The sequence below is a fragment of the Leptonychotes weddellii genome, chromosome 2, assembly GCF_054177405.1.
Source record: "Leptonychotes weddellii isolate Sample4059 chromosome 2, ASM5417740v2, whole genome shotgun sequence".
In the NCBI taxonomy this organism is placed as follows: Eukaryota; Metazoa; Chordata; class Mammalia; order Carnivora; family Phocidae; genus Leptonychotes; species Leptonychotes weddellii.
Window position 1 is genome coordinate 162,060,209 of NC_138370.1, and position 72,089 is coordinate 162,132,297.

Consider the following 72,089-nt stretch of genomic DNA (forward strand, 5'->3'; position numbering starts at 1 on the left):
TTCTTTGGGAGAAGAAAAAAACATTTCCACCATATTCCCTCACATCACAAATATATCTAAATCTTAGTCTATAGTTCCATGATTGCTGAGCAAAAATGAGGTCCATGAGTTACAAGGAGATACCCTGAAATTAAAAACAAACAAATATGGTCACTATTCTTTGAGTAAAGTAGAAAAAAATGTTGAAGTATTTTTTTAATGTAATAGCACAGGAAGATACTAGGAACTGTAATCTTATGGCCTCACCATTCAAGTGTCCATTCTGAAGTATCTTATTTATGCAGGTTCTCACTGCCTTATATAAAAATAGTATATAGCATGTCTGGTTGCTGGAGCCCCTAGGAACCATTGTGTGATTCCTGATATGCACACTTTAATTCATCCAATACACAGGTATAAAATAGAAGATCAAGAAGTACCTCAACCAGACATTTCAGATGTCAAGAGCTTAACTACCCTTACAGCAACTTCGCAGAGCTTGACAATGTAAGTTGTTCCCTGTTTGGTTTGATTTTTCACTGCCAAGGGAAACAAGGGTTTGGAGTACTTAAAGTGGCTCTGTACTATCAGATCAACACAGCTTATATGTCCCAAGGCTGACGCCGCCTCCCTTTCTTTCTCCTTCTGTGTATGTGTGTGTTGGGAAGTGGAGTGCGGGGGGTCTCTCTCTTTTCCTTAAGAAGTCTGCCCAGGCACTGCTACTGAGTGGTTTCTTTGTAGACTAGACACTGGGAAAAACTAAAGCAGGCAATAGACAGAGCGACACAGAACAACAGAAAGACACACAATAGCAGCTACCTTCCTGAAAGGGAGTCATTGTGCCACACAATGGTCTGAGCATTTCAATGCACAGGGCGGAATAGAGTGCACCAACCCTTCCTTCACTCACATCCTGAGATGTAAAAAGGCTTGTCCTAGTTTCAGTCATGTTCTTTTATTCTTCCCCTCAAAGGGGGTTAAATGAAACAAAAAGCTCAGTCTATACAACCGCTGCTCCCTGAGCAAGCTGTTGAGGAAGTGGCATTTCCATCCTTATTTGTCCCATGCTCTGAGTGTTTCTGAGTCGGAGTGAGCATTCCTCTTGGTGAGACAAACTCTCATGGATGACAGGATCATTTTCTCCAAGTTCCCAGCTGTTCTCATAAAGTCCAGATGAATGCCAAATAGCACACTGGCCAATACTGATGGAACACCAATATAGCAGAAGCCAAGGGTTACCGAAGGGATAAAAAGAACTTCTCCTTGTAGAAACTGATAACATCACTTTTCCGTATTTGCTCCCTTTCTCTTGATTATCTGATAAGCCAGACACAATATTCTGGGAGGCAACCTTATGGTAGAATAGACATTTTAAAGCCCTGTGAACTAGAAAAATGTTCTTAACCTTTCTGAATTTCAATCTCTTAACATGTGATCAAAATAATAAAATCTAATTCACAAGGGGGTGGTGGGTAGGTGTGAAGTCTAAATCAGAAGAAATATTAAACTATTTTTTCCTTCATTAATTTGGTGAATAAATATTTTAAGTGTTTGCTATGTTCCAATACTATAGAGGCATAGGTCTATTAAGATGAAAACCTCAAAGATCTTATGGTCTAAAATTCAAAAGATTCTAGAATTCAGGTTTTCTGTGAACTTGGTTTGAAGTTATAATCATACCCTTATTTTCACTTACCTGTAACTAAAATTTAGCATTTTTATTTATTTTTATTTTTATTTTTTTAAATATTGTGTTTATTTATTTGAGAGACAGAGGGCACAAGCAGCAAGAAGAGGGATAGGGAGAAGCAGATGCCCAGCTGAGCGGGGAGCCCGACTCAGGGCTCGATCCCAGGACCCTGAGACCATGACTGAGCTGAAGGCAGATGCTTAACTGACTGAGCCACCCAGGCACCCCAAAATTTAGCGTTTTTAAAAATTATGAATGTATACAACACACCACATTAATACTTTGTCACAAGTGGAAACTATAGATATCATATTAGAGTGGTGAAAGATATCCTGAAATACTGTTTTTGCTCACCGCTACATCTAAATTACAATGGTTGGTGGGCTTGCTGCTTGACTTTTTTAGCTGATACCTTAATAAATAAACATATTTATATGTAATATTATATTACATTTTAATATTTTGGTAACTGGTCATTATAATTTGTTTTCTTTGTAGTCATATGTATTTTGTTTCATGTGTTTAAAAACATGGAGGCGCCTGGCTGGCTTGGTAGGTAGAGCAGGTGATTCTTGATCTTGGGGTTATGAGTTGGAGCCCCATGTTTGGTGTAGAGATTATTTAAAAAAAAAATAACATGATTCAGAGAATGGATGCATGGTATGACAGGGTTCAGAATTCTGCCTATAAAAGAGGTGATATTTAAGTAAGTCAACAATTCTAATACAATATAATTAATGTTATTGCAACAGTACAGTTAATATGGTAGGGCTATTGTGGAATCCCAATCTGGATCAGTGTGTGTGTGTGTGTGTGTGTGTGTGTGTGTACAGAGGGGGTGTTGGGGACAGCAAGCTGTGGGAGGTTAGTCCTGGAGGATTTCAAAGGTAAATAATGCTTTAGCTAAGCCTTGAAGAGGAGATGAAAATTAGCCAGCCCAAAAATAGGAGGCCAGGTGAGGGGGAAGACATGAGAGAGGAGAGATGGACATGGAGCAGCATGGAGCAGCAGGGAAGTGTGGGAAGACTGGTGTACCTGGGAATCTGTATGGCCAGAGCCCCAGTGTCCATGGAGAGCATGGGACATAAGGTCAGGGAGGTCAGCAAGGGCCAGTGAAGGAATCTGAGCCATTATACCAGATGTGGTGTGGAGCCATGCAAGTATTTTTAGCTTCTGCTATCATCAGATATATGTTTTAGAAAGATCGCTCTGGCTGCATTATGGACAATGGAGTATTATGGTGATGCCATTGTAGGGGCGATGGGAGTTGGTCAGGGGAGATCCCCAAGAGCAGTTATGAGTCTGTGGCAACAATCCAGGCAAGCAATGGTGAGGGCCTGAGCCATGGCCGTGGCAAAGTGTGAAATCACTTTGTAAAGTGTAAAAGGCCACTGTGGAGTTGACAGAAGGAAGGAGGGAAAGAAAGAAGGAAGGAAAGAAGGTAGAAGAGTGGGAGGGAGGAAAAGAAAGGAGGGGAGCAGAAGGAAGATGGTAAGGGAAAGAAGGAGACATAGAGGAATCATAGTCTTCAGCTAAGCAGACATTTGAAGTCAAAGTGTTTCATTAAATGACAATCACAACTGTTAACCTTCCCCGGAGGTGTGATAGGATGACCAGTGCACCAGGTCCCAGGCAATCAGCCAGATGGCCTCTGATTGGTTCTACTGAAAAACTAATCAGAACCCTTCTTCAGTGGTTTCAACTGCTGCGCAAATAGCCACAGCCAAGGCGAGCTCAGTGAACAGAAGTTTTGCCAAGTCTGCATCCAAAAGGCAACAGGAAAGGTGGTACAATTTCCTTTTGGACAGGCAGTAGGAGCTAGGTTTGTTTACAAGAAGTTCCCAGAGACTGACACCACACACACCCACAGGCGCGCGCGCGCACACACACACACACACACACACTTCTGGAGTTTTGTATTTAAGCAACATAATATAGGCTGTGTTTTATATTAAATTCACTAAAGGAGAATTGCAGGAGCACATCTAAGGGTCTAATCTGACTCAGAAGTAGTAAATCAATACATACGCATTCTAACACACAAAAACATGGAAATGAGAAAAAAATTCTAAAAGCAATCATGCAAAGTAATATCTGAGGATGGCTTCACGAGAACCAAACTGTTATTACTGAGCTCAGTTATGTCAGTTTTCTTTAGTTTTTTTTCTTTCCCTTTATTTCTCCCTTTCTTTGATATTAATTATTGGTGTCAAGCAGGAATCACCTATTAGATACTCTTGAAGCTATTTTTAAGAGCTTTGCGCTTATTGAAACTTGTTCCTTTATGTGACCCTGTTCCAAACAAATGACATTTTGCTTTCATTTAGATGAATTCATAGATAACTGAATAATTGTCCAGAAGAGAGCAAGTCTGATTTTGGAAAACGCTCAAAGTCAAAGATGCTAAAAGGGAGTCCCCCTTCAAAAGCCATAGTAATGAAATGAATGAAGTTGTATGTAATTCCAGAAGAGGTCTTAATTTCAACAATTCTCCCCAGTACACTCCGAAGATTCTATTCAAAGTTCACAATTCAGCAAATCCAAATCCGCTTTTTAGGGCATTAGCTTTTGCATAGGAAAATGTGGGAGCTAGCCCATGCTAAATAAAGCAGGAAAAGCAAAGGAAACCTTAGTATGGAAATTAATGAAAGCAGTGACATCACAAAAGCATAAAACTACATTTAAAAAAAAAGATGTCAACACAGAGAGCTGTCTTCATATAAAACGTATACGAAGGGATCTATTTCCCTATTAAATAGATTAACATTTAAATCCATGCTTTAAACAATATTGATGGTACTTCTGAAGCTAAAGCATGCTGCATTCTTGTTCCCAAGATTTAGGCTACAAAAAAAAAAAAAAAAAATCTATGCAAACTCTATACATGAAACCCTTTCCATTTGAGGAACTGGGTTTGTTGAACATCTGCCAGCCCAACAGAACGAAAAGCTCTCATTTTACACAGTTTGTCTAGAGCCAGAAGCATTTCCAACACATTCCAAAAGCCACTAATGATACTTCACCCAGTGCAGCCTCCTGAAGCTTGGTACATAATTAATGAGGTAGTGGAAGTTCTCTAGAATTAGTTTTCATCTAAATAAAGGTGCCCGATGTTTATCTGTACCCTTTGTACTCATTGTTGCCTTGAATATACCGAGCTTCCTGTTGGTACAGGGAACTATCGATTTGCTGACTAATCTTTTTATCTGATCATTATAGATTGTAACTCTCAGTCTATAACCTTTACACACACCACTATTGTGGTTAAATAAAACACAATACAAAATAATTAACATGTTCCCATCTCGATATTTCTCTTCTAGGCAAGAGCAGAAGTAAGACTTTGATTTGACAACTGGACATTCGTGTTTTTAGAGAAAAGTATAAATAGAAGATGAATATACAATCTTTAGTTCCTTAATATAAATTACTCAGGAAGAAATAGTATGTAGCCTTGGGGAAATCAACAGCTTCTTCAATTGGATTGCTTCTGTCACTGTATGGACACAGTCTTGTTTGATGTCCTCCTACCATTTGTCTTGTATGGAGTCTTTTATCTAAATCCAAAGTAATGCAGTCATCAGGGCTGCAATTCAATAATGGCTCCACAGGAGCTGTCATCCACAGTTTGCTATTCATCTTGTAAAAGGCTTTGAGTTTTCAAAGTACCAACTAAGGTTGGCATTTCAATGCCGCGGACAGAGCACTTAAAGTTCTTTTGTGTTCACAAGAAAGGGAGTGAAATTGAGAATGGGGGGAGATTAAATGGCCAACCTGCTACTCTACCTGACTACCTAGGGGTAACCCCAAGCTACCCAAGGGAGCGAAGACATTAGGTGATCTGACCCCCTCTGTAATGGGACATTATGATGAATGGGGGACTCATCGAGTGGTGTTTGGTTCATACTGAGCTCCACTGCTATAATTAAGAGGCAACAAATTTATGGAAATTGACCAAAAAAGGGAAAGTCAAAAAAATATTTTAAAAAGAAATGAAAAGGAAGAGAATAATTCCTTGAAATATTTATAGAATCAAAACATTTTAGAATTAAGAACATCTTTAATGGCTTTAGAGATGGACAAACTAAACTGAAAATGTCGATTAATAGCCCCAAGTTCTCATGTGTGGCTGTTGTTCTGTGAACAGGTTGAACTGGGATTATCATCAGTGGAACTGATTGTTGAGCCCTTTGACTGGAAGTATGGATATTTCCATCTTCCATTCAGACTCAATTTCCAAATTCTTCCATGACCATGATGTGTCCATTAGAAATGGCTAGCCTAAGAAAGCATTGGGTAAAAATTTATGGAACCATGAAAGAATTAAACCAAATACAACTTCACAGACCCTTGACACTCGACTATTGGTTTGATGGCCCCTGAGTGTAGAGGTTGGAGACACTTATCAATACTGGAGTAACCCAAATCCTGCACTACTTCACTGTGATTCTGGCCCTCAGCTTGCAGTTCTGGAACGAGGAGGTGGGCTGAGAGGAGTTGTAACAATAAAAAGAGGTCAGAGTACTACTGGAGACCTAGAGCCTAAGTCTAGTTCTGTCACTGTGATCAACTGTGTGATCTTGGACAAGTCATTTGGTTTCCAAGCTTCAATTTCTACCTAAATAATGAGAGATTTATGGGGTGCCTGGGTAACTCAGTTAAGTGTCTGACTTCTGCTCAAGTCATAATCTCAGGGTCCTGGGACTGAGCCCCATGTGGGGCTTTGCACTCAGCAAAGACTCAGCAGGGAGTCTGCTTCTCCCTCTCATGCTCCCTCTGCCCCTGCCCCTACTCGTGCTCTTTCTCTCAAATAAATAAATAAAAAATCTTCAAATAAATGAATAAATAAATAATGAGAGATTTAGAATACAGGATTTCAAAGGTACTTTTCCTTCCCAAACACATTATGATCTAATGAACATAATAAGTGATGACTATATTTTCTACACAGGTCATAGGTCCATTCATTCATGCAACATCATGAACAATATCGACAACTACATCAACTACATATTGAATTCTTATTTGTCAGATTCTGTGTCAGTGCCTGGGAAGAGAATATGTTTTCTAGGCACCGCCCTCAGAATTTGCAGTCTAGTGCCAGAGACACATTTTATCTATCTGCTAATTTTATCTGTCATTATTTGTCAATAATGGACCAGTTGTAAATTTACAATTGTGATCAGTGCTAAAACTGTGAAAAATGCATCACGCTGTGAAATTGACTTGGCCAAAAAGGTCAAGGAAATCTTCCTTGAGGATGTAAAACTAAGCCAAGATCTGAAGCTGCTGTGGTGATCTTGTTTGTCATGATCAATCTAACCTCCATTCTGAAAAGAACCAAGAATTGTGGAAAGATTTTAAACAGGAGGTAGCATATACATCTGCATTTGCAGCAGATTTGAGAAAGACCATTCTGCTGAAAGAATAGAGAAAGAGTTGGAGAGCAAAACTAGAGGCAAAATTCATCTTCTTCATAAGAAAGACAAGTGGAATTAATTTTCAGCAGGAAAATTAGGAGTAACAACGGTGCTTGAATTTGCAATACCACGAATCAGGGCAGGCACACATCAAATCTACCTCCCAGGTAGATTTAAGAGCATTATTTTCCTGCAGTCTGTGACCATGTTACAGAGTTTTTTGTCAATTGGAAAATGTGAGTTTAAAGAGATACAAGTTGACTTTAAAGAAGAAAAATTTCTTCATCCTTCTGATGCATGATTTAATGATGGATGGGTTGCCATGAGAGCAGATATTAATATCTGTGGCGCTAATAAACAATTCTGATGAATTCCAAGGCTGAATCATTACTTTATGATGGTTGGACCAAAATGAGCATCCCATGAAATTTTGCCAGTCCTGCAGGATGGCTCCTAATCTGTGAAATGTTATTTTGTGAACATGCTTCTCAGAAAGGTCACAGGTGAATGGAAAATCCTGATTGATCATTTTAAAGCCTGTTCATGGTAACTGATATATTACTAAAAAGGGGGAATTTCCAAGCAGATTCAAAATATTTCTTCAGAGTAACCTATAGGTATCCTGTCATATTCATAGTTACAGCAGGGAAGATAACTTACTTTGGCTTGAAACCTCCTCTCCAATTTTATTACTCACAATTCTTCTCACCAATATATACATCTTTCCAAATTGGCTTTCTCAGTGTTCCAAAATAAGCTCCATGTGATTTCATCTTCACCCTTTACATCAACTCATGCCTGCATGCCTCCTCCCTCTCAAAAGCTATTCAATGCCTAGCACCCTTCAAGGTACTGTTCCAAATTTTCCTCCTCAAGGAAGATGTTCCACTGTCTCCTCAGTCTGTTGAAATCTCTCTTTCCTCTGTAGGTGTTATTAACTATGGTATCCTTGATCTTTATATCCTTATACTTAATTTTTTTAGCTTATATATAATATATAATATATGTAAAATATATAAATATGTTATACTATATAAAGTATTATATTATATATAATACTATATATCATAAATATTTTACATATATACATATATGTAAATACATATATCTACAAATAGAATGAGAGATCCTTTAAAGAACTGGGGCAGAGTCATTTACTTTTCATGTCCTCATCCTCACAGCACCTGAAGGAAAAAATCACCTGAGAGAATACATAATAAATATTTGCCAATTGATTAAAATAACACCTATTGAAGAATGCCTCAAATCCTTCAAAAAGATAAGATAAAACAACTCCAATATAAAGAGTCAAGTTATAATAATGATATTGCCAAGGAAACTGATTGATTTGCATTAATTTTTCTAAATCATGGCAGAATCTACTGGATGTTTCTAGTACAAGCATTTCTAAAATCAAGAATTAATATGGTGATCAGAAAAATAAAAACAAAGTAGGAATTATAAAACCTTGACCGAAAGTCTTTACTGCTACTCAGGGCATTCATTTAGTAAACACAGCTTTTGCTAAAATTAATGTTTTGGACCATTATTAGGGGACTTTATGCTATTAACTTGATATTAATAAAACTTAAGAGGCAGGCACTCAGCCTTGTGCAAACCCATCAAATTATAGGTTCCATGACTTCCCTTGAAAACTCCCAAGACAAAAAAGTATATGGAAGCTCAAATTCATTGAGGGTTTGCAAAATTACTGTGAGCTTAAAAAGAGCATGAAGAGTACATCAGTAGAGCTGTACGGGTCTTATCTTGGCTTATAGGACCAGGGACCATGATTTGATCCCTGCCTCCATTTCCAAACTCATCTTGCACCAGTCAACCTAGTTTCCAACTTCACTGGGATACTTTCTGGTCTCTAAGCATGCAGAACCCATTCACATCTTGGCTGTTCACTCTGCTTAGAAGTTCTTAGCATAAATGTTTGCATGGCTGACTCCTTATTATTCATAGTTTAAATGAAATGTCACCTTCTCAGACTGGCCTTGAAGTAAGATTCCATCCATCAAACTCACTCTCTGTCATCAAGATTTGTTTTCTTCATACTATAGTATATCATATATATGTGTGTGTGTGTATGATAGACACATGTCCATATTTGGTCCATTAGAATCACTCACACATTCTTTTCCCTGGGGTGTGAAGTCTTATCGCCTTCTGTAACATCTCTGCTTTGGTCCATTCACCAAGACAGCAGTGGTTAATCCATCTCAGATCTTCCAGATTTCTCAGATGAAAGTTAAATCATTAATTAAATCCTTTTCAAAATGTAAGAGTCTCACATTAGGCTCATAGTATTCCATTTAAGGTTCTTTCTCTTGACTTGAGGGGAATGGTGAAGTAATCCCACATCTCTCCCTGAGGGGTTGCATGGGGCTATAACACAACCCTTCCCAAAGTCATCTTGCTTCCATCTCCCTTATTCTCCTGAGCCTTCTGTACCTTTCAAGTGAGTGAAAGGTGAAGGAGTTTGCTAGTTGTTCCCTGAACACTACTGAAAGTTCTATTTGGTAGTCTGTCTCACATCTCACTTTATTACTTGATCTGGACCACTACAGATCTTAACCAAAACATCTGTTTTAGCAATTTAGCATCTTTAAAAATTCTTTTTAACTAATATATTTTCTTCCTCAGATAAATGCTATTTCCTCAGATCCCATTTTTATTTTGTATTTGGAAACTCCAAGCAACAGGAGAAAAGCTGGGGAAAAACCATGCAGTCCAGAAGAGGCATGGAAAAGGAAAGAAAGAAAAGACAGCTAACAACAACAACTATCCCTGAGCTTACCAGCTCTGCAGAAAATATATGACCACCATTAACTTAAGGGGAGAACATATGTGTCAACTCAGTGAATTAGGTCATCATTCCTCAAACATTTTAATCTCAGTACCGTTTTAAACTTTTAAAAATTAATGAGAATTCCAAAAACATTTTATGTGCATTATATCTATCAATATTTACTATACTAGAAATAAAAACAGAAACTTTTAAACGCTAGAATATATGTGTGCATTCCTTTAACCATCAAAGCAATGACATCATCGCATTTCATGTAGCTTCTAGAAAACTCTGCAACTGTTATGAGAAAATAAGAGAGAAAAAAGTAAACAATGTTACTATTATTATGAAAATAGTTTTGACTTCTTGTGCTCTCAAAAGGGTCAGAAATCCAAAGATGTCCCCAGACAATATTTTGAAAATTGCTAAACTAAGTGGCCAGTAACTAGTATTACTTTATTTTTTGAGGGTCCTTCAAAAATACAAACTTGAATTACAACTTTTCACAGGCAACTGCTTTATGAGCATAAACCTTTCCAAAAATTCTCAGCTCAGATAAAGAATCAGTCTAATAGGGGAAAAAAATAGCCTGTCTGGCTGTAAGTAATTTGATTTAACATATATCTAAATCCATTCATCTTTCTTATTATACTCAATTCATTAGCTAAATTTATCTGAGGAAAAATAATAAATATAATTTTGTTCAGTTATATTGGCATATAAACTATGCTTATTGATAGGTTACAATAACATAACACTAATTTATTTTTCTCTCTTTTGAGTAAGGTCTTCATACCTGCAACATAAAATAACTTTAAATCTAGACTCTCTCCAACAGCATTGGGAGATATCACCTCCCAAGATGATATCATAATAGCACTGTCTCAGTAACAGCACCAAGCTTGCAGGAGTTCTCATGAAGGAGAGTCTGGCCTACTTTATGAAACATCCCAGAGGACATACCAAGTATCAATATCTCTGACTCAGACAATTTATTAAGATACATTTTTTTTAATTATTCTTCAAAAATTATCACCTCCTTACTTTTTTAATAAGAATACCTTCCCCAAGGGAAGGATTTAACAAAAGTTCCCACAAGTCCAGGGTGGCAGAGATAACGGTTAAAACTGAGATTCAGTAGATCTCCCATGAGGTTACTTTGACAGGTTTGGGAAGAACTACTCAAGCCTGGTGCCCCGTGAAATTCCCAGGGCCTTCTGTTGTGTTTCGGAGAACCAAGTGTCAGCCAGAGCTGGAGCCCAGCCAGCAGGGGGAGACAGTGAGCTCCTCGCCCCCCATTGCCCAAGCAAAGGGAACGAAAGACAAAATTCACTAGCAGCAGGACCAACCCAGAAGCCACCAAGACCAAACTACCCTCCTTTTCTTCCAGGATGATTGGTAAATCCTGCTACGGAACTTAGGGAAAGAGAAGGAAAGGAGAATCCTGAATTAAAGACTTCATCTAAAATGGAAGCTCGCAGATTGACCATGAATTGACAAGTTTCAGCTTTCAGTCAACAGGAGAGATAGGGCCTTGAGAACTAAGTTTATTTCAGTTATAGAGAAATAAAAATGTCTTTGCACTTTGCATTTATAGGATATTGTGACAGTGAATTTTTATATTTGTTACACAAGAATATAAAATTCTGGCTCAGGACAGACCCACAGAGAGCAAAATACTATTTAATGGGAGCAGACTTGATTGGAAGGCAATCACATCTAAGTTTCATATTATTTTTGTATTTATATATTTTTTATTATCAGTCACTTCCTCCCCCACCCCTATCCCAAGGGTCAACCCTGTGAAAGCAGAAAGTTTTTACTTTCTTTTCTTTTTACCCTGTGCCCCAGCACTGGGGGGCTGTGGGGCTTGCTGAGGCTGCAAGCTATGGCCACAGGACCCCCGCCTCCAGGCTGCATTTTTAAGGGGTGGGGGAATGCATACCTGTCCTCCTGTGGGAGAGCTTTCTCATAGATCCATTTGGTGGAGTTGTTGTGCTCTTTAATATGCTAGTTGCTCTTTTAAACTGTGGGCTTTTTTTGTGCCCAAGGACAGAGGGATCTGTCCCTGACCCTCCCTACTATCCCCGCCACTGCCTTTCACAGCCTCCAGCAGAGCTCCCTTCCCTACCATGTCTTCTTCATGTCTTCATCTCTCCTGCTGTTCTCTTTAGTGTACTTTCTGTCTTTTGTCATGCAGAAGCTGTTCCCAGAGCCCTCATTTCTTCTTCAGGAGGAATTATTCTATAAATAGGTATAATTTGGTGTGTTCCCTGGAGGTGGTGAGTTCAGGGTCTTCCTATGACACCATCTTGGACAGGATCCTTCCTCTTTTTATTTTTTTTAATTGAATTGCAGGTTTCAGGTGTATGACATGGTGACTTGACAATTATATATATGACAACAATGTTCACCATAACAAATGTAGTCACCATCTGTCACCATACAAAGTTATTACAATATTATTTATGTTCCCTATGCTGTACTTTTCATCCCGGTGACTTATTTATTTTATAACTGGAAGTTTGTACCTCTTAATCTCCTTTACCTATTTTGTGCATCCCCCCACCCCTCTCCACTCTGACAACCACCACTTTGTTCTCTGTCTTTATGACTCTGTTTTTTCTTGTTTGTTCATTTGCTTTGCTTCTTAGATTCCACATATAAGTAATATCATATTGTATTTTTCTTTCTCTGTCTGACTTACTTCACTTAGCACAATACCCTCTAGCTCCATCCATGTTGTCACAAATGGCAAGATCTCATTCTTTTTTATGGCTGGATAATATTCCTTTGCATATATATACTGCAACTTTTTATCCATTCATCTATTGATGGACACTTAAGTTAAAGCAAAGAGTTTTGTCTGCTTTGTTTATCACAATATTCCAGTGCCTGGCACACATTAAAGATTCAAAAAATATTTGTTGATTGAATGAGTGAATGATTTGATGAATTAATTAATCAGAATCTCCTGGGAAGCTTTTTAAAGTATAATTATCTGCCCCCAGCCCCAGAGTATCGTTAGAGTGGGCCCTGAGTTGGTATTATTAATAAGCTCTCCAGATGATTATGATGCACTTTGAAGCTCAAGAATTGTGTGACAGTGCTGGTGGATAGGGTAAGCATAGAAAACCAGGTAAAGGGTATGGAATTTTATGGAAATATAGTTGGGAAAAGGGACTTAATGTGTATTTGGCACCAAATCTCTCGATAAAGTGACCCATAGCCTGTCTTTGTTTTAATTTCTATCTTAATGAATTATTTGTGATTTTTACATTTCCATAGATCCAAGAAAATAGGGCCTCAGGTGCCACAAATTTTAAAGGTGAATTTCTGCATCTTCACATTTTTTTTCATATTTCCAGTAGTTTTTTTTTTCTTTTCATCTTCTCTGGGATGTCATTATATCTTCACTTGGAGGCCTTATAGGGTTCAAATTAGCATGCCTTTCATACAATTTTTCATGCCCACCTGACCCCAAAATAATATTTTATAGAAAACCTAATATTTCATAGCAGTTATCACAATTTATAATTATATCTAGATTTGTGTTTATTATTTTTAAATTTTATTTTATTGTGAAAAGTACACTTAACATGAGATCTACCCTCTTAACAATTTTTAAGTGTACAGTATTGTTAAATGTACAAGAGTGTTAATTATACTACAATATTACACAGTAGATCACTAGAGTATCTTCATCTTGCCTGACTAAAACGTTATGGTCATTGATTAGTAACTAGCCATTTCTCCCTCCCCTTAGTCTCGGGAAAGCACTATTTCACTCTTTTAGTCTATGAATTTGATTATTTTAGATATCTCATGTAAGGGAAATCATGGAGTATCTGTCTTCCTATGACTTATTTTGAACCTGTCTTCAGGTTCATCCATGTTGTTACATATTGCAGAATTTCTTCTTTTTTAAAGCTGAAAAGTATATTCCAATGTATGTAATTATCACATTTTCTTTATCCATTTACCTATTGGTGGACATTTAGGTTATTTCCACATCTTGGCTATTGTAAATAGTATTGTACTGAACAAAGAAGTGCAATACCTTTTCAAGACCCTGATTTCAATTACTATCTTTAATTGTTTGAGGAACCTCCATAATGCTTCCTATAGCAGCTGCACCATTTTGCATTCCCATCAAAAGTGTGCAGGTGTTCCAATTTCTCCACATCCATGCCAACAGTTGTTGGCTTTTTGATCAGTGTTTGTTATTTATGTCTGTTTTCTACACAAGAAGGTAAGCTTTATGAGCAGCACTCATTAACAGCTGTGTTTCCATTAACCTGGAACTGTGTCTGGTATGTAACTGACTCTGAACAATATGTGATGAATGACTACACAGGGGAAGGAGTAAGTGGAGATGGATCCTGAACAATAGCTTGTCTGTGTATAAACAGAGAAATGCAGGTACTTGGGTCACAGCAAACAACTGGAGCAAGAGCACAGACCTGAGATTTACCAGAACGGTGAGGCATTCTTGAGGTGTAGCTTCCTGGAGTGGAAGGGAACGTGTAGCAAATAGTGGGAGATCAGGCTAGAGAGGAGTCAATATGTGGACTCCCTTAATAAGAAGATAGAGACATTTAAACTTAGGCCCTTAAGTGAAAGACTGACAAGATGAAAGCAGGATCATAGAAATATTAGTCTGGCAGATACTACAGAGTGGACAACCTCGTAAACCATCCTTTAGGGCCCCATCTTCCCTCCCTCTTGAGGTAACACAGGCCCAACTAACTACTCCTGCACTGAGAAATTCACTTTTCCACTTGTCTCCCCACCAGCATTCTATATGGGATTATCTAATTCCCGGCTACTTCAGATCTGCAAAGGGCCACTGAAATGAGTCTTCTTAAACCAGGATATTCACAAGTGTGTGAAAATACAACACTAAACAACATTGCATTCAATTCCCAAATAAGTATGGATTTGAAGACATGCAGATTACAAACAAATTGATTAACCACTTCTTTCTACTCTTAAATCGTAATAGCAAATTGACTCTGATTCTATGCATCTCTGAAACATGGTGAGGAACCTGTAAGTAGAAAAGAAGGAAACCGAAAAGAGCGCACACCTGCTGCAATGGATTTAGGTCCATTGCTTCATTTGAAAGAGCCAAGGTACCACTTTATATCATGTTTGAGACAATACAGAAATGAAATAATATGAAAAGTTTACATTTTACGTGTATTAACTAATCCTCGCTTCAATTCCAATAGAGAGTTTCTATTTCGATCCCCATTTGACAGATAAGGAAACTCAAGTTCACAATGTTAATGCATCCATGTCATACTGTGCCTGGGCCACAAACCACCCCACTGTCTTGGTGGCTGAGGGCACATCATGCCTCACAGTTTTATGGGGTGTGAGTTTTAAAAATGTCTTTGTGTACAGTGTGTCTCCCTGACACTCCTATGAGGCAGGCCTGTTTATTTTCCCCATATCACAGATGAGGAAACAGGCTTAGGGAAGATTAGTGACTTGTCTAAGTTCACACAGCTTGCAAGCAGCAAAGCCATATTTGAAATGTGGTGTGCCTCTTTCCTCTAGAAGTTACTTTGTTTTGTTTTTTGTCCTGCATCCTATATGTTATCCTTGGCATGATCACCATCCACATATCCAATACAGGTATCGAAAGAAGCAATATCCCCAGTCATAAATACATCAGTATTAACCCAGTTCAGTATCTCTCTTCTCCAGCCACAAGTCTTATGGGATCTCAACCTTCAAACACAGGACTGAATCTGAAGGAGCCTAAGGTATTTCAGAGCGTTCACAGTAACTGGCTCATTGCCCCAATCCTGAACCCAGTTCTTGTGACTCTTTTTCACTATTGACAATGTTTAATGGGAAATTTCAACAAGCATGGCTATTGACTTTTTCCAGTGTACCAGAGTAGAAGCAGAAAAATAGGAGAGAAGGAGACTGCACAAGACAGGTGCAAAAAGAGAAAGCTCATGCTTGATAGTGAGGTAGAAGGAATCAAAGGAAAACAAACACCAGATGGAGAATATTCTCTCTCTTAAAGATAGAATGTCCTATTCTCTTAGAATCAGTAGCCCTGAATCACGTAGAAAAGTGTAAATTACATCCAAATACAATCCTCTTAGGAAGTCAGAGAGGTGAATAATTCATTTTATAATGATTTTTATTAAAAACAGTTTACAAAATCTGTCACTTGAAAACTTCACCTCCTTAGAAAATTGACATTTACCTTTAAAAAGGATAGGCCAATAGAAGCATCATTATTGCTACCTGCTCTCACTCTTGCTCCAGATTCTTCAAGGTGACATATCTGACAGTCTCCAAATGGACATGGTTATCTCCCTTACCCTTTCTGCTTCCAAATGCTCTTTATCAATTGCTTCCTTCACTACCTCCAGTGTTTTTGTCATGGCCTATTTCAAGCCATCATATAGACTGGTGCTTTATGGAACTCTGTCTTCCACTTTCTTTATCATAGTCTAGGTCCTCATCACAGTGCACCCATATTGTTAATGTTTACCACTTTGGGCTGCTGAGCATTCATCCCCTGTTCTGGATACAGTAGCCTAATTTTGGCTCAGATATTAATTTTTCCACTTCACAGCCCAGTGCTTTAGGGAAGCTGACTTCCTTCCTGTCTCTAGAAGTGTGCCTTGTGAAACCTCAGCCATCTGGCCACAGCAAAATTGTTTCAGGGATGAGTACAGGACTTAAGATCAAATCAAAATGAAGCCCTAGCCTTCAGTTCCACCACTGAGAGAAGAGATACACTCTGCTTTTCTGCATGTGCACACTGTGCCGCCCCTGGAGGTGTGGGCAGCCATCTTGGAACCATAAGGAAATAGCACTGCTGAACATGAACTTAAGACTGAGTAAGTGGAGAAAAGAAATGGAAAGAGAGAAACCAAGTCTTGGTCATTCACTGAGGACCAAGCCAGAGTAAGACTTGAAAGAAACCAGCCCTGTGGCTGTAGCCCCAACTATTTCTGTTTCATTTAAATGAGTTAATATTGGGATTTTTATTATATATGACCAAAAATATCCTAATTCATATACTCAGCCTACTCTGCCTCCGTTCCGATCCATTTTCACATCTTTGCTGGAATAATTTTCCTGCAACATTTCATTCCTTTTCCTTGTGGGTCATAGGGACTCCCCTCACTATTTCACCAAAGATCCCCAGATTCCTATCTCACCACACATTTTCTCTCTAATGGCTCTCATAACTGGACCATTTGCTCAAACCAAGCTAATATGCTCACAATTCTTTGAAAAAAAAACAAACCCTTTTACACTGTTTTGCAACTGTAAGTTTCCCTCTCCCTCCCTCCCTCTCTCTCTTTCATTGTCTCTCACTGAAGCATCCTCTTCTAAAAATGCTAACTCAACAAACAAACTGGGAATGGCTTATGTCTGACCCCTATACATCCCATTAGCCCGCTTATCGTAACAGGATATGTAAATATGTGAGTAACATTTGCTTTTAATACAATGTTAAACATTATTGAAGTAATTTATTTCCATGATTTCATTTGAGCAGTACAGTTTTTTTATTACCAAAAGAAATTATATATTTCCATATACTTTATACACATATGTGGCATAATGGGAAAAGCAAGGATTCTTGTGTCAGAATTAACTGAGATTTTCATCAGGTTTTGTCATGTGACCATTGTATGATCTTGGGTAAGTCACACACACAAATCTAAACTTTCCCTATTTTAAAAATGGAATTATCACATAACATGATCAAATATAAAGGTATTTTCACTTTATATTTTATGTTTTCTAATGCATAGGTATTAATGTAATTTTTTAAGTTTTAAAATAAAACCAACTTTGAACCATATTTTAAAAGATTGTTGCACACTTCTAATATTTAAGTCAAGAATATATATATATGAAAATATATATTTTTTACTTTGCAAAATACATATGATAAGATATATATACATTATAGTATTACATACGGGAGTGTATTGTATGTTTACTAATACATGCACATTGTCAAAAATTTAGAAACTACAGAGGAACAAAAGAAGAAAATTGCTCTATCATTTAAGAAATAACCATTGATAATATTTTTGCATATATGCTATTTTTTTCTTCTTCTTTCTTTTTTCTTTTTTTTTTATTGTTGCAAGAACACTTAACATGAGATCTACTCTTTTAACATGAGATCCACAAATTTTAAATGTACAATACAGTATTGTTGGCTATAGGTAACAGGCTGATAACAGATCTCTAGAACGTATTCTACTTGTTTACTGAAAATTTGTGCTCCTTGATTAGTAACTCTCCAAAGAATATATTTTTAAACTGACATTTTATATACTCATAACTAAAAATTTGGTTTTACAAACTATTTTTAATAGCTTTCAGCAATAGTACCTATCCTTAGTATACAACTGACATCCTAAGACTGCTTTCTTTCTGTTGGTAGGAAAATCACCTTATCTTTAAAGAATTACCTTCTTATGGTTCTTTCAAAAAGCATTCAATATCTGACATTTTTCCCTTCCCAAGTCAAAACCAGACTTCATTATTTCTTGGAGATCTCCATTATTTGTTTTGGTAGACATTGCTAGTGTGCACAGATATCTGGTTCTTCTTCCTTTCTAAACCTCAGCCATTATGCAACTGGAGGAATTCATGAGATTACATCTGGCCAGTGGTTGTGGTCAGATACGACATGAGAAGTATAAAAGAACTGGTCAATATCTTTCCAGCTGTCTCTTCCTCTACTATGTTGGCTGAATGGATCATGTATTCCAGATGATATGGGTATAGGATGATGGAATCCTCTTTAGCCTGGATGGCTGCTTTAGTTAGAGGATAGTTGCCCTTCAGCTGAAGCCCCAAGGGACAATTAAGCCTTAATCTGTGAAAGCAAATAGACTTCTCTCCTTGCATCTAGAATGATAATAGTATGTAACGTCCTTGGCAGAATTGAAAAAAATAGTTGAGTGGTGAAAGGCTGCCTTGCAATGTTGCCAGACTTACAGTGGACTTTGCCTGAGTGAGAAATAAACTTTGTTGAGTTAGCCACTGATGTTTTGGATTTTTTTTTTTGCCACTACAGAATATTAATTCCTGTCCTAAAACTGTTGTCTTAGGAAAATCCAACTTTGAATATCACTTCAAATTGTCTCAGTGTGAGGAATCCCAAATCAAATTCCTTCATATGCAGGTAATTTAATTCTTCATATTACATCTTGAAATGGATAAAATATATCAATTTTCTCTGTTCTTAGAGACCCATAGACTATATTTCCAGCCCTTTATATTCTTATAGTACTTATTTGTATTATTCTATTTATTTATATTCCATTTTTCCTCTTGAAGTGTACTTTAGTAATATTTAGACAACTCTTACTATTCCAGACTGAAAGAAAACATCTGCAATGGTCATAAATATGGTCTGTGACTCTGAATTTCCATTCAACATAATTTCTAAAGATATAAGCATTCTAATTCCCTCTCTTCTTCAGGCAGAGTCCCAAGTATCTCATGTGATTTTCTTGGCATCCACTCAAGTTCTGATAAAGCTACTAGTGCCAAACTCATCCCTACCTGCTACCCTGAATATGCTGCTTTTCTGTCTTGCAACTTGACCTTGACATTGCTGCTGGAATGTGACATTGCTAGCACTTCCCATATTGCTATCCCTCCTTCCGTCAGTACCAATGCTCCTCTTTGAGGTAAAGGAGGTCCTACTATCCATCCCCTCCCCAGTATTACCAAAGAATGCTAGGAGAAAATGCAACCCAATGTTTTGGGTTAACTCACAGTAGTGTTTTTTAATGTCCCTTTATTAGCAATGACCTATTATTGATCCTAAGACTGGGAAATATGGCTTAATTCTAATTTCCATTGGATGGTGGGGCTTAGATGTCTGGCAATGCATAGTGTCTGGGTCCAGATAACCTCAAAGACCATGGCAGAACTGAGCTTGCATTACTGGACCTATCTATGAGAATGGGGCAGAAAATAGATGAGGGAGAATCAAGGTGGGAAGAGAGGAAATGAGGCATACTATTTTAAACATAATGAGTTGGAGGTACTGTGATGAACATGAAAAGGGAAGCACTGCTCAGTGATTTAGAAAAGCGGAAAAAACACTCAAATTCAGCAGCTGGCAACATAAATAAAGCTGTGGGAGTATATGTATGAGTATATTCTATATAGCTGATTAATTACAAGAAACTGCCATACCTGAAAACGTGGTTGAATAGATACCAGAATATTTGTTCTGCTATGAAACATTTAGGAGTATTGAATTATAACAATTATCTGGAAGTACATAGCTCTTAAAAATAAAAAGAGATGCTTCTAGGGGAACAAGGTCTTAAAAGAAGCTGAAAACAAGGACACAAGTGGGTGATGAAACCAGACCTACCCTGACTGCATGTATAAATCTCTTATCACGCAGCAACTTGTGTGTCAATGACATTGGGCTCACTTAAGGTAAGGATTTGGAGCTGAAAACCAGAGCCCTAAAAGAGCCATGTTTGGTGAAATTGTAGACCATTAAAAAAAAAAAAAAAAAAAAAAAAGTCTACCTGAAAGCAAAGAGAGAAACAAAGGAAACATATATATTTTAGCCCAGACTTACACAAAAACAAAAGTTTCTCCTAAGAATTTATAAAAATCAAGCTGCCTCTCAAGAGGAGTTGGAATTGTTATTTGTATGATTTATTTGATCTGACAAACCACACACATTTTGAATTAAATGATATCAAGTTAGTAGAATCCTACAGTGCCAAACAGAAGCAAACAGAGATATTCTCTTGAGAAATTTGCCCTAATACAAGGCTTGTAGAATTTCTAAAAATAAAACCTGACCATTTGAACAAGAATCCATAATCCAAAATTAATACTAAGAGAAACAAGCTACCCGAATGAATGTCAGAAGAACCAACAAGCAGTAGAAGTAAACTTCCCAGGGACTTCTGATACTGAAATCCTTAGATACAAAATTTAAATAAGTATTTCTTAAAGATATGAAACATAGAATTAAAACACCACATAAAAATAAAAAGCAATCAAAATTGAAAAAAAATAAATTCTCAAAATAAAAACAGTCTTTGAAATACAAAATGCAACAAAGATATTAAATATAAGATTAATTACAACTGAAGAGAGAATTAGTAAATTGGAAGGAACCTGAAAAAAATTACTTAAAATCCATTACAAGAAGAAAGAGATTTAAAATATGAAAGACAGTTTTAAAAATTTGGAAGATAATGAGGTCATATACATGTGAAGGAAGTTCCAGAAGGAGAGAATATAAAAAGAGAGAGAGAGAGAGAGAGAATATTTGAACGGTTAATAGCTGTGAAATGCTCACACTTTCATCATCAGTGTGGGAGACCAGTCAGTTGCTATTGCCACACAGGCTATTTTCCCATGCCATTTAACTAGTTCTCAGCAAATGAATATAATTGGAGGCGACGGTCACTTTCTGTTATAGTTAAGAATAGATGAACATTTCCCATTTTCAATTTCCCTTCCTCCATTCTCTATCTCTCTCTCTTTTAGTCTCTCTCTCCCCCTTCCTCCCTCCCTCCCTCTCTCTCTCCCCACCCAAGATGATAAATTGATGACCTCATATTAAACTTGAAGGAACCTGGATTCCTCAGTTCTTGCTTAGAGGACTATAGCCCAGGAAAGCCAGTAAGCCAGGAACACCTGCATTGAAGTTCGCATGAGGAAGAAGCAAGAAATAAAGCTTACAGTGTGTTAAACCAATGGGGCCTTTTTGTTATAGCAGCTGGTATTAATGACCCTAACTAATACACAGAGACTCCGAAAACCTCATGAATCTTAAGCATGATAAGTAAGAAATATTTATGTGCATCAGACTAAGATAATAATAGTAAAACAAAAATAAAGAAAATCTTAATAGAAACTAAGTTTTATATACTCTTCCTTTAATGTATCTCTCAAAGTTGACTACTTTTTCCTGTCTCCATCACAAATACTGAAGTCAAAATGTCCATTATCTTCCTTGTGAAACACTGAAAAAAGCCTCCTGACTGGACTCTTCATCCTCCATTTCTACTCTGCCTCCAATTCTTTCCCCACCTGTCAGAAAGTGTGATCTTAAGAAGTGGAAATCCATCATTATCATACTTCTGCTATAAAACTTGAATGGAATTCCATTTCTTTTGAAATACGGTTTGGACTTTATAGCATAATTTTCAAGGCTTTCATCAATATGACCATGCCTGCCTCACCAATTTTGTCTCTTGTTATTCTCACTGTCTCTAGCCATGCCACACTTATTTTATTTCATTTAATGAGTTATTCTCTCATTTCCAGGTGTTCTAACATTCTGTTTATTTACCTGGAATATATTCATTTTCACCTAAACATCTTTTATGCATCCTTTCACTAGAAAAACTTCCTCAGGTAACAAAGATTAGTTTTAATCTCTGAGCTTCTACTTTTGAAGCATTCAAAATTCTCCCAGAGTATATATGGCCATACTTCTACTCTTGAAGCATTTACCATGACAATAATGGTTGGTTTATTCCTATTTTGGGATTGAGCCTTAGTTCATTTCATAGGAATTAGGTTTACAAATTTCTTGGAAGCAGTATGCTGAATATAGTTGCCAGGACATAGTAGATGCTCAGTAAATATTCCTAGAATAAGGTTACATAAATGAGTCAATGAATGAATGAACCAAAAGAATGCAGAGTAAAGCCTTGTTTCAGGAAATTTCTGCTTATCTTGAAGATTATTATTGGATACTAAACTGGTATTTGATCTTGGTTTCCATCAGAAAAATAATCAAATCTTGGCAATTAAAGTTAAAAAAAAGCAAAAACCTCATCATTCCTAATTCACTCTAAGTATTAATGGACCTTAGGTAACACAAAATTGTGCATATCACAAAACTTGGTTCACTGTAGATTATAACAATGTATATATGGCCCTCATTTTTTTATTTGCTTGTTGTTCATTTGTTCATTTATTCATCTATTCATGCATGCATTCATTCATTCAATTGTAGCAGCATTAAAATGAACACTTGTGAACATACTATCCAACCTAAGAACTGAACTCCCCATGCCCTCTTACCCCACTCTCTGATGTAAGAAATGCCCTAGGTCTTGTGTTTATCAGTTTTTTGTTTTCCAAAACTATAGTATTATGTACATAGATATGCCTCCATTATATGTGTTTACTTTAGTCCTTAACTTTATTATAAAGGGTGTTACTCTGCATGGTGTCATCTGGGACTTTTTTTGCTCAATATCCCATTATTGAAATTCGTTCATGTTATTGCATGTAGCTGAGTCTATTTATTTTGCTGCTGCTTAATATTTCATTATATAAATATATCATAATTTATTTATTTATCCTTTCCTATTGGTGGACATTTGGTTGTTTCTAGTCTGTCACTTTTATGAACAGTGTTTGTGGTGAACATCTTTGTAAATGTATTTTATGGTAAATGTGAAAATATTTCTCTCAGGTCTATATGTAAGAGGGGAACTACTGGGGCCTTAAGAGAATGAAAATGTTATAAACGTTACTTCTTTGTGGTCATTTTACATCTTTCTTTGCTTTCTAATATGATAAAATATTCAATATCAAAATGGCCTATTTACAAGTTAAGTGAGTTCCCTGCTTTTGAAATGTTCAAAGATTAATTAAATATTCACCTGGTAGGCTCTCTTCTCTGGGCAAGAGATGGAGCCATTCATCATTCATTCAACAAACATAATTTAGCATCATGCTGGATATTGAGGATATACCAGGGAACAAGATAAGCATGGTTGCTGCTGTCTTGGAGCAAGACCCTAATAGTCAATTATTAATATGATAAATGCCATGAAGAAGTGTAGGAAGTTATAGAGCGAATAACAGAAATACCTATTCTGGTCAGAAGATGGGAAGGATGTAGGGTAATGCTTCCTATAGGAAGCACCCAAATGCTTAAACCTGAATTAGGCATAATTTTACCCAAGAGTGGGGAGACCAGGGATTTAGTGGAAGGGGTGTTCCTGGTAGAGGAAGTAGAATGTGAGGATATTGCCTTAGACTTCTGTCTATATTTCTTTTCTCTCAAGACTTAAACAAATTCTAGTGTCCAAGGCAGAAATTAGTGTCTCAAGCAGCCATCTTCATGTTCCTCCTATCTTTCTTTCTCTAAAGCAGGGCTCTCCTCTGCCAAAGGAACCCAAAGACGTATCTGTTCTAATGATGGACCCTACACATCAGTGTACCAGGCAAGAACACATGTAGTCTCCAGCTGGAAACTCCTACTACAATTAAAACATAATAGTTATTGAGCATTTCTGAGAAAGGAATGCAAACTTCAGAAAACAGTATGGGGAAGTAGACCTCTCATAAGATTGGGTCTTACGTGAGAGCAAACTTAACACCTCTAATATATGAAGTAGATAAAAGGATAATAATGAAAATGGAAGGGTTGTCTCTAATCAGCATTGCATTTCAATATTTTTAATCTAACATACATGTCCTTGCTTATTCTGGGGACTAACTTTATATTTTTTACTTTTGAGTTGTTTTTAATTCAATGCACTGAAAAATGAAAAGGTTGTGGACTTACTATAGAAACTTTTTTTTTGGTCCTAACATCAGACAAAATCTATCAATAATCAACAATAATTTTTTAAGCCTACTAGATATTCATTACTATTCTACAGTCTAAAATAAACCAGACAAATAAAAGATACCATATCTGAGGCCCCAGAATATTCACTTTGTTGGGTACATTTCTTTACATATGTGCATATTCTTTTATTTAAATACTTTATACACTATATAAATATACCCATAATTAATTATAATTTAATATATGTACTTTTTCCCAGCTATATTATTTATATATAATACTTTCTCTTCTGAAACTTTAATATGGAAAATTAAATTTCTTCTGTTCCATTATAAAGCCTATGCATGGCCTTCTAATATTCTTTGTGAAAACTATTTGACAATAACAAACTTGTTCTCCTTTAATCCTTGGGACAAACAGTAATTTCTATTTATTTAAGTCTTAGTTTTCTGACTATTAATGTGCAAGGGGTCATATTGTGAAATAAAGGCTTAACAAATGGCCTGTTTGGAATATCAATGAGTTACTTTTAGGCATCACGAAGAAAATGCAAAGATTCTTTTAGAAAGTAAATACTAAACTGTCACAGAATTCATTTGGAGAAAAAGAAATAAGAGAATATTCATTTGAAACTGCCTGGCATACAGCTTGTTTTAAGGCATGGCATGGCAGTTATAAGTCTGAAAGGAACTTTACAGCTCCTCATATAATCAAGTCCCTTTATGACCTGTCCATTCCGTAGATAAGGAGGCTAAGGCCAGGAAATTCAGTCCCAACCCAAAGTCAGTCAGCAACTTTGATGCAGTCTGAGGCACAGAACCCATGGCTTCAACACCCTGGATTGACTGCTCTTTTCCCTAAGCTATGGTTTATTCTTGATAAGCAATTTCATCCCAAAAAAATGTTTATGGTCATGGTGAAGCTGGCAAAAAATAAAAGAAAGAGGGTTGGTAGAGTGGGCATCATTTTCTTGAAACTTTTCTTAAAGTGGAGTATCTGCCTACTCTACCACCACACACACACACACACACACACACACTTTCACACACAGTCATATATACAAATACAAACACGCATAGATGATTACAAGATATTGGAGGACGAGCCAGTTTCTTATTTTTTGTGATCCCACAGGAAAGAACCTAGTTCCTTGCACGTAATTAAGCTGAACTGAAATTCTCTAAGCATATCTCAGCGTCCCTAAAGCACCCAGTGTACCCGGTTTATCGTGTGTGCCTGTGTTTCCACTCCTCATTTTCATTCTCTTCTGGGAAAAATGGCTGTCTAGTGTGGGCAAAGGAGTTCAGAATTTGAAGTCAGACAAAACTGGATTAAAATCCACACTTAAGTTTTACTACATGTGCTATCTTGGGGAAGTTAATATTGTAGCATTAAACATTCTGTTATCTGGCCCTGGTTCTCAGGTAGATTATCACATACCCGGTGGGAAGGTGGCTTTGGCTGTCAGCTGTCTGCCCACATGCTCTCAGGCCTTGCACTTCTGTGTGCACCAGCCTGACCTCTTGCTTATAGCATCTTCATCTTTTTGCTGAGGTCTTGTATATATAGCAAGCCAGAGGTGCCCGGGAATTATCTCCTTCCCCCCAACACCTTTAATCCTTTAGCAATAGCCCCTCAAACCAGTGACAAATGGGCATTGGTATATAAATAACCCAGGTCCCTCCCCCTTCCACTGAAACAACTCTGAGGCATATGTGTGACGATGATTCCCAGGGTTCCTCAGCTGATTTATGTTCTAGTTGCCAACAATGGTAACTTGTCTGATGGTGTATACTTCATTGGATTTCTTCCCTCGCCCGGCTCATTTCTTCACTCCCCTACTAGAGTTGCCTAGACTCAGCTCCTTATTAAATTATTTACACTTGAATCCTTGTGTCAGGATCTGCTTCTATATGAACCCAAATGGAGGCAGATACAGACAAGTGCTATAAGAATGTTAAGAAGGAGATATTATGGAAATACCTAACACAGATTGTAAGGGGCTTTGTTCAAAGAGGATTTCCTGGAGTAAGTGGTATTCGAGTTGATTTTTTAAAGTATGAAGAGGATTCCAAAAGGCAGGAATTGCAAGTACAAAGTCTTGGAGGCAAGAGACAGTATGTTATCATGTTTAAGTAGCTGAAAGTGGTTTAGTGCACCCAAAATAAAAGAGTGAGCATACTGGGCAAATGATGAGAAGAAAGCCTGGACAGGTAGGCAAGGGACAGATCAGAAAGATGTTTGTGAGCTAAGCCAAAGAGATGTTCCTTTATGCAAGAGCAATAAAGAGGCCTTGTGGGAAGTTAAGCAGAGCAGTGATATGATCAGATTTCTGTTACAAAAAGATTCACATTTGACAGCACTGGGGAGAATGGATTGCAGGGATCAAGATAAAAAGCTGGGAGGCCCATTGGAAGCCCATGGCAGTAATCCAGGTAAGAAATGACATGAATCTGAACTAAGTTAATAGAGAAATAAAAAAGGACAGATCTCAGAGTTATTGCAGAGTCAGATCAACAGGACTTTCTGAAGAATTGACAATGGAGGGTAATGGGAGAGGTAGAATTTGAGAATGAGTCCACGTGTCCAGCATTGGCGATGGTGTCAAATGATGGTTATGCTGCCCACTAAGCTGGTAGTCAAAGAGGGAGAGGTAAGTTCACTACATCAAAAACTAATGATGTAATGTATGGTGACTGACATAACATAATAAAAAAAAAAATAGTTCAGAAAATCAAATAGTCAATACAGTTTTGGATAAGTTGAGGGTCATATACTTGTGGGAAAGTCACATGAAACCAGAGGCCTGGCCTAAGAGGACAAGAAGCTAGGTCCAAAGAAGTAGAAACTGAAGTCACTGTCCCATAAGAAAGTGACGCCATAAGAGTAGATGCAGTCAACCTTGGAGAAACATGTTAAGGGAAAATGCATGACATTACTATATAACACAAGAATGCCAACATTTAAGGGACCAGCAGAAAATAAAAAGTTCCATTAGGAGACTGGCAAGGACAGAGATGCCCACCCTCTGGCAAAAGGACCACCCAAACCCATTCTTGTGCCCACACCACATAGAGGAATTTATCACAGACCTCTTGCACTTTGGGCTCCAATTTAGCCTTAGGATCTTCCTCAACTCAGCACATTTGGAGTAGCAAGGGTCATAACTACTTCAAAGAGCTGTCATGTGGATTAAGTAAGATAAACATATAAAGCACTTGGCACAACATCCCATAAATTGGCAAGAACCTAATAAAAGATACATAGCAAATTGTAGAGGTGGAGGCATATAATTCATATAATGCATATAATGCATTATGAATGGGGAGGAAGCTGAGGGAATTCTCTTCTGAAAGGCTTTATTTTCTCTAAAGTAGGCATCCAGGCTCTCTGTAAAGAGGAGCAGAGGAAGTGATAGGGTAGAAGCATGAGAAAAGTGGAGATTGTTCCAGAAAGCTAGTGCAGGAAATGGGTACAGGTGCTGGCAAAGGACCCACACAGGAATTCTTGGAAACTGCTAAGGATCAGGAATGAGGCTGGAAATCATAAACAATGATCCTAAATGTGATGTTAACCATTAACATCATTTTCTATGATGTTAATCAATGAAAAACAAACAAAACCCATAACCAACAAAAGGAAGGAAATAATAAAGATAAGAGCAGAAATAAATGAGATAGAAACTAAAAAAAAAAACAATAGAACAAATCAATGAAACCAGGAGAATCATAGTCTCATTTTCCTTTGAGCATGAGACAGGGACAAAAAAAAAACCCGCTTCATTAGAAAAAAAGAATAAAGGAAAATAATGTTCATGGAAAAAATAATCATTATTTTAGGTGTGTTGCATAAATTATATAAACTTCATGGAGACTATGTGAATTCATATTATTATTTCCATTTTTCAGATGAAGAAACTGAGGCTGAAGTTTTTTTTTATAAATCACCCAAGATCACTTTTGTAGTAACAGGCAGAGCCGGGATAGAATCCAGAGCTGCTTAGAGCTCAAGTGTGTGCTATTGGCAGACATATCTTCATTATACCAAGTCTCCATTTTTAAAAAATAATTTCTTATGTGTTTCAGTTTCTTTCTCTCTGTTCTCTGTTGACATTTCACTACTCTTATTTAAGGGAATTCCTTTAAAGTGAGCCAAGAAATAAATACTAAACTACTGGTTAGAATTTCAAACCAGCCTTTATTATATTGTTGTTGTTACTGTTGTTTCTCATGCATTTATGGAGTATTTGAGATACTCTACCTCAGTTAAATTGTATTTTAATGCAAAAATTAAAATAAATCCCTTGTCAGCAGAGATGATTATTCCAGAGCAAAAGACACTTTAATATTCACATTTATAATTCTTTTCTCTGTTTTTACTCTCCCTCCTCTACCTATCATCTATCTATCTATCTATCATCTATCATCTATCTATCCATCCATCTATCCATCTATCTGTCTGGCCATCCACCTACCTGTCTGTGTGATTCTCAGCATTCACAGTAGTTATGCTCTAGAAAGTCTCCACAAACACTGAATTAACAAATATTGAACCATTGCTCCTAGGGGAAATACAGAGTTAGGTTCCTATGAGCCTCTGGCCCCAATGTTTTTATAAAACCGTCAATGTGTCACACTGTTTTATGTGTCTCTGTTTAAAAGCACCTTGTGTAATATTATTGTTGACTCATTAACACTGAGCTCAGGGCCAGCAACGTTCTGATTCCTGCCCAAATGAAGCTCATCTGACACACGTATTTTCTCCATTGCACACAGCACAGCCTTCTTGCACTTAGGAACACTAGACAGGATGTCAGCATTATGGTGGCGAACCATTTGAAATGGTGAAATCACCAAAACAGCACAAAAAGTGTGAAAAATGTAGCCCTAAATAGACCATAGAAAGGTCATGTGTATACAGTATGAGAATGAAAACAATAAGGCAGTGTCACCCTGTTGGGGCATGTCTTCGAATAACCAAAAAAATCCCATGAGTCTTGATTTGGGGGTTTATAAAATTAGTTTTAACAAGTAGGTGAATTCACAAATGCAGAATCTGAATAATGAAGATCGATTTGTGTGTGTGTGTGTATGTGTGTGTGTGCATGAGTGCCAATCTGTGCTTTTCACAAATTTAAATGCTATCCCAAGTACCAGCTAGTATTTCTTCACATATCGGAAGCTGTCCCATGCCACACACTGAAAGGACTATCTACTGATGGAGAGTTCTATGTGATGTTCCCTAAGAAAAGGACCCTTCAATAAGCTTGTGAAGTTTGGAAACTACTGGAGAACAAGCTCTCACATTGGAATAGCTTTTTCTTTTAATAATATGCCTCCTTTGAATTGCTTCCTTTCTGTTAATTTTTGTATCTTTGAATCTCTTCAAACAGCAGAATGTCAAAAATGATGTCTACATTCTGTGCACATAAAGCCAATGTGCAACACTGGACTGGAATACCTTGAGATTTGTTTAAAACATTTCTCCTTTTGCCAGAACATGAAAAACTAGTTTTTGGCTTTTTATTTTTAAACAGTGGTAGTCAGCATACACTCATCTACATTTTTTGGCCAGTCCTGTAGCTCATGGCGTTTCTGTTCCTTCAAAAGTTTGCCTGCTGCAGTCAGACTTCCTGTCACTGGAGAACATGGAAGCAAATAGGATATAAATTCTGCGGCAAAAAAGAATTTGCAGCAGCGTCTCCTCTTACCAGAACCAAGTAGAAAATCTCACGCTGTACTCTTGGGCCTATTGTTTTCTAAATTAATCACATTTTGTGTAAAAATTATGACTCTTTTACTGCAAAACAATTGTAGAAGCCATAAATGTTTTGAGGTTCTCAGGGAGCTTCTCCTCGGGTACTCAGAATTACCGCTGAGTCCCCCTGTTGGCTCTGTCTTCATGTGTCATCATGCAGCCAAGCTGTCATCTTTTGCTACATCTTAGGCACAATGGTCAAATTCTTTCCATTCATAGCCTAAATCATCTCATGTCAAAATAGATTATATTTCCATTAATCCCTGATCTTTAAAATCTCTTTTCTAGAACTCTCTATTCTGTAGCTAGCAGTGCTGAGGATAGATGATATGGTAAAGCCACTCCATTTTTAGAGTCCAGGATATCACTGTAAGTTATCAGCCCTCAGCTGGTCCCCTCCCCAAACACTGAAGGTTTATTCATTAGGAACAATTCACCCCTCTAGTGGAGGGATGTGAGTACTACAGCTTAAGCTCTGACAAATACCTAACTAAGCTTATGGCTGAAAGAGTAACTACAGACTTTTTTATATATAAGATTCCCCCCCTTTTATGCTGGTTTGTTATTAAATATAACTCAATAAAGAAATCTCTTTAAAATGTTCATTCACTTGCTTATGTTTATACACAGGGAAATGCTTCGAGCTATAAACAGGCAGTATTAACACTAATAGATTTTTGTTTACACTCATCTCCACTTTTCCCTTGTTTAGAGTCAAATAGAAATTGATTGGAAAAATGTTTTTTTGCGTGTACTTTACTGAGTTAAGCAATAATGGAGGATGTCTTTTTTTTTTTTTTTTTTTTTTCCCGTGTATGCTTCCCATAAACAATGAGGTTATTTTAAAATCCATCATCCGGCACCAAATGGAAAAACTGTTCAGCCAAACTGGGTTATAATGGGAAACAATGATATTATTACCAATGAATACTGGTAGCTATTGTGGGAATGATGTCAAAATTCTTATTGCAGTTCTGCTGTTGTGATGTTCTTGTCAGTTAAAATGTGGGGACTGAAAAGTGCCTTCAAGGTTTACTAGGCCAGAAGTCCTGAGAGGTGAAATAATTTGCCCAAGATCACACAGTTAGTTAGTGGCCAAACTGGAGCCCATTTCTCCCGATGTGGGAATCCAAAACCCTTCCTAGAATACAATCCCAGTCATTATGGAACAAGTCTGAAGTCAGACTGAATGAGTTTGAATCCCATCTTGGCTGTGGCTTGTCTGGATAATCGTGCAAATCCTTTTCATCCATATGGTGAGGGTGATGGGGATGCCCCTCTCAGAGATGGCTTGTAAGCATTAAAATGAGATGTTGCTGGGAAATTACTTAGCAATAGGACATGATGCATAATAAGTACTCAGTATCAGTATTATTATTACTATGAGCTTTTCTCTGCTGTTTTGGGGCAGTCTAAAAACAGAACTTCTTTTCATTCTCAGGAGTAAATGACTATGTAAATTAGGAAAATTTAGTCTTTGTTTTTTTTTCCATTACTCATAAGTATTTCAGTACTATGAGAGCATTACTAATCTTACCCTTCATTTATGCGGTAATATAAGGGTGATAACAGCTGTTTTAAGAGAAGATTTTGATTTTTTTTTAGAGCATCATATGCATTGCCTCTCTTAAGCCAGATTTGTGAAATAATTCTAGTATAATTTAGATACTATGGCATATTAGAAACCAAAGATTATAAAGTGCAAATGAGATTTTTTTCCTTCTGCTGACATCATAACAGTTTTTACAGAGCCATTATCATCTCAATGGATACGGATGTCACGCAGGCATAATCCTCAGATCATAACGAGGTGGACCATTAGTGCCTTCTTTGGAGACCTTATGGTCTGAGATGTTAATGAGCCTTTAGGGAACCCTAAATCCTGGGATGGTTGGCAGGATACTCCAGACCATAACAGAAACTTCTTCACAATGACAATGGATCCTGTCAATTTCTATTAAGGAGCTTCTTAATTCCCCAATCATTAAGATTGTGGAAGGACTTATTACACTAGCCTATAATTAAGAAAGCTTTCAGCCATAAATCCCTCCCGTGGAGTCATTCCCTCTATTCAATATGGAATGAATAAAGGGTAAGAGTCCCACAAGAGGAACTATGGAGACAGCATCCATCTCGGGAAAATCTGACAGGATGAAGATTCTCTCTGATTTCCCCCAAATTCCCTCAGCCCCGGTCCACTCCCTTGTAAAGGCAGAGAACAGCGAGACCACTTGACTAACACGCAGAGGTCTCCAGCAACTGATCTGGCAGTGATCTTTTGTCACAATTGTCATTTGGATTGGACTGTGTCAAGTAATTATGCTAGGTATTATGACAGAGAAACGCAAGTTCAAGGCACTATCTCTGCCTTTAAATAATTCACAATCTTATTGGAAAGAGCAGATGATAAAGTACAGCAGTGACATCAGACCATAAGGCAACAATATAGGGAGGAACAGAGGCAGCACTAAGGTGATTGCCCAACAGTTGGTGTAAAGAGTACGTGCCATGAATTGACTGAGAAAATATGTATGGAAATAGATGCTTAACGAGTACTTCACTCTTTCCTATTTTAGAAGAGGGTATGTTCAATGCAAACTGTTTACTATTGATTCATTTCATTATGCCTCAGTTTCTCAATAGTTAAGTGACCGGATTAATACATCTTTCTATAAAATATCACTAGAGAATCAAATGATCAGGTTACATGTGTTGTTATTTTCTATAAAAGGAAATAATCCCCAGCATGCTAAAGTGACAGGTATTATAGAAATATTCAGATAGAGAGACGTACAAGCTTCATTAGAAGTGAGGTTTACTATCATAACCTGAAATTTATTGCTTTAAAAAAAAGCAAGGAGCCAAGTAGGAACAGAAATTATGTGCTGCCATAAAAATCAAAAATGAAAGAATCCAGCCCGTTGACCTTGAATGTACAGAAACTTGAAGTTCCCTCATTCTTTTTGATAATCCTGGACTTTTCATCTAAATTTCATTCGACCTCAAGCAGACCTGCATTTGGCTTATTACTGAAATTTCATTGCTGAAATTTTCCGATGTAAGAAGTTTTCTAATCAGAAGTTAAATTTATAGAAAATCTCCACTACCCTGAAGAAGAAATAAATGTCTACTTCTACATTTTGTGCTTTGGGAATTTGAGTTAGCTTTATTGTGATGTTTCCAAATCAGGTCTTCTTCAATACTAACAGGGGAAAGAATCGGACAGGACTCCATCTCTGAGCCAAAGCCCTGAATGAATCGAAACTTTATAAAGGGGTCTGAACTTTGCTTCAAGTTGTTAATAAGGAACTCCTGGGTTTCAGTCTCTCTCATGTTAGGTAACTAACTGTTGCTTTAAGGGCATTCAGAAACCAAGGTCTGTGATCCAATATGTGAGACTTTCTTCATTGTTCTATTTAAGTTCCTTGAGGCAATTCACCTCTTTTTGTTTCTTCTTTGCTTATAATCACTTTGTATTTGACGATCATGTCAGGGACTCTGAGTAGCCATACTAAGCCCTAAAGATAGGTGTAGTAAGCAAGCTGGTTTGAACATTTTCAGCTTCTAAGGGCATTTCACTAGCATACCTCAAGTTCATCCATCATACCTGTTCCTCCTACTTCTCATAACACGAAAGGCCCTTTAAAACATTGCCCATTCGCCACTGTGCTAACTATTCCTTATGTAAGCACACAACCTTCTGGCCACAAAGCTGCTTAAAATGAAAAGTGGAAAACAAAAACAACAACGGTAACAAGAAGAGTGAGTCACATGGCTCCTTGCCCCCTGCCTCCTTGCTGGATCCTGGAGATGTGATCACATACACACACCCCACAGATGGTTTTTAATCCCTCTACTTATACCCCTCAAAGAACAGCTCTGTGGCAATGAGCTTTTATTTAGAAAGTCACAAAGCATTCCAGAAATCCATTGGATAGCTGAATAAGCCCCAGGTTTACTTACACAAGCTCTAACTCAGGAACTGAACATCTTCTCCTCAAAAGATAGCTCTGGACCCTAACACCTGCACGAGCAACCTTCATCTGCATTGTCCAAGCGCTCACACAGTCTCAATCTTCAGACGTGGATGATATGCGTTTAGGAGAAGTATATACCAAAGCTGTGGGAAAAAGACCTAACATTAGTCCCAGATCAAATTAGAGATTTAAAAAAAAAAATTGAACCAAATATAAGCTCTTGAGGGGCAGATGTAAATTGGATAAGCTTCAATATTACACGACTAACAAGAAAGAATTCTGAGACAAGAATGAAAAGCAGAATCCATCCACTCTAAATTGCTGCTGAAGGAAAAGATAGAGCAAAATGGGCTGCATTGGCTGCTTTTCCTGCTTATACAAGAAGGCATAATGGGGGCACCCTTGGGAGACCAGGGCAATTATTGGTAAGAGCTATATCTCCCTCCAGGAGGTGTACAGTGATACTAAGAAGATGAGATGCAGGGTCAGCAGGAAGGAGGTAGGATATAAAAGCTGATCTGCACAATGCCTTCCAACTTGGGTGTGAAGGAAACTGTTTGTTTCCTAGACTGTTAATACTCTAGCAAATGCTACCCAGTAGAATTTTCTGCAATAATGCCATGATTCTTTATCTGTTCAGTCCAGTATGAAAGCCACTGGTCTCACCTGGCTAATGAAGCTATGAATTCTTATCATGCAGCCAAGGAAATGAATTTTTAATTTTATATGATTATAACTTACATGTAAATAACTATCAATGCAGGGGCTACCGTATTGTATGGCACAAATGTAAGAGATAAGCATCATTATAGAGACTCTTGTTGGACCACACGATATTGAGATAATCTCAGGACCTGCCCTGAGGGGCTGTGGGACCTCGAACAAGTTACTTAACCTCTCAGAGCCTCAGATCCTTTGTCTATAAAATAGCTAAAATAGTATCTAGGTCTTGTGGGTTAGTGCCTCGGACCTCACACATAGTATTCCAATGTCCCTGCCATATCTGAGCCCAGTTCTGATGCCTGCTCTGTTTCTTCAACATTGTGGTAAATAAGTCTTTAGTAATATGACGGTGAGGTGTGAGGGAGCGAAAGTGGTCTATGGCCCTATGATTAGGTCTCAGTCTTCAGTGAGCCTGTGTCTGTGGACCGTGAACTTCATACGTGCTTCACAGTCGTCCCCTCTACTGCATTAGGTGGGACAAAATGGCTACAGTGGGCTGAAGTTGGGTATTTCCTTTCTCCCAGGTCAGTTAGGACTTGATAGAGGCCCAAAAATCTAAGCCCTGGTAAAACAATTTCTACTGAATAGTTTCTATTACAAAGAACAGAGTTCTCTGGCTTATTTCAAAATGGCTAGTTTTACTCTGCCCCTGCTAGAAGCATGAAGGGATTTTTCTCTGATATTCACTATGAGAACCTGGCCAAGCCCTTGAAGGTAAAACTCACAACAGTGTGGGGTTCCCCATAACTGGGCTACCCTCGAGTTTTTGACTCTCAGACTTGTCTCCGCTGAGCTTCCAGCAATTCGTCGATTACAGTTCAGGCTCTCCCAACCCAGCACTGATTCCCTTGGAGGTTCCTGCTCCAGTAAGTTGTGATTCTCTGTATACACCTGTCGCTCTCCAGTTTGGGGAGACAGCCACTTGTCCTGCAACCTCTGCTCTCTGATGGCTCTAAGAGTTAACTTGCAGTTGGGTTACCTTTTTACTTGTTGTCAGGATGGACTGACAACTTCGAAGCTCCTAACATGCCTAACATGCTGGACCAAAAGCTGGAAGTTGACATCATATTAAGTTATGAAATTGGATGATGAAAAAGAGGAGAATGGAGTGAGAGAGAAGATGGTTGATTGGAAGGGGTATAAAGAGAAAGAAAGGGGATATAAAGGGATGAAAGAGGAAATGAGGGGTATAAGGAAAAAGAGAGGAGAGAGAGGAAAAGAGAGCAAAGGGAAGAAGAAAAAGGAGCACCAGAAGAAGGAAGAAGAGGAAAACGTGACTCACCACAGTATCAAGCATACAGTAGGCATTTAACACCCATGAGCTCCCGTTTCCCTCCCTTTCTCTTGCTGATTCCTCACAAGACAAAAGAAAGTGCCCCTCTCTCTGCCCACCATGCCCCAGTACTTGCTGGTTCCTTCCATGGAGCAAGGCTTCCTTGGACTATGTTTCCACCTTATGTAAAGGGTCAATCATTCTAGATCACAGATAAACCAAGTGTCAGATGGAGAAGATGCAAGAATAAGCTTAAAGACATTCAAGGTCCCCTCTAACCCAGAGGGCTTCTGACTAAAGTGATTAAGTACCTAAGTGCTCCTTGGGATTAAATACCCTGACAGCCACCATCCCTTTTATGCAGCATCTCGTCTGCTTTCATTTGCAATTTCCACCTATGATATCTCAAAAGGAGACCATGTTAAGCTGCTGTCAATCAGTAATGGCTTGGCATGGATCCAATTATCAGAATGTATTAATTGGTTCTTTCACTTGCCAAATAGGCATTGAGTGCTCACTCTGCCAGAAAATACAGAAGGTATTGGGGGACATCAGAGCAGGCCAAGATAAGCACTATCTTCACTGAGCTCAGATGTTAGAGAGAAAAGTCTGAGTGGGTCACCAGACAAGTCAAACATGGAAGCCAGGCCTAAATAGGGAACTTTGAAAAATCTACCAGAACACAGAGAAGAGGAGGAAGAGCCAAAAAGTGGGAAATCAAATCTCAAACAGATAATTGGGTAGCTGCTAAAAACCATCTATGTAGGTCTTACAGCTGCATTTAAGAATGGTACTATCTGGATCCAAAAATGCTGAAGAGAATTTGCATTTAGTAAAACTTGAAAAGCACAGTTAACAGTAAATCAGCATCCCAGATGCAGACAAAAGTTTAATATTTTTGTCTGGCTAAATCTAACTCTCAAAAACAAAGGTGGTACACCAGGACCCAGATCTTATTTTCTAATGCCATTCTCCAGCTAAAGTCAGGAAACATACCAGATGAGTCTGGAACATCATGTAGTGTCATTAAGTAAGAAAGTGCTCAAAAAACAAAATGATGGTGGCATCTAAGGAAGACAGGAACCAACTGAAAGAGTTCCCATTGGCCAAGCTGGAACGTTCTGAGCAGCAAAGTAAATAACATAATATTGGATTATAGCTCAAAGTATAAAATAAATATCCATGTATCCATTCTGATATAAATAAGTGGCTGAATAAATAAATGAATAAATGGGGAGAAGAAACAAATCTTCCATACAGAAGAATTCCAAATCATGTATATAGACTCATCATCTTCAAGGATTAAAGTTTGCAGTTTACTACATTTTTATTTTATTTATTTACTTATTTTTATTATTGTTGTTTTTGCTATTTGTGATATTGCTAACTAAGGGCTTAGTATGTTCTTTCTTTATTTTGTTTTAAATTAGGGGTAAGAAAGCTAAGAGATATGGGTCAAAGTCAACAAGAGAGGTTAGTTGAGACCCATCCAATTAAATTGGCTGGTGTATGGAGGAGGAAGAGAGAGATTACTGGTAAAATAGTGAGATCAAAATGTTATCATCCACCAAACAGTAATGTTGCACCACGATGCTTCGGGTATCAAAATGGAGTCATTAACTGGTGTGGAAATACATTGACTTATAAAATTAGTTATGTTTTATTTTTCTGCATTTCCACTATTATTCCTACAACGGAAGAAACATCTATATGGGCAAATTCCTTCAAGAGTGCAATGCCCTTTCCAACTAAATTTCATTCATCTTCCGGCACCAGCTGTGATAAGGGGCAAGCTCTGTTCTTTAGAGCTGCTACCTCGAGCCTCAAGTTGATGAATTTATTAGGGTGTGTGGCAAATCCAAGATGGGCTCTAGGTTCTGAAGACTCATCAACTTCCTAGGGTATTCCATCTGAAGAACCCACAGAAGTAATGAGATCTGCTTTCCTCTGAATGTTGCACTGTGTAAAGTGGGACACCTGCATTTTCCTCATAAGTCTGCATGTAGAGAAGTGCTCAAGGAGTCAGTGCCTCAGAGTCAGCAGTGCTCAAGGAAAATAAGCATACGACCCCAGAGCTTCCTCAGTGATCTTTCTAAAATGAAAACCAAAAATCAAAAACCACAGCTATGTTCTCCCACCAACATTATCAACCATCCCCTCGATACCTGGGAAGAAAATGCAAAACTTCTGGCATATAAAGCAGGCCCTTTATGATCTAGAGCTACCTCTTGAGACTCATCTGTCACACCCTGGTCATGCTTTTCTACCAGTGAAACCAAACTCATGCTTCCAAGCTCTCAACCCATGCTGTGTCTTTTTGCGTATTGTCCTCCCTGCCTGAAATGGACTCCCACCTCCATGAGGCCTGCTTGGCAAGCTCCTTTTACCATTCAAATCCCCCATCTGAAACTTCTGCTACCATTGACTGGGACCAACCATCCCAGTTTGCATGGTGTTGAGGAATTTCCAGGGATTTGGAATTTGAGTGCTAAAACTAGGAAAAATCCAAGCAAGCTGGGACAAGTCGGTCACCCTACACGACCCCTCACTGACAGAATTAATCTGTCTCTCTAGTTTTCCTACACTTTGTATTTTTAATGTGACTCTGAGTGGCACACTGCATTGCATTTATTCACAGCCTCCGATTAGAGTGTAAATTCAGGGGGCAGGGATGGGGCTTCACCTACCTGTGTAGCCCTAGGCAGTAGTCGTTAAGGGCAGCAGCAGGTTAGAATCACCTGGAAAGCTTGTTGTTGTTGTTTTTGTATTTTTGTTTTCATTAAATGCCCTCCAACTCGCAGAGATTCTGATTTAATTGATCCGGGGTGAGACCTGGGCATGGGTTATTTTTTGAAGCTTAACCAAGTGATTCTAATGTGCAGTCAAGGTTGCTAACACCTGCTCTAGGGTAATGATTCTCAGCTGGGGGTGGTGTGCGCATCAAAACTAAACACATCACCCTAGGCCCAACTACCCACGGATTCTAATTTAATTCATCTGGAATGGGGACCAAGCATCTGTCTCTTTAAGCATCAGGTGATTCTAATTCATGGTTATGGTTAGCCCATGTTTACATATATGTGTATATATAACCAAACTAAATTCCAAGCCATTCCTATTGCCCTTAACTCTTGCCAGGCCTCTAAGTATTAATAAGGGCTGATCACAAACAGATTTTAATATCTAATGGAATTAATACCTTTAATTTTTGGCTTATGCCATTATAAAAGCTTTTATTTTTCCTCCAAAGTATGCCCAAGCAGTATTGTTCGTACCCACATTAACCAAGTACATCTTTCTCTACCTTCAGGTCCTCACTCATCATCAGCCCTTCTCAAAGCCTTTCTCCCAATGTCTTTGTTACTCTGCTCATATTCATGGCTTTATTTTACTTCCTTCCCACTGTATAACACTCGTACAAAGAATAGTTTTCCAACACTGTTGTGCCATCTTTCTAACTCTCTCCTGGTCTCCTACTGCTCCAAACACACTGGATGGCTTTTTCTCTCTTGAACACACTAGACTAATTCCCCAAATCAGAAATCTTTCACTTTGTCTGAAAGGATTCGCTCACAGATTTTCAAATGTTTTGGTTCTTTCATGTCACTAAGATATGGGCTCAAAGATCCCCCCCCTTCAAGAGACCTCTGCTATCTGTCCAGCCCAGAGTAACTTCCCACAGTCACCATGCTCTATCATGCCAGCCCTGATTAATTTCATCATAGCACTTAGTAGTTTCTGAAATTATCTTGTTCTGTTATTTGCTTGTATTTTTATGCCTGATTCCCCTTTATAGAATGTAAGCTCCAAGAGGAAAAAGAGTGTTTCCTGCTGTAGCATCAGCACGTACAGCAATACGTGGCCTGTAATGTTTATAAAAATGAAATAAATACCTATATATGTGTAGATAGCATAGGAGCTAATTGGGTATCCAATATTGCTGAACCTGGAGCTATGGACTTTTCTACCAAATATACTGGAGCATAATTCAATTATACAAATACAAATACAAAATACACACAAAAATTATGCCACCATATTCAAGGCAGTGTGATTTCATGAACATCATGCACTCTGATGTTACACGCTCTTTGGTTGGAATTCCATCCGTCTCCTCCCTACCTGAATCATCTAGGGCAGATTCAGTGACCATCAACATTAGCATCACATGGGAACTTGTTAGAAATGCAAATGTTTGGGCCCTACTCCTGCCTGCTGTATCAGCATCTCTGGAGAGGGGGCCCACAGAATTGCTCTATGGAGCTCTTCTTATGACACTTAGGCACACTAAACTTTGAGAAGCACTGATCTAGGTCAAATTAGAAAACCCTTAAGCCATAGTAACTTCCTTTATTTTGCAAAGTTGTTAAGAGGCCAAATGATAATGATGTATGCAGAAATACTTCGCACATAGGAGGTACTCAAGAGATAATGTTTTCCTTGCGTTTACCTTTATTAAAAAAAAACAAAAACAAAAATGATGTAGACCTAATTACTTTTAGGTGGGCAGAATTCTGACAATCTGTTTTTTCTGGATGTCCAACCCACTAGACTAGCCTGTATTATTGAACGGAAGCTAACTGCCTATCCGTAAGGAAAGAAACAGAAGAACTATAAAAGGTATGTCCATCTGGGGTCATTTAAGACAAGGCCAAACAGTACTTCATACCTCAGTAGCCCCTTATACATCAGCACAGCTCAATTATTGATATCCATAATGATGATCCTGCATTATTAAGTAAATGCAAAATTCTTCTCCAGAGTCTCCGCTCAAGTGTGTTCAACTTTTATCAGAAAGATTTCCATTTGAAATATTTAAATCACTTATTGGGGGCCCAAATGGGAAAAGCTTTGGTTACCTGGAACATTTTACTTGATAAAATTATCATATTCTCTGAGGATTGCAGAGAAATTAGACATTAGTATATGTTTGTCAACATATTTCCCCTGGTGAGTAGAGTACTCTTTAACAGAAGGGGCTCTGTCTTCTCTGTCTTTGGAAATCCCATTCAGCACCTAGTTCAAGTGATGCAAACACAGAAGGTCCCCAGAATGACTGTGACTCAAGAGGCTGGTTGACCTCAGCAACTTGCATTTTCTACTGGGAAGAGAATGGGTCATCACTGTAATCACTGCTTTCTTGGATACCCTTTAAGCTTGAGCTCTTGCCAGATAAGCTAAAGGGATAACAATTCTCAAAGTCACTGGCATTTATTGAAAGCCAAAGAAATTAGTGAGCTCTGACATTTATAGGTCTTAAACATTAAAGAAGTTAAAAGTAGTTCGAGCAAGGTTCAAGTCTTAAATGTAATGGTATATGAGTTGCTGTTAATTCTCCAACAATTACTCTGTTTATTATTTCAACAGTCAGATTTACAGTTCTAGTTAGCCTTCATTTTAACGACATGGTCTCTCACCTTCCAAACTTTTCAATTTCCCAATGACCTAAGTTGTCTCTGATGGGGCATTCCTTAATGGTTCACAATTTTGAGCACTTCCTATATGCCAAAATTTGTTATAGTTGTTTCACCTGTATTAATTTACTGCATCTTCACCATAACCCAATAGGGTAAGGACTAATATGAAATCTGCTTTACAGATGAGGATTCAAAAGCACACAGAGGCTGTGTAATTTACCCAAGGTCACACAGCTAGTAGGTGGCACAGCCATGATTTACTCAGAGTCGGTATGCTCAGTCATTCTGCAATACTGTCTTCCAACAAAATAAGTTTCATTTGAGGAAAAGACAATAGACTCTTAATTATTCATTATGTGGGATGGCAGTCATAAAGCTCCGACCCAGGGAAAACTAGAATGCAGGGAAATCTTTCTGTCCTGCTGGCCTTCTCCCTCCTTTCTCTGCTCCAGCACCTACAGCACCTATCCTCAGCAGCACCATAAGAATGGATAGAACTCTCTCTCCAGTTTATGTAAAACAACTGCATGACTTCTCTGCAACATTTGCTGTTCCAAACTCAGTGCTGGTAGTCTGGTTAGCAAGAGCTTGGGGAAAAAATCTAGTTGCAAATGAGGTCAAAACCATTGTTAATATGGGATTTGGGGAGTCTTTGTTGATTTGACTTTACTCAACTGTTCTTGGTCTTGGTCTCCATTAGCGTCAATAATGGATGCTGGCTGCATTTCTTTTGAAACCACTGACTTTGAATAATACATATACGTCCATATACACATACATATACTATACATACATATACACATATGTATACACTTATACACATATGTATACATATATGATATACATACATGTGTGCATGTATGTGATAGACATACATGTATACATGATAAATATACATATATATGTATATATAAATTTGCACAGCTAACACCTTACCTTAAAGGAGAAAATACTGGAGGGTACATGGATGAAAAACTAATTCAGAAAGGAGGCAGGCATTTGCTTAGTGGTATTGAACAAAATAAATAAAACCTGCCAAACAAACCTGAACTATAAACAAAATAAAGCCTCTGATGAGCACAGCAGGTTCATCCTTGAAAGAAGCCACTTTGTCTGGACAGGTCTTGCGCCTGAAGTTCGATGCAAGAGCAGATAGGAGAGGTCTCTTTCACGTCTTCTGAGGGAGATGCAAGGCTCGGTCGGTATGGGTGAATGAGAAAACTCTTTTGGCTTTTCAGTGAATACAGAATAAATGTCACTTTCTTTGGAAATGACCTTTCTGCTATTCTCATCTTTGTATATAAAGTTGCTGTGTGAGAAAATCCATGCCTATGAATTTCATTTCTGAAGGTACAACAGAATCATTCCATAGACATTTTCAAGATGGATGGACTAAAAGGTATCAGAATCAGAGATGAGGGTCGATTTCTTCAGTGATCTTGAAAGAATCAACATCACCAGGTTCTTGTCCAGTGTAATTCAGTAGGAGTTTTAGATTCTCATCAGATGAGTATTCAGATCGAGATATGCAGTGTATTTCTTAGGAAGGCGTTTGTCTGGAATTGTTAGGCTTTCATTCACCAAAGAAAATTGACAGCATGTACCCTTCTTGGGGACTTTTCTTGGCCCTTGTGTCCATAAAACACAGTGAGCTCAAATTAACTCCCTTGAAGTTCTAGGGATGGGTGTATTCATGACAGTGTTAATGAAAAACAAAAGTGTATACTCAGTGCAGAACTGCCAGAAAAAAAAAAAACAAAAACAAAAACACAGAGGTCCAACACACAGGTCTTAAGTGGCCTGCATTTGTAAAAGATGGATATTCTAGCTTGTACAAGCTGAGAATTGCTACAAATGTGTTGCATTCTTCCAGAACTAATAACACAATGCCAAAAGCAATCAAGCTTTTAAAAAATCTCAGCTGTCCAGCAAATGGATGATCATTATTATAGCAAATCACTATGCACCTAAGAACAAACGAAGTTTATAGTTCAGTGTAATTCAATGGCCGGATTTCATCACCAGCTCTCCAAAGTAGTACAATCTATCATAGGAATACAATTGGTAATTTCAATTTGAAGACCTAACCAAGGTCTAATTGAGCAACAACTGCAATGTCCTCCCATTCCCTTTCCCCCTGCTGGAAGCTTCTTCATCTTAGAATGGTTGCCTGTGCTAAATGTTCTTTTGGAAGGTATTCTTTTAAAATTCTGCCCAGAAATCTCATCCTTTTTGTGTCAGGCCTCACCTCACAACACTGGTGTCAGCTTTCAGTTAAAAAAAATATATATCTATATCTATATCTATATCTATATCTATATCTATATCTATATATGCTTAAGTATTATCACTGTGTTGCAAGTTCCTTGAAAAAAGTAACTGTATCCTGTTCACTAAAATGGGACCACCTTAGTCCCAGCACAATGCCTACCACCCAGCACTACAGTTATTGGATAAAGTAATAGATCAATATATAGTAAAATGTCATTAATTCAGAATCCTGTAATAGAGGATTTGTGTTAACTCATACAAGTCTTGAGCTTGGGTTTCAATCTGCACCCTTTTATGATAAAAAAGCCAATTATCATTTACTTCTTTAAGACTAATCCATTGACAGTTTGCAGATGTGGGTTGTGAAGGATAAGCTCTGTTATATAGCAGCATTTTAAATGCAGTATTTATATACAAATAATTATTATGCTAATTTCACAGCATCTTGATCTACTCATTAACACAGATACAAAGAATCAGCATGGTGTGGTGGAAAAGCATTAAAAGGGTAATTAGGAGCCCTGGGCTCTGATCCCAGCTCCACCACTCATTAGCAGTGTCACCTTGGCCAAGTCACTTAACCCCTCTGAGTCTGTTTCCTCACCTGTAAAATGAAGAGATTGAACTAGAGCATCACTAGTGCCCTTCCAGCCTTAACATTTTATGACTTTATGATCCTAGTGAACACCCGCGTGGCAACCACACTCTCCTTTTAATGCATCATCTGCAGAACTCCTCCCTCTTCTCCCAGGACCAGCTTTTGTAAGTGACATTCTCTGATCCTGAGAGGCTCACCCCTTTGCCCACACCTCCCCTGCAGTAATTAACCCCTCTTTTCCTGGAGGAAACCGTTTCTTTGGGGAAGACTTCCTTGATTTCTCAAGCCAAGTCCTACTATAATCTTGCCCAGCTATGCTCCTCTGCTCACAGTATTACCACCATTCTAATGTCTAACTCATGTCCATCACCTCCACTAGATTGTTTGCTCCATGAGGACAGGGACAATCGGAATATATGGAGTAAACATCTGAGTGAATGAATGAGCATGTGACACAGTCCAAACACATTAATATCTTTCAATGAAAGGAGGCCAAGGGTTGACAGATACTAGCCTGACTCATTGCCGTGAATTTAAAAGTCACAAAATTGCCCTTTTTCAATTGTACCTCATTTCTTTAATTTAGATCCCTTGCGGAATTACTCCAAGGCAAAAAGGTGTTTTGTTTTACTAGTTTCCATGTCAGAATTGTAGCGATATGAATTTGAACCAAGATTTTTTTTATTTATGTAGTGACATTTGCAGAAGGAAAAAGGTGCTATGGCTAGTTCCAACATAAATTTGAACCTATATAGTCTTTTTCTTCCATGAATGCTGCCATTATCCTGTTTGGATATGTGTACAATTTCAGCCTTTAAGTTTCCCTATCAGAGTTTCTTCCATACATTCATGATCATCTGTGAAGATTTTATATAGGTACATACATATAAAATCTTACTAAACAGGCTTAATGCCAAATCATTCTCTTTAGTTTTATCTCCTGTTTCTCTTGTTTTTCAAGCCTGTTATGTTTTCAAGCAGTTTTCCCCATTTTCTCTGGTTTTAAACCTTTCCATTGGTAATGAATTTCGATCGTGAAGCACAGAAATTTCACATTTGCAGAAGTTCACTGCATGAATATATTTCATGCTATTAACTCTAGTCTCAAATCATAAGTAACTAAGCACAGGGGCCCCTGTCATCTTTGTCTTCCGCCCCTTTCTTTTTTTCAGAGAAAAGAAGAAATTGTGATTTATAATAAATCCTGGCATTAAAAGAATATCTCATGTCTCCTTTTGTGATTGTTCTGGACTTGAAGAATGACATGTAATAATAAGTAGTCAGGTTTTAAAGGTGACAGTTTAGAATTTTAAAGAAGAGAAATGACGTATCAAATAGCAATATTACCATCAGAAGTGTGGCTAAATAGACTGAGACAAATGAATCTAATTCACTTCTTTTGTATGTGAGCCTCTGGCTATAGATCCCGAATTGTCTCTTCCTATTTTCCCACAGAAGAGCAATTTTTGCCTAGTATCATTCGGGAGCCTGCAATTTGTATAAACATCATAGGTAAGAAGCCTTTCATTTGTAATTATTAATTTAAATTTTCCAAAACTCAAGCCACTACCACCATGGGATTCATTAGAACATTCTTAACATAAGCAGCTCCAAATCTTCTCTCCACCCAAATTTGTAGGGTGGTGACTGTCAAGTTCTTAGGAAAGCAGAAATTGGGCTATAGCCATTCCAGGAATATCCTTCCCTTCCCCTTTTTGTCTTTGGCTTGAACTTTGCAGTTCGATGTACCAATATCCTTTGATGCATCCAGCAATAAGCATCCCACTTTTGGGGGCATTGGGTTTATAAACTAACTAACATAGAAATCCTAAGAGAAGATATCTGTCAGATGGCTCTTTCCGAATAATAAACCACCCCAAATTGTTGATAGTCAGGCGTCATTTGGGTGTTTTTTCAGGTCTGTGCCAAAAGATCTGGTCTGTGCCTGGTGACACCTACATTCAGCTGGAGACTCAGTTGGGCCTCTCTCTGTTTAGCTCCAGCCACTGAACCTCAAGAGCTCAATGTGAGTCCCACAGTTTAGAATCAGAAACAAAGACCAGAAACTCTTCTATGAAGTTCAGTCTGTGCCTGTGTGAGGGAGACAAAAGGTTTCCAAGTGTTCTAGCAGAGCTAATTTCCCTCACTCCTACTGTCTCGATATTAAGATATTGTACAGTAGAGAAGAATAGAAAAGAGGAGCCTCCCAGGCAGGAAAAGATGACACTGGAAAACAGAGGGCTTTCCGCAGAGAATTAGACAACAGTTCAAAGGAACTGGCTGCATTCTGAGTCATCAGCTAGTTATTCCTCCAGTTTCCTTTAAGACAAGACAGTTCCATCTCTGGAGTCCATCTCATGGTGATCACCGCATCTGGGGTGATGTTGCTTTGCTTTGACACTTACACAGGGCTCTCTGCAAGCCAGCTTGTGTGAAAAAGAACCCATCCAATAGACCACTCAGAGGATGAGTGAACTTAGAAAACTTCAGGAACAATGACACAGGAAAAAAAAACTCTCATATTCCTGAACACTGTGGGACTAGACAGAACAGCTTTGAAACCCACCACTAATATGGAGCAACCCCATTACACTTTCTATGAAATTGAGTATTTCTTTAGACTGATGCATGTCCAGCCCCTGAGCAAAAGTATAAATACCTTCCTCTGTCTCTGTTTTCTCCAAATTTCTCTAAATATATATATATAATACAGGTCTATGTGAGTGTTGCAATTTTTAAAACCATATTTTCCAGCCTTTTCAAATCTTTGGGATGGTTAAAAATTAAATTTGGGACTCACTTTCCATGAATATGTTCTTGCAATAATAATACCATCATCCTCTGAGTAGGCTATTAAATGTGTTTATAGATCAGACATGCAAAAGACATTTTATCATAATCATTTCTACTGGTTTGTATTTAGATTGCTTCTTGCAATTTCTACTTTTAGTGGTTAAGAGTCTTTCTGGTTCACTTTTTAAATGTGCAAAATCAAAATGCAAAGGCAAAATTCCTGTCAATGTTGAAAAAAAGATATTTAAGAACTGTTCAAATCAAATTTATATTTCAGTCATTTGATTTCCCCCAAATGGAGAAAAAAAGCCTAATCAACAGAAGAGCTTTTTCCCAGTGGTTCATAATTCTCTTCAAATAAGGACTCCAGAAAAACATTCTCCTAGCACCACACTGAGAAGAGAAGGAACTCCCTGAAGACATATTCAAGCAATGAGGGGAAAGAGGGAGAAATAGCTACAGTGGACAGACCCACTGGCCTGAAGGCATCAGAATTGGGATGGCTCCAATTGAAGAGATGCCTAATGAACCTAGAATAGTGGTAGCAGCCTCAGACCACATAGACAGCCCATCCGTACACTCAGTTAGGAGGACCCTGCTGCTGGCCATGTAATGGTTGGTTTGGAGACATGGATATCTAAGAGAAGAGGAGCAGGGGAAAAGTGCAGCTTTCTCCATGGTGATAAAGAACAACCACACATCCAACTCTGTGATTTCAAAAGCTCCCCTTTTGAAATGGTATAGAGTAACACCTCATAAATTTGGACCCAATTATAGGCCCTCTCTCCCAGCAGTCAGGATGGTTTCCTGGGAAAGTTTTATTGCCCACCTAAAGTCAAGAAACTCAGTGGGAAAGAGTGATGTGACAGCTCAAGTTTGTTTTGCAGAAGTACATTTTTATCCAGGCTTATTTTAGTCACAAAACCTCCTGCTCCTTTAACATACAGCAGGATGGGAAACCCTTCTATTTACAGGAACTTATGTCCTTTTTTTGCTACAAGATTCTGGCTTGAGCTGGGGTGTCAACTCAAAATCACCTCCTCATTGGAGACATGGTCTACCCAACTACACCAGCCCCATACAACCCTTCATTCTGTTTTAATGACTTTTTCCTCAATAGCTCTTTTTACTATCATCCTGCTATTTACTTGTTTATGATTTGTATTCCCCCATGAGAATGGGAGTTCCGTGAAAGCAAGGACCTACTGGGGGCTGTTTAGTACTGTATTCTTAGCTATTAGAACAATGCCTGGCACGTAGCAGGTGCTCAATAACCATTGCTAAATGAATGAATGAATGAGGTAGTGCTAGTGGACACTCTATTATGTAGAGAAAGGTGGCAAGGGGAGGTATCTAATTTGGGTTCTGGTCCCCGATCTCAATATGTGTGTGTGAAGTTTCCCCTACACCAACAAGCAATGCTCAGATACCTAGTGGGTGTTCTACAATCCAACTCAGTTCTGACACTACAGGAGACGGCATCAGATCCCACAGGTTAAGTGTTCAATCCTACAAGACCGCCCTCCACCCCCTTCAGATGCCAGTCACAAACCCAGGTTATCACCTGTGTGTCTGAACGATAAGCTATAGACTGGAGGCTCCAGCGGACCCCTCCTTGGACCTCAGATACCAGTCATATGTTTCCTGTACTTCTGACTGACTGGCTATAAATTGGAGGTTCCCATGACCCCCTCCTCAGGTTCAGTTAATTTTCTAGAGCAGCTCACAGAACACAGAGAAATGTTTCACTTACTAGATCACTGGTTTATTAAAGAATGACGTAACTCAGGCACAGCCAGATGGAAGAGATGTGTAGGGCAATGTATGGGCAAAGGGCATGGAGCTTCCATGCCCTCTCAGAGCGCACCTCTGTCCTCAAATCTCCACGTGTTCACCAATCCAGCAACTCTCTGAACTCTCTCCTTTTGAGCTTTTACAGAGGCTTCATTACGTAGGCATGATTGATTAAATCGCTGGCCACCAGCAATTGATTCTACCTCCAGCCCCACTCATCTCCCCAGGGGTCTGGGGTGGGATTGAAAGGTCAAATCCTCTAATCACATAGTTGATTCTCCTGGCAAACAGCCCCCATCCTTAGGTGGTCCAATAATCACTTCATTCACATAAGAGGAGGCACACTTAGCTCTCTTACCATAGGAAATTCCAAGGGTTTGGGGAGTGGTGGGCCAGGAACTATGGACTATGGCCAAATTTGTGTGAGTAATATATTTGGATCATCTATATGACCAAATACATATTTCTTGTAAATCACAATATCTCAATCTCTATAAGAAGATATCACTGATGCTGACATTTGATAGATATACATAGTGGGAATCAGTCAAGCCAGGAGGGCATGGAGCTGAGCAAAGGGTGAGTAGATGAGACAGAGACAAAGAGGGGGGCAAGAGACGGAGCCTAGAGGGTCCTGGAGGTCCTGGCAAGGAGTTTAGATTTTATTCCAAATGCAATGAAAATCTGACATACATTTTTTTAGTTTCAGCCATTGTGTATGCATTTTTTTTCATTTACTCCTGTTAACAACTCTGTAATGCAGTTGTATTTTTGTCAAAGTGAGATATAAATAACTATGACTTTAAGCACCATTAAATGGCTCAAAATCTCATAATTAATAGGCAGCGTGAAAAGAATCTAAACCCAGGTCCATTCACTCCAAAGAAAGTATCATTTCCCCTACTCCACACTCTTTCCAAGACGCCATGCCATGCAAAAAATCATCATACCATTTATATTTGCTAACTGCCATGTGAATTATAACTGTTTTTTAAGTTCTGTTAAAACAGGCTTCCCAGGGAGATCTGCTTTGCAGTACTTCAGCTGGTCTGGTTTGAGTAATGGCTTGCTTTTGAACGTAGGAGGGCTGCGTAATCTATACAACAGCTATTATTTTTTTATCTTATTTAACCATTCTAATTTTTCATTAAGTCACCCTCCCCTCCAATTAGTGATGATCAGATATATGCAACTGAACATTTCTATAGAGAATGGCTCTTTTGAGAACTTGAGCTCATAAAACTTAAGGTGCTAGAAAAGCCACAGAAACCTCAAGCTCCATATTTTTCAAATCTGAAGAAACAGGGTCACAGATGGTTTCATTTCTAAGACTATGTGCAGTCTTTTCTTTCCTTTTTTCTTTGTTTCTTTCAAAATAAGTTTCCTGACTCAACTTCAGGGAGTGCCCTCAAGCTTTCCATCTTCTTGAAAAATAATTGACGCAACCTTTTCCTTTTCCTGTAGTAATTAGGAGGTTTCTGCTCTTTCTTCCCCAAAAGTAAAACACTCTTCTCCAATTTTGCCTCTGCTGCTTTTGAGCACTGGATGAAATTCTGGGAACTGCATGAAGTGTGTGTAGGTGTGGCATCCTCACCGTTAACCCAAAGCATATCTCTTCCTCCGACACCGACGCGCTTCCCATCTCCCCGGAGAGTGCGAATCTGTTCAGCAACACCTGCTAACAACTGAAAAAGGAGAACTGCGTCCTGAAGGGATAATCCCACACAGTTTCTGATCTAATGTGGCAGCCAGAAAGAAGACTTGCTATGGGGTCAGAAGCATTGCTATTCCCGAACTGCGAGGCACCGCCCCGCAAGCACCATGTGAGGCCTGGGGGACAGAAGAAGACTCTGGTAACAGGGCTGCTGAAGGCTTTTGATGATAGGCTGGGAGCTGTCCTTGCCCCCTCCGCAATGCGAACTGGAAGAGAAACTTGCCTCATTTAAAATACCCCTTAGAGAAAGAAATAGCAGCGTGAACTTGGCAAAGTAATTATTGAGTCACGCCTTTAAAAATGCCTATTTTTATGGACTGGCTGCAGAGGTGACCAGGGTGGGTTGTTTCTTGCTGCTCCTTTTCAGGAGTGGGTTCTAAGCTGTGTGTCTTAACCCCCTGCCCCAAATGTAATTTTCCAGGTGGCTATCAATAAAATCAGATGATTTGTCAAGAATAAAGCAGGCCAGGTGCAGGGTCCCCAGGATCCCAGACACAGCCTGCTGCTAATGGAATCAACTGCTTAATGAATGAGGGGCTTTACATAGACCCTGAGGTTAAAAGTCAACAGGAAGGGCTTCAACAACAACTTTATTAGGCAGATGTGCGCCATGGTATTCCAGCCTGAAAATACCTGTCTCAGATGGTTTCTCTTCTATTTAAGGATTCCAGTGGACAAAAACAGATTAAAATACACACATATACACACTTAATAAATTACACCAGAGTAATTTGCTTTTCAGGTGATTAAAACCACTTGGCTTTAAGCCTCTGCCTTAAAATACCCCCCAAGATGTGCAAATAATAGCCTAGAAGTACCAGCCCATTATATTTGTTAGGCAGATTTTTTTTTTTTCAATTAGGGCCAATATGCGTACCAGGAAATTACCACCGGGGGAGTACTTAACGCAAGTTGGGAGGAATTGATACACTGCCAATGTTATTACATAGTTTATGAACTTAAGAGGTAAGTTTGTAAACTTAATTTGAGAAACAGAGGATCTAATTCTGGTTTTAAATGGCATATGACTAGTGGCTCCTGATAGAGCCACTCCAAGTTTTCCACAAAATTGCCCAAACGGAGATACAAAAGAGTCTCACAACATTACCAAAGTTTAAAACTAAAGTCAACATATTGCTAGACACTTGGAAGCATTAATACTATGAATAAAGTCAATGGGAATACAAACTATACAATAGATGAAAAATAAGTGCACAATGATTAACAGGGCTTTAAAAAAAAAATACATTAACCACCAAGAGTTTCCAAAGCAGCAGCATGAAAAAGAAAAGGCTAAAAAAGAAAAATTCTGTATAAAGAATGGCCAGTAAAATTCTGAAATTTCCCAGAATATATAGAGAAAAAAAGGATAAGAGAGAAAATATGTAAGAAAAGATTTGACATCTAGAATACCAATAGAGATGTTCCAACATCCAAAATAATATGATTCTCAAAAAAGACAAAAATAGATAAATTATTGGAGCAATAAACAGCCAACTCCGTGGAGACACAAAAAGGTATATGGCATTAAGCTTAAAAGGCCAGATGAGTTCCAGCACAATGAATAAAAAGAAAACCATACCAAACATCATTGTAAAAATTAAGACTCCCCAAGATAAGAGAAAATTTCTAAAAGCTTCTAGAAAGACAAACTGATCACCCCAAAATAAGCAACATCATACTGGCATTTTCCTAGCAATTCCAGAGGTGAGAAGGCAATAGAATAGTGCCATAAATATACTAAGGAAAAATTATTTTCAACCCAGATTATTATACCCAGACAAATTATGTATAAAATTTAGAAGTAAAATATTTTCAAGCAAGGAATCAGAAAATGCTTTGCACATACCATTTTTAAAAGACACATGAGAATATACTGCAGCAAAAATACACTAAAGGAAAACCCACTACACAAATGGTCTTTTCAGAGGAGATGGGGTGACAATGGAGATTATTGTTCTTTCTTAATTAAAATACTTAATTTAATTACTTAAATTAACATCAATGGACAGTGGATTAAAAAGTCATTTGCTTAGAAGATAATTTTCTCTTTCTCTGAGTTTCTCTTAAATTAAGAAATAAAAAGTCTACACTAACCACTAGATCAGTCACTTACAAACTTTAGAACTCATAAGTAGCTGGGTTTCTGAAACTATGAATTAGTAGGTCTGGGAATCTGTTTTCCAAGTCATTCTGATGCAGCTGGTCTATGGACTATATGCTGAGAAAGAGTAGATTGTGCATTTCTTGAGAACAGAGATGGTTGGGTTTTTTTTCTTGACCATAATACCTGTGGAACATAGCACTTTTATTAAAGAATTTAATGTGTAAGAAAACTGGGTCTCAGAACATCTTCTGTATGGATACTGCCCCTTTGGATAGAGTGCTGTTTCCACTTAAACATTGTGAATGCCTCTTGTTCTGCATCTAGTCCTAGATAGAGAGTTTCAGAAAATAACTGAAAGGCAACATGAAGATGAATGCCACAGCAACCTACAACTTATAAGCCCTCCAAGTAAAGGACTATGAGTGAGGCAAAAGTGGGGAAAACCTGGAAAACAGAATGTGTTGGTGATTACAGCTTTTCTGCCTTTTATCTGTTCACAGCAGGGAGTTGTAATTGGGGATGAGCCCATCTCAGGCCAAAGGAGAGCCAAATGAAAATCTGTTTAAAATTTCAAACAATGTATATCCCTTTCTTGCTAGCTCTAAATCCAAAACAATGATCTAATAAGCACCCAAGAGGAAATCATTCACCTGATTTGTTGACAAATGACTTAGGATGAGAGCCCCTAGAAGAAGAGCTCGAGACAAGGTTGGAGTGCAAGTAGGTTATATGGGAGGACACCCCAGGAAACTTTGATCAGGGAGTGAGGAAGTAATAAACAGAAGGGAAGGAAGCCAATAAAAGTGCATTAACCAACAAGTTTGCTGTGAGAAACAGGTGCTCAGACCCATTGCAGACCTCTGGGAGAGAACTTAAGACATGCTTTGAAGTTGTCCCCACAGAGAGGTTAAGACACTGGGCAGCCTCTATTCCCCATTGGGCTATCACTGTGAGGACAACTCCCAGGGATGCCAACTCTTCTGCATTTCTATCCTGTACCCAAGCATGCCAGAGAAGCCTTCAGGGGTAGAACCCCAGATGCTCGCAGGAGGAAGCTATTAGCCTGCCCCAGAGATGGAGCAGTGAAGGACATGACAGCATCAACTATGTATCTGGTTTGAAGAGGTCTCTTTTCATTAGATGACAAGAAACCTAAACATGAAATCATGAGTTCATGGAGGTGGGGGATTTTGGAATTAGGAAAAAAAAAATTCAGCTTAGGAGCACACACACACAAAAAAATCTCTGAAAAATATTTACTATAATAACCAGAAAAATTTTTTATAAATGGTTTCTATTCTAAGGAGGATACAAACAGTACAGACTGTATGCAACCAAATCAGAAAGCCAGAAGAAAGAATAGATTGTGTTGAAGAGACTGATGGGATGAGAAGAAGGGGAGAGAGGTGGGAAAGAAAATTTGGGGAGAGAGAAAGTTGGAGTTAATTGCAGAGTCAAATTCTGGCACTGAAATGAATAAACAGTACAACTGATATAGCAGAAAACAGAATGAGTGTTATAGAAGAAAATCTGAGATCTTAGAGAATGCACAAGAAAAAGACAAAACAATAAAATTTGCTGAAAAGGAGAAAAACATGAAATTCCACCGAAGAGCTATGAGATTGCCTCCCCAGAATTCACTGACCTTATTTAGCAAATGGAGTCCCTCTCCCCTCCCCCCCACAATAAGAATATACAAAATATAACAATAATAAAGATAATAGTAATAACAATAGCTTATCATTGCTGGACACTTGCCAGGTACCAACACTTGCCTCCTTTTTAATGATTCTATGGAATAAAAACAAATAAAATAAAGACTTAGTTACATTTTTATTTTTGTAACAGTTATATATGTTCACTGTAGAAAGCATATAAAATACACAACTGCAAAATAAAGAAATAAATCACCCATTATCTATCACAGAGTAATATCCAATATTGGCTTTCTAGTTCTATCTTGCTCTCTTTTAAATAATTATGACATAGTTATTTAACTTTCTAACTTTACTTAATAATTTACCATACAAATACGTTCTGAAGTCAGAGTGCCTAAGTTCAAATCCCAGCTAGACCACTTACATGCTATATGTCATTTTGGCAAATTATTAAACCTTTCTATCCATGTTTTCTTATCTGCAGAGTATAGAAAATAATAGTACTTACTATAGTAGTCTTATGCAAAGAATTATATTAAAGAATAGTAATACAAAATACATTGAGAGCTTACCATACATAAAGCAAAACAGACTTGAAAGAAAAAATAGACAATTGAACCATTGTGTTTGGAAATTTCAACAATTCTCTCTCAGTATCTAAAAGAACAAGTAGACAAAGAATCAGTAAAGGTATAAAAGATGTGAACCATACTATGAAATTACTTGAACTAATTGATGTTTATAGGACATACTACTCAATAACAGGAGAAAATACATTCTTTTCCACTGTAAATAGATATTCCATAGACATTCAGATAGACCGTATTCTGAAAAATGAAACAAATCTCAATAAAAATAAATGAACTTACATCATTAAAAAAAAGTGTTCTCTGGGGAAAAAAAGTGTTCTCTGACAACACGGGATTAGCTAAAAATCAATACCAGAAAAATACAAGAAAAGTCTCCAAGTGGTTAGAAAATAAATAACACACTTCTAATAACACATGGGTCAAAGAAGAAACCACAGTGAACTTTAGAAAATATTTTTAACTAAATGAAAGTAAAAGCACATATCAAATTTTGTAGGAATGCATCTAAAACAGTGCTCAAAGAGAATTTTGCAGCATGAAATTAGATTTATATTTAGAAATTAGATTTATATTAGAAAAGAAGAAAAATTTCCAATCAATACTGCAATTTTCTACATTAAGAAAGTAAAAAAAGCAAAGCAAATTAAATCCAAAGTAAAAGGAAGGAAGGAAATAATATAGATAAGAGTATTAATATATTGGTGAAATAGGAAAGAGAAAAATAATAGAGAAAAATCAATAAAACCAAAAGCTGTTTTTTAAAAAAAGTTTAATGCAGTTAATAAACCTCTAACTATACCAATACATTTTTTTCAAAAAGGAAAAGAGAGGGGTGCCTGAGTGGGACAGTCAGTTGAGCATCCAACTCTTGGTTTCCACTCAGGTCCTGATCTCAGGGTCATGAGATCCACATTCAGCATGGAGTCTGCTTAAGATTCTCTCTCTCTCCCTCTGCCACTTCTCCTCGTGCTCTCTCTCTCTCTCTCTCTAAAATAAATAAATAAATCTTAAAAAAAAGAGAAAGAAAGAAAATACAAATTTCCAATAAAAGAACATTACTATTGATTCTACAGACATTAACAGGGTAACGAGAATATTATAACAATCGTGCATTCACAACTTGGATGTGATGAACAAATTCCTTGAAAGATACAAATGACCAAAGTTTATTCAAGAGGAAATAGATGACACAAAAAGCCCTATATCTATTAAAGAAATGAAATTTACAATTAAAAACCTTTAAACAAACACAGATATAAAGAGGGTGGGGGGTTCCCCACCTATATGGTTTCATTGATGCAATCTACGAATATTTAAGTAAAAATAATACAAATTTGATACAAACCATTCCTGGAATTAGAACACTTTTCCAACTCATATTATAAAGTTAATATGACCCTTGTGGCACCTGGGTGACTCAGTTGGTTAAGCATCAGACTCTTGATTTCAGCTCAGGTCATGATCTCGGAGTCATGAGATCCAGCCCTGGGTCACCTCTGCACTCAGCAGGGAGTCTGCTTGAGATTCTCTCACTCCCTCTCCCTCTGCTCCTCCCCCCCAAACTCTCTCTCTCTCTCTTTCTCTCCCTCTCTCACGCATGCATGCTCTCAATAAATAAATAAATAAATAAATAAATAAATCTTTAAATAAAGTTAATATTACCCTAATACCAAAAGCAGATAAAGATAATTCGAGAAAAAAAATTACAAACCAATATATCTTATGGTTATACACACAACCATCATTAACAAAAATTAACAATCAACTCCAGCAATACATAAAAAGATAATACATCATGAACAAGTGAGTGAGGTATATCCTAAGAGTACAAGTTTGGTTCAACATTTGAAAAGTAATCAATGTAAACCATTTTATCAAAAGACAAAGAGAAACACCATATAATCATCTTAATAAATGCAGAAAAAGCACTCGACAAAATCTAGCATCCATCATGATAAAAACTCACAGTGATCTAAGAATACAAGGGTATTTGACCTGATAAGGAACATAAGTACAAAGGTTATGCATATCGATATACCTAATAGTGTCAGACTTATATAATTACTTAAATATTAAAAGAATTTTTAAACTATCGTCACTTGCAGACAACAAAATCACATATATAGAAAATATTAAGATATTTTAAAGTTACTAAAACTAACTGATGAGTTTAGCAAGGTTGCAGAATAGGTAACAATTTCTTAAATAAGACCCAAATATGAGCCATGAAACAAAATTGATATACTGGGCCTCATCAAAATTTAAAATTTCTGCTCTTCTAAAGACATTATTAAGAAAATGAAAATACAAGCCACTCACAGGGAGAAAATAACTGGAAGTCACATGATGTAATATAAAGGACTTGTATCCAGAATATGTAAAGAATTCTTACAATTTAATAATGAAAAGACAAACAATCCTGCCCCCCACCAGATTTAAAAAAACAACAAAACACAACACCTGGGTAAATATTTGAACAGACACTTTGCAAAAGATGATATACAAGTAACCATGAGCACATCAACATCACCAGAAATCATTAGAAATGCAAACTAAGACCAGAATTTGAAATCATTATAAACCTACTAGAACATTGTATCAGTCAGGGTTCTCCAGATAAACAGAACCAGTAGGATGTGCGTACATACATAATGATTTATTTTGACAAATTGGCTGTTATGATTGTGGAGGTTTGGCAAATCCAAAATCTGAGGGGAGGTTATTAGCCTGGAGATTCAGCAAGCAGTTACAGTTGAGTTCAAAGGCAGTCGGCCGAAAAATCAAGAACTCATGTTGCAGATTAAGAAAGTCTGCTGGAAGAATTCCCTATTGCTCAGTGGAGGTCAGTCTTTCGTTCTATCCCAACCTTCACTTGATTGAATGAGGCCCACTCAAATTTCAGAAGACAAACTGTTTTACTTAAGGTCCCTCAATTTAAATGTAAATCTCATTCAAAACACACTCACAGAAACACCCAGAATAATGTTTGACCACATAGCAGGGCACAGTGGCCCCATCAATCAACATGACACATAAAATCAACCATCACAAATATCTAAAATTAAAAAAGGCTAATACTGGGCGCCTGGGTGGCTCAGTTGGTTAAGCAACTGCCTTCGGCTCAGGTCATGATCCTGGAGTCCCTGGATCGAGTCCCGCATCGGGCTCCCTGCTTGGCAGGGAGCCTGCTTCTCCCTCTGACCTTCCCCCCTCTCATGTGCTCTCTGTCTCTCTCATTCCCTCTGTCTCAGATAAATAAATAAAATCTTTAAAATAAATAAATAAGGCTAATACTATCAAAAGGGGGTAAATGTGTGAAGCAATTCTAGGTCACATACAGTGTTGGTGGGACTGTAAAATGGTACAGCCACTTTGCAAGGATTATGGCCATTTCTTATAAGTTAAACATACATTTATCATATATAATCCAGCAATTCTACTCCAAGAGATGTGAAAACACATGCCCACACAAAGACCTGCATGCAAATATGCATAATAATGATATTCATAAGAGCCAAAATACTGGAAACAACTTGACTTTCTATGAACTGGTAAATGGATAAATAAATTGTGGTTATGTTGATACAATGAAATACTACTCAACAGTAAAAAGGAGCATAACTAGGAATAATGCAACATTGTGGATGAATCTCTAAAATACTATGCTATATAAGAAAAGTCATCTATAAAAGACTACATACTGCAGGAGTCCATTTATCTGACATTCTAGAAAAGACAAGACTATAGAAATAAGAAACATACCCCTGGTTGCCAGGGACTGAGGTGAGAGGAGTCAGTAAACTACAAAAGGATTCACGAGAATATTTTGGGGGGAAAAATTGTTCTGTATCGGGCGCCTGGGTGGCTCAGTTGGTTAAGCGACTGCCTTCGGCTCAGGTCATGATCCTGGAGTCCCAGGATCGAGTCCCACATTGGGCTCCCTGCTCAGCGGGGAGTCTGCTTCTCCCTCTGACCCTCCCCCCTCTCATGTACACTCTCTCTCTCATTCTCGCTCTCACAAATAAATAAATAAATCTTTAAAAAAAAAATTGTTCTGTATCTTGATTATGATTGCGGTTCCAGGATTAGCTAGCCTTTATCAAAACACATCAAAATGTTCACTTTAACAGGGTAAATTTTAATAATGTAAATTATATTTCAATAAACCTAACTTTTTAAAAATGGGCCAAGAAATACATAATTCAATTAATATATCAAATTAATTAAACAATTAACTGCTAATAAATGTTTTCAAATTATGAAAACTGAAATTATTGAAAAAATGTTCAGTATTTGGTATTGTATCATTATGATTTTCTCAAATCATCAAATATCTTTTGAGAGCAAGTTAGTCTGTAAATGAAAACGGAAAGATGAGTTACACACACATGCATACACACACACAAATATGCACACACACTGAGTTTTCTGGAACGTTGGGAAGGCAACAAAGATTTCCATGGGATCACCCTCACAAAAAAATGACATGGTAGGGATTGTGTGAGTAGGGGCTGGATTCCCTCCTTTTCCATAGGGTGCTGTTAGTGTAAAGGCACTGGTTTTACTTAAGGGAGGTCAGTTCAAGAATCACGAATTTGGTAGGTGTAACCCACAGCAAAGTTAATACCAGTGACTATTAAAGGTCTGTTTGCGAGCAGAGGCAGAAGTGGAGGAAATGTGGCAGTTGCCTCTTAGTGGTGAAAATTACATGTTCAGGATCTCTCAAGAGGAAGCCCCTGGGGTCTTCCATAAATAGTTGATGAGACGTTTTCCCTTGAACGACAGGTAGATGTGAGCCTGGGAGATACATTTGACACTAACTCTAATGAGCACACAATGTTCCAAACCCTGATGTTTTGATCTTTGATGTAACAGAAGCTGTTTCTACACTAAGCCTTCAAACAAACTGAAAGCAAAAGGATATGTGATGTTTGTGAGTGCATTTGAATATCAGAGCTGCATGTTTATTTTAAAGCAAGTAGACATGCTCTGCATTTGAGGATATGAAATCATGTCCACCGTGGTCTGGATTTTTGGAGCTTCGAGGTCTGCCTCTGCCTCTGCCCTAGTTCTGTGATTGGGCGAAGCCGTTGGTTTTTCTAGATCTCATTTTCTCCACCAGTGAAATGGGGGGGTGGGTGGGTAACAAAATATGAGACTTGGAAATGACAGAATTCGGGACACAAGCATATTTTGTTTGGCATTTTGTTTTGGCATATTTTTTGCTTAAAAAAAATTAAGTAGGTTGCCAACATTGAAGAATCAAGAGATTTTCACAACATGTAGATTTACAGCCGCTTCAGAACATCTTGCAGATACTCAATCTTCATTTGAGCATGAGACCAAATGGCTGGATCTGAGTTACAGTTGCATTATTTAGACAAAGCGTCTAAATGTCACCTACCTGGTTCTGTAGGCATAAGAATTCATGACACCTGAACCAGCTGCTACTGGGTCCCTTTCATCTTTAAGATGCCATGGCTCAATTTCTTTTTTTCTTTTCTTTTTTTTTTAATTGAAGTATAGTTGATACACAATGTTACATTAGTTTTAGCTGTTTGTTGTTGTTGATGTTATTTTTGCCAGGGCTCCAATTTAATTGCTGCAAGTAACAAAGCTAGTGAGAGCTGCTACAAAAGGCTGAAACCTACCAATTGCTTATGCTACTGTATAGTGCCTGTTGCTGCCACAACATTCCAAATACCTTTCTTCTGATCAGAGAGTAACATCCATGGAAGCTATTTCACAAAAGAAAGAAAGAAATGCAAGAGACAAGTCCGCTGCTTAGTAACCAACAGCAGAATACTACCCCATGCTAAAACTTCCTGGCCTGACCAATTATTTTAGCAATTGAAACTCTGCACCCACTCTGTCTAGGAGGATTAACATCATTGTTAAATTTCATTAGAATGAACATGTTTGAACACCTGCTAAAGACCACAGTAACTAACAAGAATACAGAGATACATAAGACACAATCCCTGCCTTCAGAGTCTTCACCCTCAAATACAAAATTTAAAATATATATACCTTATCTAATATAAAATGTTTTATTTTAAATTGTAATAATTGATAATTATAAAATATTTTTAAAAATGTCCTAATAGGAGTAGATATGGCACAGAGATAACATAAGTCTCTCCAGAGACTTTGCATTTACTGTTCCTCTGCCTGGAACACTCTTCCCCTAGTTTCTCAGTGGTTCAGTCTTTTTTCTCCTTCACAGCTTTGCTCAAATACCTTTGCTGATCAACCTGTTTAAATTGAAACTACTCCTCTCCCCAGCCTTAGCATCCTGTAATCTCTTTCCTGCTTTCTGATGACCATCTTTCATTCTATATATTTTGCTTAATTTTGATTATGGTTCATATCCTCTATTGGAATGTAAGCTCCAAGATGCAAAGGTTTTTTGTTTTGTTTTTTTTTTAATGTTTTGTTCACAACCATTTCTATGGTCCCTAGATCAGTGCCTGACACGTAGAAGATACTGGGTAAATACTGGTTGAATGATTCAATGAATGAAGTAATCAGTTCTCCTCAAGAAGAAGGTCAGAGCAAAATTCCTGAAGAGATGATGTCTGAACAGATGGGTTTTGAAGGATGAATACAAGTTCTCTATGTTAAATGATGAACTGGAAGGAGCGTATTTTAAGAAAGAGCAACATGTTCAAAGGCAAGAATGTGAGAATGATCACAGTGTGTATATTCAAGAAGAGTATTTATGTAGAATTATTATATGTATATTATTAGTAGTAATAGTAAGTCTGCAGTTGTTATAAGTTACTGCACCTGAGAATGTTAGATACCCTTATAAGCCCTTTATAGACAATGCTTCATTTCACTCTTCTAAAACCCTTGAGGTTAATTATAAACTTCATTTTCCTTCATTTCACTCTTATATAACCCTTAGAGGTTTAATTATAAACACTCATCTTCCAGACAAGTACACTGGGGCTCAAACAGGTTACATCTTGCCCAAAGCCACATGGCTAGTAAGGCCAAAATGGGAATTCAGATGTGTATGGTGTGTCTAAACCTGTGTTCTTTCCACAGGCAGACTTCCTGCCTTACTTCCCTCAACACTGGCTCCATCATAAACTACCCAGAGGTTCACCTTAACAAAGTGCAGCTGATTATTCTCATGATTTTGAATCTTTTAGGAATATTTTCATAAGGCACATCCATCACAAAGGGGCTGGATAGCATACAAAAGTCTTCATTTCTTTAGTTTGAAATGACTTACTTGCAAGTCAAATTGTTTCCCCTCCCAGATTCCACTTCTGTATCTGTTTGTCTAACAACACACATGCACTCTGTGATAAGAAGCCAAAAGTTTCAGCCAAAAGTCTTCTTTGTTGTTTTCAAGAATCCTTTATGATATTTTTAAAGGAAAAAAAAAGGAAGGGGAAGTTAGAGAAAGAGAAAAAGATAACTTCTGATTTCAAAACATACTAATCTTGTCTCTCTAAGGACTGCTATTAGGCATTTGTTTAGCTGGTGCTGATTTGGAAACCAATTGAATATACAGTGCTTATTTCAAAGCATTATTTTCCCCTGCCACTCTGTAATTTTTCTGGGAGAATATTTGCATTTAGATGCTACCTGTATAAAGCGATGGTTATGACCATAAACAATTTGAAGACAATGAGAAAAAAATAGTTAAAGCAAAGTGAAAGAAAAAGCACTTGCAAAAGGAAGAAGTGAGAAGATAAAATGAGAAAAGGGGGCTTATTGATCTAGCTTCACAAAAAAATAATAGAAAATCAAAAGAGACACAGGAAAGAGTGAGGACAACTCAAAGAAAAATCGAAGGCCATGAGGGTGCTATTTTTGTATATTAAAACATAATTAATATTCATCATGCTCTCTAAAGGGGAAGCGGGAAATTGAGAGAGACAGAAAAGCCAAGGAAAGGAGTGAATACATGTTTCGAGATAATAAGGGGAGAACAGAGGAGTGAAGATCACTGGAAAGACTGTATGACCAAGGTCAAAGTACAAACGGTCCAACAAAATGCCAATTTTGTAGTGTTATAAAATATTTCCAGACAAACAATAATCCATTCATCCATTCAACCAATGTTTGGAGGGTACCTACCATGTACCTGTCCCTGTGCAAGATACTAGAAATATGAAGATGAATAGTTATGACTTTTTCTTCAAGAAATCCAGAATTGGACACTCTGACTAGAATCAAATCTTGAATGAAAGTAAGAAATTCAAGAGTTATTTCATATTGCTTTCCCCTCCAAAAAATAAAAATGAGTTATTTGAATGTGTACACTACACTGCATTGAACAGCAGACTCTCACATCTTGTCTTTAGTAATGAGGTCTTTTGACCTATACCTGGCATTCTGTGTAACCTGCATGTGTCATGGGTTTCAAAGGCAGAGGAAGGAAGGGGCATAGGACAAGAAAGATGCGGTGAGAGAAAAACTGTAATTTATAAAGAGTGAAACAAAAAAGAATGTAGGTCTGATTCAAATCATGTTTTAACAAAATAAACAGTGGCCTGTTTTCTTGTAGACATCCACAGGACTAGAAGGAAACTGGGTATGTGCACCTGTCCATGGCTATGGGGGCTTGGGGGTGGGGGGATCTCAGTACATGGGCTGGTTGATAACACTGAAGCCGTTGAAGATCTGAATTATGTTGAAAGAGAGACACAAAAGATTTGAGTCAGAGAAGGAGTTCTGAGTGTTAACGTGTGTAAGGTAAAGCACTCTCTAAGAAGAGAGAAAGAGCTCTGAGTCAAAACCAAGAATATCATCTCCAGAGAACTGGACATTTTCAACAGCCTCCAGATACTCCACTTCTTTTTCAGTCTTTTGATATTTCATGCCTTTTTCTGATTGATGCTTGATTGCTCTACCTGAGCCACAGGTCTGGTCTGACCACATCAGTCTCCTACTTGATTATACTTCCATGGTTCTTATTATTTCTGGTTATTTATTAAGCGTTCAAGATCATCTAAAACCTGACCCTACCCTCTCTTTCCAATTTTATTTATTTATTCTTTCTCATTTTATCCCTTGGCAAACCAATAATTCCCTAATACTAGGGAATGCCCTCAAATGTTCCATTTCCAAACCCGAGTCAATTCTGTTTGCTCGGCCTCCCTCTCCCTATCTCTTCAGGCTCAATCTCTGCTCATTCATAGAGCCAGCTCAAATGTGACTTCTTCCATGAAACCCTCCTTGATGTTGCCAGATGGGAATAATCGCTTTCAATTCTGAATTCCCATAGCACATTTATGTAATAATAATGTTCTTCTCTCTTTCTAGATTATAATCTCATTAAAGAAAATTCTTGTTTATGAGTCAGGTTTATATCACCTAAATGAAGAAACACCATATCTGCCCATAAATGACTAAATTAGAAGTGGGAAGGAGATCATATAGGTGGGGTTAGATGAAAACAGGACGAGGTTAAAAATAGAGGGAAACAAGGTGGAGAGCGGGATGGACAATAGTTAGAAGATGATCCTTAAACTTGACAGCCAACCTCCAAATACCCATAAATGCTATAATACTTGTCAACACTAGGAGATATCTTAAATAAACTGCCAGAAGCTAATTTAAAACATGTATTTCATGTGCTTAATTTATTAAACAATATCCAATTCAAGAGTTACATTTTTCCCATACTGCATGTTTGTAAAGATAAATATTTGCTGGGGTTATCAGATTGGTTTATCCATTTGGGATGCATTAAAAATTTTATACAAAAGAAATGGAACATTTGCTCATAATTTCTCATGTTAGCTTCCTCTCCTTATATCTTTATTTTCATAATTGTATTTTGAATACGTATAAATAATTGCATCATGTGCAATGACTTTGACCATGGGGATTGAAAAAAATGTTTTTGGGCCTGCCAGCATTGATTTTATCAAGCTAGAGAGTCTCCCTGTGTGTCTCTGACACATCCTAGAGTCATGGGGATGTGCCCTGATTTGATTGGCTCAGCAGGCGTCTGAGGATGCACAACTGAGACTCTTGCACATGATCAGAACCCGTCACTGCTGGAATATTGTTTTAAATCCTGCACAACTGCAGCCCAAGAAACTTGCAAGCCCTGTGCATAATTTTCTTCCACACATAGATGGTAAATATCTACAATGTGTTAGATTTTGTAACCAGATTCTATAAATCCAAGCAATTATTGCCTCTCTAAAATGCTAATCTATATCCAACCAGATAAATAGATCCCCTCTAGAAATGAGAGTTATCTATACTTTTTTCCAGAGTTAGAGACTTTTCTCACAACCTCTCTCTGCATTCAGATTCTTTGGGGTATTAGTTGGCAGATCCTCTTCTTTCCCTTGGCCTCATGTTCCCATGAGGCAGCATCAGCTAGAGTAAATGTCCCAGTTGCTTACTCCAGTGCAGTGTCTGTTAAGGAGGAGTGGGAGTTCCTTGTTTGTTAGGTGCCATGAATTTGTCCATGTTCTTCATTTGGCTGTAATGAATCTAATAAAAACCTGGAAGCCCTGGGGACTGTCTTCCTATTCTTCTCTCTCCTCCCTTATTGCAGGGCAGCAACCTGGCCTGCCCAAGACATGCACACCAGCCTGCCCTGCACCAGAGGTCTACTGATGTTCTAGCAGTTAGTGATTGAGTGGGTCAGTCTGTCTCATTCCAGGGCTGATGGATTAGCAAGGCTACATTTCCGCAGATATCCATTCCCATATTTCAATCAGCATTAACACTATAAACATGGTAGGTTGCTGTAATAATCATGGAATGCCTACATCCATCTCTAAATTGGTTCCAAATTCAGCAAGGAAAAATGGGCATGGTCTATATTGGCATCCTGAAACTCCAACCATATTATTTTAATAATCTTTGTTGGCAGCAAATTTACCTTCTTTGAGGATGTCTTTGTATTTTGAAAGAGCCAAAGACACTTGGTAACTCTCTGGGTTAGGTGAGTGTGTTGGGTCAAGTGGCTAGTGACAGATTGAGTGATGAAATTTCTGACTATAAAATAGTGAGTCCATTGGTTTTGTTTGATTCCTTAAGCTGGCACTAAATGCAGATTTCCAAAAACAGTTTTGAGCCACAGTAGTATCATTAGCATAGATTCACAACCTCCCAAGGTGATGACTTGGAAGATAGCACTCATTTGGATGTACAATTCCAATGTCCTTATTAAACAATCAATCACACTACTTTATATAATTACACTTGGAACTTGAGGAGAATTGCTACTTGGTGCTTCAAGCTGGGTTACTGGGCATCGCAACCCTCCACTTCGATTTCGTATCACATGAAATTGTTCTTACAGTATTGTGTTTGACACTCTGCCCCAGGGTTGGGTGGAGAGACACCACCAGAAAAGTTCAACCACTACTCTCCACTGTAGCTGTTACTGACATGTCATTGACAGGACATTCCATGACATCACACCACATCCCTCTTTTGAGGGCCCATGGAAGAACTATAGTTGAATTTATCACTAGATGGGAAAAAACAGCCCCATTCTAAGCCAGGGTTCTTTGTTTTTTGTTTTTTTTTTTTTTTCCTATCATATTGTATGTGTTTCTATCCAAAGTCATGAAACCCCATCTGTAACCAAATGGAGTAGAAATAAACAAATGTAAACAGATGGAAATAACTAAAGTATTCTTATGAATATTATTGAATATGCTTGAAAAAAAAGCTTTTATAAGCTTCTTGGTGCAGGGGCAAGATCTGAAGTCCCATGTGCTCCAATAAAGATAGCAACAACAACAAATATTTATTGAACTCTCGAGGTGACAGCATAGAGGATGGAGGCTGAGTGTGGATACTGGTGCTTAACTGCCTGAGTTCAAGTCCCATCTGTGTCTCCTACAGACTGTGACTTAAGCCAATTACTAAACCTCTCTGGGCTTCAATTCCATCCTGTATAAAATGAGGATGAAAAATCAAAATGCAAAATCCTTACCTCATAGGATTGTTTTTAAGATTAAATTAATTAATACATATAAAGTGTTTAGAAGACTGCCTGACACATAATAAGTTCTATGGAAATTTTATCTTTTTTTTAATTAAGTGATGACTCTGTTCCAGTCAATATTCTAAGAGTTTAAATGGACTATCTCATCAGATCATCACTTCAATCCTGAGAGGCAGGTAATATTCTGTCCATTTTACAGATAAGAAAACCAAGGCACAGAAGTATTATGTACTTGTTTGAGGTCACATTGACAACAATTGGTAGTCAACAACCACCACAAAATGATCACTAAACTGCATCTGAAGAAAGACGGGTCCTGGTAGCACAGGGTTTAGGGGTTTTGTTGTTATTTTGGAATACAGGCAACCTTCTTTTAGTGTTCTTCACTTTCTTGCACTTGGAAGTTTGTGTTTTTCACAGATTGAAGACGGTGGCAACCCTGTGTCAAGCAAGTCGATTGGCACTGATTTTCCAACAGCATTTGCTCACTTCGTGTCTTGGCATCACATTTTGGCAATTCTTGCAATATTTCAAACTTTTTCATTATTATTATGTTTGTTATAGCCATCAATAATCAGTGATTACAATGTGCCAAAAGCTCAGATGATGCTTAGCATTTTTTAGTAATGAAATAATTTTTAATTAAGGTATGTACATTGGGTTTTAGATGTTAATTCTATTGCACACTTAATAGACTACAGTATAATCTAAACATAACTTTCATATTCACTGGGAAACCGAAAAAAATCATTTGACTTGCTTTATTGTGATAGTCACTTTACTGAGGTAATCTGAAACTAAACCAGCCAGTATGCGTGATTGAAATAAAAAGAGAATTGCTCAGGGCAACAAATGAGACACTGAGCACGACGGGGAAGTCCTAAGAGAAGATATGCACGGTGCCTTGGAAGAGGGTAACCGTGAGATCAGAGCTATCAGATAGCACAATATTGGAGATGGTTTACTCTGAGTATGCAATGTAAGCTTCCTCTTCCTATAACATACTCAGTAAATGTGCACAATATTGAACAATGGTGTCAATCTGTCATTCTCCTCATAGCAGAATGATATATCCAGACCTTTGCCATGCCTCATGGTAGGTTTGAGTGTTTATTCCACCCATTATCTTTTAGGTTGTCCATATTGTTTTGGCCAATAGGATGTTCTTAGGTGTGAGGGAGTACATTTTTTAAATGTGCTTGTAGTTGGATTATTCTCTTGTGCTTTGTCATCACCGTGAGGAGAACATACTGTAGGTGTCTACCACCCTCCAGCTTGAGATCCAGAATGAGACATGGATCAGATATGCCACCTTGGATCTAAGCCCTGTCAATCTATAGTCTTAACTAGAGGTAACCCAGCTGACCCTCAGATGCATGATTGACAAGAAATAAAAATGCTTATGTTTGTAAGTACCAATTCCCTATAGGGGCACAGTCCTTAATACGACTTCAAATATCAGCTAGGAGTTTGGGGGGTCACCAGGACACCTGTACTTCTGACAAACTGCTTATAAATTTGAGGGTTCTCACTTCCCCCTCAGGTTCAATAATTCACTAAAATTCCTCACAGAACGCAAGAAAGCATTAGACTTATGATTAGTTTTATGATAGCAAAAGGATTGAAATCAGAACCAGCCTAAAGGATTGGCCTGTATGGCAAGCTCTGACAGGCTTCCAAATATGAAATTTACACTGTCCTCTCTTCCCATGGAGTCAAGATGCATTAACAATACTAAGGATATTGCCAACCAGGGGAGTTCATCCAAGCTTTGGTGTCCACATGGTCATGATTGACTAAATCATGACCCATGTGGCTCACTCTCCAGTCTCCCTCCTTTCCCCAGAGGTCAGGCTGATAGCACATGAGCCCTCCACACCTCTTTACTCTAATTACATGGTTGGTCTTTCTAGAATGACCAGTCCTGTCCTGAGTTAGCATAACTGATCAGGACCCATCATGAATAACAAAGACTCTCCTATCACTCAGGAAATTACAAAGATTTAGAGGTTACCTTCCAGGAACTGGGGACAAAGGCCAGCCAATTCTTTATTACACAATAAGACATTGAATCATTGTGGTGGTTTGTTATGCATTATTATTGTGGCAATAGCTGACTTATACCAAATGTCCACCACAAAAAAAAAAAAAAAATCATTAAATACTATGCTGGTTTGAATTTTTTATGAAAAATATCAACAGGGATAAGGGAACAATCATACTTCTGGGTCTCACATTCAAACCAATAACCACAATCACTTTAAAATATACTGAACTTTTATCCTTGATTTTTTTTAAAAAAATGTTAAGATGGCTGTGTATGGCCTAAGATGGCTAAAATATATATTTTATCTGTTTTCCTTGCTTTGGCCTAAGCCATGAGAATTCTTAAGACTGAAGATAAAATTTGTGGCTCTTGATGGAGACTTTCTCCATAAGGACAGTTACCATAGCTCTCCTTGGCTTTAAATAAGTGTGAAAGAGGGAATAATTCATTTGTCCTGAATTCAAGTGGGGTAGCCAGTTATCTGGTTAGTACTTATAGAGAAGAGTTTAAATATGCTTTACATGGTGGTTTTGAAGGTTCTCCCCCAAAAGTATCTCCAGTGATTCTTCTTTCCTTAATAGATTTAAAGGCATAGTTAAACTTGGTTTCATTTACATCTTTACAGCTGTGGTGTAATGGCAAAAGAGAATCATTAGTCTACCAGTCAGGAAATCCATCTTAGAGCTTCTGTTCTTCATTTGCTATGTGACATTGAGCAAATCATTTCTCCTCACTAGACCCCAAATTCTTCATTTATAAAATAAGAAAGATGAACCAACAGACCTCTGAGTTCTCTCTCAGCTCAAATGACTCTGTTTCTCTGTGACTTAACCCTGTGACCTTGGGTGAATCACTTAATGTCTTCAAGCCTGACTTTCTTCATGTCTCCTTCTGTATACTTCCTCATCCAATTAATAGTAAATCCACCCTTGGAGCCATCCTTGTCTCCTACCTCTCACACCTCATATTCAATCTGTCAGCAAATCCTGTGGTGTGGGTGCCAACTTCAAAATATATTCATAATACAACCACCATTGCTACATCCTGTCTTCCGAACCCAATGTGTATTTTATATTAAGAGCACATCTTAATTTGGACTATCATCTTGATTTAGACTAGCCATATTTTTCCTTTTTAAGATTTATTTATTTATTTTAGAGACAGCATGCATGAGCAGGGGTAGGGGCAGAGGGAGAGAAGCAGACTCCCAGTTCAGCACAGAGCCCAATGCAGGGCTGATCCCACAACCCTGAGATTATGACCTGAGCCGAAACCAAGAGCTGAACGCTCAACCGACTGAGCCACCCAGGCACCCCATAGACTAGCCATATTTTAAATACACAATAGCCACATGTGACTAGTAGCTACTATATTGTCCCCACCACTACCACTAGTTTCTTCTCACTGTATCTCTCTCTTCTTGGGACTGATCTGCTAATCTCCAAATCAGTTCTTGCAAAAGTGTTCAGAAGAAATATTTTGATACATTCCTTTATTCAACAATATTTTATTGAGATTCTGCAACCAGTCATAAAATGTTATTCATCCCAGACAACTGCTCCCATAAAAATAAATGCTGGAGGTAGCCTACTATTATCACCCAAAGGGTTAAATAGATCTCTAATGGTAAGACTCATCATGAAGGGACAGCTGAGTTAGGGATCAGGGAAAGAAAAAAAGAGGATAATTTCAGGCATAGGTGGATTTTTTTTGTTCCCTCTATCATAAATATAGCCTCCTTCTCTTCTTATGCATTATAGGAGTTAAGATCAACGTTCCTTTTCTTTTCCCATCCATTTGTTCATTAGTTTACCGAACACTAAGTGCTATAAAAATACACTTATATGTTCTCCATCTTCTTCAAACAAGGAAATTCGAATGCTTTCTCTTGATGACTTTACAAAGCAGCATCTAATTATCCTAAAGGGCAGAAGCAATGAGAATCTTTAGTTATATTAGATGTGTACCTACTAATACCATGCATGATATGGGCATTTTATTGTAACTTGTTTTCTAAACTCTTAAAGTTTTGAAAAGTATCAAGTATTGAAGTGTGAAATCATCTGGAAACATTTCTCCCTTTTTTGGAATTTCAGAATCCCTCAGTGGTAGAATCTGGGGGAACCCCGAAAGATCATTTAGCTCCACACTTTCATTCCATAGAAAATACCTGTGGGCAAAATGGTGAGTGGCTTTTCCAAAACTAAAAATGAAAAGGAATGGTAAGAGTACAGGGTTTATTATTCTTGGTTTTCATTGTTTTTAGATCTTTGTACAAAGAAAAGCCAGAGAATTTTGTCTTTATTCTCCAATTCCTTCTCCTCTGAGAATTACACAATATTAAGAGCATGATGGATTCCTTTCCTAAAAGTGGTGGTTACATGACAACAACCAAGGAGCCACCAAAGATCTATGGAGCTATGCCCTTCCTACAGGCATAAAAGAGCTTTGAGAGGTCAAGAGCGAGGCTGTCAGGTTGAGCCACTGGAGGGCACCAAATTATCTCTTTTAACTGGAACTATCCATGAGTAGGGAGGAGAAAAAGCTGTAAGGGACTGGCATGTGTGGGGGTGAAGACAAAAGAATGGAAATTTCTACAATGCTGGTTTTAATTCCACAAGAGTAAAGCTAAAGAAACAAAACACAGGGCAGGTATTCACAGGTAGGTACTATTCCCTGGGGTCAAAGGCCCTCCTGGGTTATTCTAGATCTTCAGTGGTCCAAGACCCAAGGAGACTGATACTCTGTATTTTCACCAAGTGATTCTTTACAAAAGACCAAGAAAAGTTGGTGCAGAGACTTTACTGAACCAGAATGATTTTTCATTTTTATTTTAAACTGTTCAGCCAGAGTCACTTGCCAATAGCCTTGGGAAAATATAAGATGAATGTCCATCTGTTCAGACACCTACAGAATCATCTGTTTTTATGTAGATAGGACTCCTGCTAGA